The sequence below is a fragment of the Anopheles bellator genome, chromosome 1 (genome assembly GCF_943735745.2).
Source record: "Anopheles bellator chromosome 1, idAnoBellAS_SP24_06.2, whole genome shotgun sequence".
NCBI classification, from domain to species: domain Eukaryota; kingdom Metazoa; phylum Arthropoda; class Insecta; order Diptera; family Culicidae; genus Anopheles; species Anopheles bellator.
This window is the reverse complement of record NC_071285.1, coordinates 16981914-17052128: the sequence shown is the minus strand read 5'-3', so window position 1 is coordinate 17052128 and position 70215 is coordinate 16981914. Positions and strand designations below refer to the sequence as shown.

At 50.9% G+C, this 70215-nt stretch overlaps 1 protein-coding gene across 1 annotated transcript; it reads right to left on the bottom strand.

Annotated features, from left to right (window-relative positions):
- Positions 1-14364: 14364 nt before the first annotated feature.
- Positions 14365-66772, bottom strand: LOC131215128 (MOXD1 homolog 2-like). Its single transcript, XM_058209511.1, has 7 exons — positions 66461-66772; positions 27490-27645; positions 22049-22327; positions 18265-18450; positions 15499-16175; positions 15240-15408; positions 14365-14763 (listed from the first exon to the last, which is right to left on the bottom strand). The coding sequence occupies exons 1-7, from the start codon at positions 66770-66772 to the stop codon at positions 14365-14367; spliced, it is 2178 nt and encodes a 725-aa protein (XP_058065494.1).
- Between the last annotated feature and the right edge of the window lie 3443 nt (positions 66773-70215).

Below are 70215 nucleotides of genomic sequence, written 5' to 3'. Positions count from 1 at the left end.
TTCTAAGGCGCCGACGCGAGTGCTAAAACCAACGAACCCGGACCCGAACGAGAACAGGAATGCAAAAAAATCAATAACACGTTAATGAGATTGTGGTTTTTTGGGTTTGGGACGATGGCGAGCGGCGGTGGGCTGGGTGGAACCCCTCGCCCGGTCTCGGCGTGACTGCGAGTTTCCATTTTTCACGTGCGAACACCACCAGCCGGAGTTGTGCGGAAAAACTTCTGTAAACCCACCGCCGTCGATCGTCGGAGTTGAGCTACTCGTCGTCGTCGTCTGCTGGAACTTTTACGCCGGGTGCACTGCAATTTCGGTCGTTTTGTGGTGTTTGTGTTTCAAATGAAACACACCGAGTAAGAAACGGCGGTCGACAGAAGCACTAGAGGCGAGAACACAACACACAGTACAGGACAGCGCGCCACAACACAATCCGCAGCTCCGAGGGCGACGAAACTTCGAGGGCGAAGTAATTTCTTGATTGCGGTTAAATAAATTAGCAAATAAGTTAAACTTTCCCAGCACACCGGCCCCGGGTGGAAATTGGCTTTTCGTCCTCGGGCGTCCGGTGCGGGTTCGCCGCGCCTCGGTGGTTTTCCGCACCGCACCGCCCATGGGCCCGGATCACCCCAAGCCCCGGTGGTCGCCGCAATCGGTCGCCCTAATCGAAGGTGACAAACCGGGGGTACTGAGCAACCCCACGGCCACGCTGGCTGCCAATCGGGATTTGTTTTGCACAATCGCGCGCAACGATTGTAACTTGGCGCCCGGGGGCGACCCAATAGAAGCCGCTGGTGCCCGTGTGCCATACGGAGAGTTGGTGGCGAAAAATGGCGCGTTTCGTCGGTAATTTCGTAATTGCAACCATTGCGGCCGACCCCTTCGCTGGAAGCAAACGATTGTGCCGATAATTGTCGAGGGCTTCTCCACGCTGGCTATAATTACGCACTCCGAGTGCCACCGAAGGGTTCGTCCGGCATTAGGACATCGGGCGCATTAGGCGAGGTGCCATTCCAAGAAGCTGACATTTTGCTGGGCTAGCTGGAAGGAAGCTGTTAGCTTGCATGACCGTGCACTCCTTTGCATTCCCGGACAGGAAATTATAATAATTACAATACTAGCTAGGGAACATCCATTCGAATCCTATCGTCTTCGTCACCAAAGGTCAGCTGGCGCAAGTTGGCAACCAACGGATCTTCTTGCTCCAGCACGATTTATTAGCCGCACTTGGGTGTGCAGATCCAGAAGTGGCCGGAGCGCATTTATCTCTGTCAAGCTCGGGATCTTCGGGACCGGTAGTCCGGATCGCCGCCCGGATCGTCGCCCCAAAACTTGTCGTTACGTGAGGGGCCGCGGTGCGTGGTAATTAAAAAATAAATATGGAAACCAACTCCAACTGGTCGGGGCCACTCAAACGACTCAAAACAACGGTCACAGAACCCGCACTCGGGAGGACAAAGATAAAACGCTGTCAGCGCAGATGATTGAAGCAATCAATCATCGGCGTCCTCCGTCCTGGGACGTCGAATCCGCCGACTTTCACGGAACCGGTACGAAGGAAAATGTTGTGATTCTGGTTCACGCCCGATCGGCGTTACACCGTTCAGCGCGCCGTGAAGCCGAAGCCAGGCGAAGAAGATGCCAACACCGAGATACTCCCGCTCCAGAGGCCGCTCCGAAAGCAGAATTTCAAAAACCGGGTCTTGGCCCCCGGACGAAATGAATCAAAATATCACGCTATCCGATTTCCAGATTCCACGAACGGCACATTCCCCCCACCGGTTGCTGCATCCTTTCGCGCGGCAACTTCATCATCACTTCGCCACTTCGGCCACGGTCCACGGTGGTGCTGTAACATGACCGCGAAAAGTGACCCCAAACCCCGGAGGCCTCGAAGCGAAGCGGGAGTTCATTTTGTCACTTCTGGTCCGGGCGACGATCAATCCTTCTGCCGGCGGAATCGGTGGGGATACGATTTCACAACGCCGGCTGGCCGCGGTGCGAAACCGTTTAGTTTATTAATTATTCACCAATCCAGTGGTGGGCTCCCTCTATCTCTCTGCCTGGAGAGACAGAGCAACGGACGGGCCAGTGTATTGAGTTGTCCTTGCGCCGCTCCGAAAGGATTCCGGCGCCGCAAGTATCACAATCGATCCGGTGACGCTCGGATGCACCGGGCGGCCCGAAAAGTGCCCGAAAGCGCCCCGGACGGGACCGGAAAAAGTCAACAATAATCGCTCGCTACTTCACGGAACAAGACAAGCATATAATAAATGAACTTAAAAAAGGCAACCGTCCTTCACGGGTGTCGGAGTTGATTTTCGTTCCGAGGCGGCTCCTGGAGCCGTTGGAGCTGGATGACATTTCGGTCACCGTGGCCTGCCGCCGAGCGAGTGTGTCCGCATTCGCTCCGATGCACACTGCAAACCGAAGCGACCGGCATGCGGACGATTCCTTTACAGCGAAAAAAAAAAGAAACGGAAAAATAACCAACGGCCCAACTTACCTTCTCCTTCGGTTGGGGCGGGACCGTGGGTTGTGCAAGTGCATTTTGGTTCATAATCTTGCCGCCCTTTTTTTCTGGCGCTGGATGCCGGGCCGGGCCGTCGGCCGTCACAAAGAGTGACACATAAATCCTCCAGCGAAGCCACCGGCACGCGGGAGTGTCAGTGGCGGAGCGGGGCCTACAAATTGTGTGCCACACATTCGACAGCACCGACAACAAACACACAGAGACGGTGAAGGTGGCCGCCTCGGCGGAGGACGAAAATTCTTTCTGGCAGCAGCAAATAAAGGAGAGGAGCCGAAAAAGCGCCAACCCGTCGGCCCGGTGTTCGCAGCAACGGCAGCACGGCACGGCGAAGACCCTTTTGGCGAAGAATTGCAGCACATAAACTGCACATAAACGGATCGTCAGAGCCGAGGACTTGTGACGGTTGATTTCGTGTGCATCGACTGGCAGTGTGGCCCCGTGTGTCACCGGCAGGCACTCTCTCGCTGGGAAGTGACTATTTTCGCCGCCGCCGTTCTGCACCTGGCTGCCTTGGCTGCTGACAAAATTTGCACTTGCGGTAGTCCGGAGAATGTAACGGTGCAATAAAATGTAAATTGATTACGAAGTCTGCTGCTCTGCTCCGAATCCGAACGAATCGAAGCGTGCAATATTTACCGAAACGCTTGTGCCACCGAAGCACACCGGGGCATATGTGGGCAAACATAGGGACGGACGGTTCCAGTTCGGTTTGGTTCGGTCGTTCGGTGCAAATACTTGATCGAAATCGGTTCACCCGGATTCGTGCCACTTCGGTAAGAAAGGGCCACTCCTGGATCCGCCACGGGTTAAGGACTGAAGCCCGCTCTCGACCGTCTTAAGTCAATTAAAACTTTATCAATCAAACCCTCTGTCTGTCCCGGTTGGTGGAAGAAACTATCGTTCAGTGAAATCACATTTACCTTCGATGATCCATCATTTAATGGAAACTAGACTAGGTTTCTCCAACCTTCTAGAGTTACACGAGATTTGTTGGTAAAAACAGGCTTTTCTTGCAGAGCTTTATTCCATGATTGAAACAGCCACTCGTTTGTGCTGCTCGATGGCCTGTGCCTATCACCGTAAATCCTATCACGGTTCATTGCTCGCAAAGTGTCTGGAAGGAAGTATGTTTAGCTAATGCAACGTATTGGAATTTGCAAAATGGAGAAAGCTTGGGCGCTAGGAACGAATCCGATCGTTTCGGCTCATTAAACTGAATCGGCCGAACCGTTTCTGCTAACGAAACGAGAAGCAAATGGAATCGAATACTACAATGCATTTTGAAGAAAAAAAAAGCTATTCACTGAGCATATGACAATTTACCGGGGAATCGGAATTAACTAACAATTTTGGAAAGAATATCTTAAAAGTCCAACACCCCAAAAAGGTGTAAAATTCCCGGTTTAGTACATCGATTTTCCGGTAGAGCGCACCACCAACTTTCGCAGCGCCAAGAAACATTTCACATCTAATCGGGCCGCTGAAATATTTCAAGTAGTATTTTTCATTAGACTTTTGCTACTTCACTAGCGCACCGTATAATGCTCTCCTGTTACGCCTCGTCCACGGTATGAGTTTTCTCTACAGGTTTTTTGATATGCTAGCGTCCACACTAGCAGCTTTTGGGCGAAAAATTCCAGGAGCTCCAGTGAGTGAAATGACAGTTCGTTTGTTTTTGCTTTGTTTTTTCAATTTCCTTTCCTTCTCCTTCTATTGCCATCTTTGTCAAAATCTTAACCGCTGTCGAAAACTAGCCATACTTTTGGAAGGCAAAAAAAACTTGCCGAAATTTGGCGTTCACATTGAAAAGATGCGTGAAATATTTCATGGACATAAGGCGCTCAAAAGCAACTCAAAGTAATTCACGGAACTCTAGCAAAAGATTAATAGCTTCTTGGCCTGCCATACATTTTTACCAAGTTTCTCGTACTGTGGACCCCAGGTTATAGTTTGGTACAGTTTCACGGCAAGCTTTTCAACAACAAACGTTTAACCTTTCTTTAGTCGCACCAAAGCTGGCAAGGATTAGAAAGGACCCGCTGAAAGCCTTTGAAACCGTTTTCCGATTTCAAACGAAACGGTTTCCTGTTAAGAATGGCTTTGAACACAGAACGCAGCTTTCGTGAAAAACAATTATGGAAAGATTAAAAGAAAATCACATTCTACACGCTGCCGGCACCGAAGCGCGCTCTGGTGGCTTTCGGTAGGATTTCCCCGGTGCCCGGGATTCAATCGCAGCTCCGCGTGTACATCAAAGTAGCCGAGCCGCCCGACGCCCGGTCGATGGCACTCACGGCGAAACCCGACGGCGAAAGTGGCTAATCGTAGAAAATTAATACAAATAAAAAAGGGAACACTCTGCTCGTTCAACCAAACCAAAGGCCTTCTCAATTGTTTGCTTGTGTCACTCTCGTGACGAACCTTCCGGATTCACCGGAACGGAAATCCATTTCGTGATTGGATGGGATGCAAAACACTAACACGCGGCCCAAGATTAGTGGGGGCGCCCCCGGGCTATCGGCGGGTCCTTTCTTTGAATGGCGCATGTTTACGTTTTTCCGATTCTATCCACCGAAAAGCCGAAAGAAACACACGCCGGACGAACGCCGCAACGGAATGGCTGCCGGTTGCCGGTGAAGCCGACGGCCGGAATTACATCGATTTCTCGATTTCTTGATATTAATCTACTTTATGCGAAAACTTTTCCGTCGCACGGTGGCGGCGAAGGATTTGTCCCGTACAGCTTTGTTCCGGGTTCCGTCCGGGGCCCTTTTCCGGGGGCCGTTTTTGTCAATCTTCTCACCACCTCAGCGCGTGGGAAAAGCTTAAGAAACGCAAAAGCAAAATGGTATTGATCGTTGCGTGGATAGTGGTGGGCCGGAGTGGCTCGGAGATCCAATCGTAACGGAAACGGAAAGGCACACGACCGACCGACCGAGTGTTGGATCTCTTCTTGGGGACACAAAGCCGGAAACCGGTAATTCTTTATCGAACTCGTAATTCGTTGTGTTCTCCGAAGACGCTCCGAGGTTGGCCCTCGGGGCGACCATTCCGTTTTAGGAAGGAAAGATTGGAAGGACTTTTCCGAGGAGTGTTTTTCTTTCGCCTTTGTCAGACCACTCGGCTGTGAGTGTTCAGAGTTTGGTGAGGATAGTTTCGAGAGCCGGAACCACAATACGTTCCGTGGCGTTGTAATAAATGGTGAGGCTGGCGGCTTACTGTAAGTGCCCGTGTCCTGTGCTTTGTGGAAAATTAGGCTCATTGTTATAGTTTCTGCCACAAGAAGAGCTTCCCATCCATTCGATGGGAACAGGTTCGATGCAAAGTTTATGCCGTCCGTCGGAGTGAATCTTTAATCCCGAACCAATCCACTAATAGCTTTTTGGGTGGCTGAAAAATGACATCCTGTCACACTCCGTCGGTGCAGTGCTAATGTCGCGCCAGACGTCTAACTCAATTGTCTTCGGCACGACGGAACGATTCCACGGCGTGCAAGTCGAGCGACGATCATTACTCTTCATTTTACAATTCGTAACTTTTGCACTCAAACTTTTTGCCTGGACCTTTCTTCCCCGATCCCCATAAAGGAAAACTCATTAATTCACCACGAAACGCGGAACTGGGCGACCTGGGCGATTTCCACTTCATCATTCCGTTTGGTTCCATTTGACGCGTGCGAAAATGTGATTTGTTAATTCATCAAAACGTCACACCGCCCAGTGGGGACATTCCCAGGGCTCGTCGAAGCGGCGGGTCGGATTTACCGTCGCTAGCGCACTCCGATAAAAGAACCACAAATTGGAACGAAAACCCATTAAACTGCTTTTGATGCCACCACCAAGACCGGAGCAAAGAGAGCGCGCGCGCATAAAATTACATTCGAATGCTTCACCGGCAGCAGAAGTTCGCCATTCGCCCGGCAGAGTATGCACCTTCCGGCTTGGCTTTTCTTTTGTGACATCGCCAAATTAAATTCGCGCAAAGGCGACTGACGGCGAAACTGCTCCTTCAAAGCCTTCAAAGCGGGGTTTCCGGCCCGAATGCAATCGGCCCCCCGGCATCTGTGGCCGGATCTTTGAGGAACCTACGCTCACATGACAACGTTACGGAAAGTGAGTTCGCGTGAATGATTTTCCTGAAATGGCACCACCCTGATGGCGTATTAGGTTCGATTGAATGCGCTCGAAATATTCCGGTCCCTTTCCGAGCCCACAAGGGTCCACACCCCAAGATGATCTTTTGTGGAGCGATACACGCGAGGAACGGAAGCGAGAAAGGGACGGGGCCGTGGCCTTGGGGCCATGCATGCGGAAAGTGCATTCAGATTTCCCGAAGACATCCCTTTGTGCCAGTAATGTTAGTAATATTGATCGGCATCAGTTCCGTACAGAAGTGCACCGATGCGCATGAATAATATCGGCTGCGCTGCTCACTTTAAATTAATCCACCTTTCAATACGCTCAAGGAGAGAGAGGAAGAAGCCTAAATAAAGGCCACCGAAATGGCATGAACCAATCGCAGTCGAGATTATGATAACTCCGCATTATGCTTGGCCGGTCGAAAGAAGACCTCATAAAAGCCGGCCAGCCAGGCCAAGGGAATGATGTAAAATGAAAAAAGTTTACCACTTCCATTCGCTTCTGAATGCACTTTTTCGCGGTTTTGCGGGATGCAGCCACGGGGCTGAAAGTCCCGGCCTTTGTTCCGTTGCCTCCGAAATCCGGATCCTTTATTCGGTTTCGAAAAAATACGAAGTGTGTCGAGTTTCTTTCATTATTTCTAGATTACTTATCGTAAGTGCGCGCGCTGCCACTACTACCCGCGGAAGCCAAAAAGGAACACGCAAATGGAACGCTAAACGGGCGGAAGTGCACCGGGGAACGGATGCATGTTTTCCCGCCGGTCGGTAGCGACGACTTAACGATTAACGGATGAGATTTATTATTGGCCAATCGCGGATCGGATCGGATCGGGCGCACGCAAACCCGCAGCGGAGCGCAGTGGAAGTGATTACGGCGGCGCCCGTCTTGCTGCCGATGGCCAAGAAGAAGGTAAATATTAATAACCGACAGGAATGGAACATGATAAAGGCGACTACAAGCCCATTATTACTCTCCCCCCGTTCGGTCCTCGCCACGCCGGGAAGACAAACGCGGATCAGCCACGGAACGCCATCCGCGCGTGGAACGGGAAGCCGGTAGCCAGGCCCCAGGACGGCTCGAGTCTTCCCTGTGTCCGCGTGCGTGTCAGGTTCGTATTGATGGTATTAATAAATTTAGAATATATTAATGTCTTATCGATTAGAGTAGCAGCGACCGCTAAGAACTGGTTCGATATTAATCCGTCGGCTCCAGCGTCGAGTGGTCAGTGGCCCCGGGAGCTACCACTCCGATAAGGAGAAGGTTCCAGCGCAACAAATGGGTGGCGAATAATTTGATAACATCGTTCGCGTAACATTGATGTTCTTCTCCGTTTTCGGTAGAATATTCTCCACGGACTGTCAACGGGTCTGTCGCGAACGGTCGCGAAATCGATTCGTCCGCTAAGCCCCGGCCCCGGGAATGGATGGCGGATCGGAAGCGGATTAGTGCCACGAGTAACGGTGTGTCCGCTGGACCGGTTGCGTGACGGCCGGCCGTGGACCCAGGTGAGACCCAGCCGGCCGGCATCGTAATATTTCTTTTCAATAAATATTAAATTAATCCTCCCAACTACCGGTTTTTCCATTAAACCTTAGGAGCACCATCGCGCCGTTTCACGTACGTCCGACACCGGGTTGGGCTGGCCTTCTGTTGGTGTCGCATGTCGTCCTGCTGCTCCGGCCTGGACCCACACACCCCGGGCCAGCCTCTATCTATCTAGTTGTGAATGTTTTATTGCCATCGGGCGCAAATTCTTCGACCACGACCTCGGCGCGACGGTGAGCTTCGCGTGAGCCGGGCCATGGCGCGACCGACTTGCGCCTTTGCGTGCCCGATGTATCAAACGCCGTGGACGAGCTGGCCAAGAAGATGGCTTTAATGTCGTTCGATGATTTAGTTTTACGACAGCATAAAGCTTCACCCGTCCACGGGGCCCACAAGGTGGTAGCAACAGATTATGGGTGCGAGCGGATTTCTACCGAAGCTAATTTAGTTTTCGTTTTACTCTCTCTCTCTCTACCATCCAAGTAGCCGGAACGAGTGACAGGAAGAGAACGAGAGAGCGAGAGAGCGGATGGAGAGGAGCAACAAGCGAACAGCGTCAGCGTCTTTGATCGGTCAATCTTCGGGACGGTATTCATTTAAAATTTTCGATCAACGCCTTCTTCGATCATGGACTGGTTAAGCACGGTGATCGGCGATCAATCTTCTCGCGGGTTCTACACGTCGTGGCCAGGGCAATCGTTTCCGCAAAACCATAAACGCAATCAGTAATTTTACGGCGGCTCGTTTGGGAAAGAATTGGTACCTTATTCGAAACCATTAAAAGTGTTCTGTGAAATATTCGTCATCGGCATCGTTAAGAATCGCCATTTTGGTCGCCAAATAAATCGGTGGTGACCGATCACCACATGCTGTAACTGTATGCACTTTATTACTAGCATTTCGCTCTTTGCCACTGCATTCGATCGGACGGTTGATCAAATTTTTAGGTCTCTTCTGCTGCCCAGCAGCGACACTCTAATGGATTCTAGTGCCACCGCTTCACATTCCTGCTGCCCTGGCCAATGGCTCAGTTTTAATTCGTTGTAGCCAAAAGGCGTACTTTTCTGGATGAGAGAGGATGACAAAAATTAAAAATCACATCCCTTTCCTTATCTGGCTAATCAGGGAGAGTGCTGCACCAATCACAGCGCACGATAAAGAATGTTCCCACGCGAGATACAGTCGAACCTCGGCGCGGCAGTTCATCTGAAATCGGGCTTGCTGGGCAACTGTTTCTGAAAATCGACTTCTTTTTTAAGGTCAATCAATAATAAAATATTCTTATTCAACATCACTAATAGAAGTTTAAAATTATCTTGCATTTGACTCGTTCAACTGAACGGATAGTTTCTCCATCGATTCCCTATTCTACCGCTCACCGAGGTTCGACTGTACCGTGATCGCTGCCGATAGTGCTTGTTCTTTCACTCTGCAGCGATCGTTACCGACGCCTAGATCGATCCGATAGTCGGCTGATCGATTCGCACGAGAGTGATAAGGAACGATTGCGTAATCGTCGGCTACCTTCTGCACGCTTTTGCTAGCCTGGTACAAATCGGACCGATTTTGGTCGGAATCTAACGCGAAATCGCAAAACTTTCTCGCCAAATCGGTTAATTTGAAACGCCCCGATAAAATTTTAATTAGAAGCCATTTTTTAATTACCCGCCCAATCGATACTTTCACCCAATCAGACGAGTTCGGAAGAATGTCGAATTAATATTGAGAATGTAATAAGAGAGCTAAGCAACGTTTTGCCAAAGTTTTTTGATTAAAACGACTCTTAGAATATCAATTTATTGAAATTCATAATTTCTTGAGCAACGTAAAAAGAATGCGATAATCTTATCAAAGATTTAAACTAAATTCCGGTGCCGAGGTTCTACTGTTCGGGGCGTTATCACTGCACGTAGTGCCGCCTCTTTCCCGCTGCAGCTATCATCGCTACGATCGATTAGAGGGAAGAGCTCTACTACATTCCCACAGCGATTACTGGCGATCCCATCCGCTGCCTGCTGAGTTTCCTGCTACCCTGATACTTTTCGGATTCCGGCTAACGTTTGTGTCGGGAAGCGAAAAATTGCAACGGACCCAGGCACCGGGCGACAGACAACTCCTGCACCGTCCTGCGCTCCTGTTACGGCAACGGAAATTTTCGCTCGCTGCGCCGTCTGGAGCGCCGCCGCGATAAACGGTTTTTCGTGTTTGAAATCCAAACTGGCCGCCAGCACGCGGTGACCCTACGGGGGAGAGTGAACATTTCTTTCTCGATCGCCGATGGCTGCCGCCCTTTTAAAGCCCACAGTCTAATTATGATGTTGTTTGCCTTTAATCCGCCGCGTCTTATTCGGCGATCGGCTCTGCTTCCGCGCGAGTTGCTATTTACAAATTAACGGCCGGGAATCATAGCCGACTAAGGCCCAAGAAATAGACGTCGGAGAACTTGGTTCGGGCAAGATTTGCATAAACCAGACCGAGTGCCGTCGTCGGCGGGGCGGCATCGCGCGTTGTAATCACACGGCCCCCCAGCTCTGGTGGGGGGGGGGGTTCTGCAATTTCGTTCCGGGTCCGGTTTGAAGGATTAACTTTTCATGCTGCTCCCGTGGCCCCCGTGGGTCCGGGTCACCGAACACAATCATTAGCATCGTCGGGTTTTTCGGATTCGGCTTATGAAATATCGTGTACACCGAAGAAATCAACACACACAGGCAGGCGCAACAGTTTCTCTTTCGATATCTAAATTTATTTCACGTTTTCAGTATTGCTTTATCCACGTTTTTATAGCACGGCTCACGGCTACAGCACGCTGTCCCCGCGGGGAGTTCCGGGTGAGAGTGAGTGTAGTGCGATCGCGTGTTTGAATGTTGTTTTTTTGTTTTGGTTGTTACTGCATCCAGTGCCAGTGTGTAATGCCTGCTATTGCTTCCCTTGCCACATTCCTCTCTTTTCCCTCCTTCTACTCTGGGGGTCGTGGTAACAACGAACTGTCTGCCTTCGCTAAGCGCTTCCGACCGCACAAGAAACGCACCACCAAACTAAAGGCGTTCAAAATACGTAACCTCAAAATCCTTTCGCTGTCGCTCGGTTCCCTACCGGTTCCGGTGCCGGCTTAGACATAGACATATTAATATGTAATTACTTTCGCCGTGGCGCCACAAGTTAGACTCCAGGCGGCCTCTCACTGGGACTCGCGATTAAAACATTCTTCGGGACTTGCTATGCGTTTTTGTTTTATCTCTCCGGGGAGTTGTTGTCTACTAAGAAGATGAGAGCGACACAGGATGGATAGGATGGCGCGATCGATCGATCGAGATGATCGAGGTCAGGATCGCCATCATGCTCTAGTTATTAATTCACATTTTTTGCGCTTCTCTGATAGGAAGGATATTGGCGATATCAGGAGTTGCTAGTTACTAATTGTTAGCAAAATTCATTCTTATGCTCTCTCTGTGAGTGTGCAGCTCCGTTCCGTTTACACACCTGGCTCGCGGGTAGTGCTGGGAGGGCGTCTATAGAGCTAGTTCTAAACATCCGCACCGTGTTTTACACTGTTGGCCGGTGCCGCATCGTCGTCGGTGGGAGTGGACAAAGTTTAGGTGCGCGCACTAGACCAAGGCCAAGAAGACAGGGGTCAGGTGAGACAGAAAGGACAGAAGTAGAGTAGCTGGCTGGCAAAAAGCACTGTCGCTAAGGAATCGACACACACCGAGAGAAGACGCGCTGAAGTAGGAAAGGTGCGCTCTCGGGGCCCTGTGGCCTCTCTGCAGCCCGCGTGTGCCTTAACCCCACAGTATCATCGTCATCATCTTATATTTACAACCAGAAGAATGAACCAGGAGTGAAAAGTGTGGCCATCCGACGTTCCGCGTTCCGTATCACCGTATCACATTAAGAAAATATTCTTTCGCTTCATTTCTACACTCATTTCCCTCCACTTCGCCCTCGCCCTCTGGCGCTCGGGCGTTGTAAAACACGTTCCATAGTTTAGCTTTCTGCCGCTGCAGGGTGCACGCAGTGTCTTAGTATAAAATATCTTGGTTGGTTTCTTTAAATAATTAAACCCTACAGTTTTCCGGTTCTCGCTTTTTACAGGTTTCCGTTACTCTCATAGACTAGCCTTTCTACTGTGTTGCCGCGTTGCGGCTCTACTGCATGTCTTTACACAAAGAACTACACCCATAAATGCGAATAAGGGCAGGGCAGGAGATCTATTGGGAGGAGGGAGCCATTTTCGGGAGCCCAACAAGAGTTAAAAACAAAATACTGTAAACAAAGGCGATCCTAAGCGATGCAAAACGATGGCGATCTACGGAGAAAACTATTCAAATGCAATGTCAAACGCGTTGTTCCGAGGCGACACCTTACTGGCGTTCCAAATCTAGGTCAAAGGCATAAGCCTGCCGTAGCGTAGAAAAGCATAAAAAAACCTTCCTGGCCACTCACTTCCACCGAGCCGAGCCGAGGCGAAAGCATAGTTTCGTAGAATGGCCATTAAAATCTGGATTCCACAGCGGACCGAAAAGGAAACACGGAGCCACCCCTGGACACGTAGCTCCACAACAGAACAATTGTATCTCCTTGCACCAAACAGGACACAGGACGGGTGCTGTGGGCCATTACAATTTTCTTTTCCGGCCCCGCTCCGGTTCCCGGGGCTTTTCTCTCGTCCTTGTTCCCCATCCTTGTTTCTTGGGAGTTCTGGCCCCGAAACAAAAAGAAAAAAAAAATGGGGCAGCCAGCAGCGTTCGGGCTTCATTTTGTGGCTATAAATTTGAGCATTTTTATGATTGTCTCTCGCGCGCGCACACAAACACACACACGGTAGCTGGCGGAACGGGGCAAGTGCTGTCCCGGGAACCCCGGTACACGCTGGGGCACTTTGGGTTCTTGGGGGGGGACGGGCAAACGAAAACAAAAACGAGCTGCCGTAAAGGATGGGGACAAGGACGGCCCCCAGAAGTCTCCGGCCGACCCTAGGCCCTTTAAGCCTTTTTATCGCTACGGCGGCGGCGGCGGTGGCGACGACCTGCAGCAGATGTGTGTTCTCCGGGAGTGTCCTTTTTATCGATTCTCCCCACGACTATCGAGCGCGCCCGGAAATGGGGAAAAAACCGAAAACCCCAAAAACAACACAAAGCCTGACCCGAAACAGATGTGTCTCTCTGGGTGTGCTTCGAAACCTTACACGGCGCGTTCCTTCGACCGATAGAAAACCGATAGAACCGGGAGTGTTCCAGTGCCACATCTCGCGTGTTTCGGGTCGGGAACTACATTCGCGGCCGCGAGCTAATAGAAGTTAGTTACAAACAGACGGTCGCGGTCGCTCCTTAATGTCTAGCACCTAAAAACCACATCAGAGTGTTGTTGACACATCTAAACCATGTTTACCATGTTTTTGGTTCTACCGAATTTACGACGCCATCTTTGATTTTTTTTTTTTGGTTGCTTTTTGCAGATTTTTTCTTTCACTACCGTTTGCAGTTGCAGTTTCTACGTTTCGCTACTGTGTTTTTCTTGTTTTGTTTTCTTTACAAAATACGGCTACTTTTCCTATGTACAAACAGGCGACGCATCGCATAGTAGGCGCCGACGTACGGCGAACGTACAGCTGACAGCGACTGAGAGGGATTCGTTTTTCGAGTTTTATGTGCTTTGACACGGATTTTGGTTGGGTTTCGTTCGTTGGGCCCTCCCGGGAGAAGGACGAAGCTGTGCTACTAATTTTCTCTCTGGACAAACTGAAGAGAGATAATTCGCAGCGCGAGGGTCCACCTGGTGGACCCGAAGGTAACTCTGCGGGTGGGGGGCTACACACGGGAGGTTCTCGGATAGGTCACATTCATAAAATGTCCCCTTCAGTGCTCCTGCAGGAAACGCTACACAGTATGTACACCGACAAAAACAGGAAAAAACAGACAGACGGCAACTTGTGTCACGGATAGACGGCGGCACTTCGACGGGAGTGGTTCGCGGTCGGACGCTGCGGTCCGACCGTTCACAGGACAGTGTGATTAGAGTTGTGTAATTTGTTGCCTACTTATTGTATTGGTTTCTCTCTCTCTCGCTCTCGCTCTCGCTCTGTTTCTCTATCTCGGTTCCGGTTCAGTCCTGCCGATCGGTTGCCCACCGTCCCCTACGCCAGCTGCCCTACGTCGTCGCTATCCGGAAGGAGTTCAGAAAGATGAGGAACAACAGAAACGCAACCGCAACGTTCGCACTGGTGGCCCCGGGCCGGCAGGATGCTGGGGCGGCGCTCAGACCCATCGACTCCGTGACCGAGCTGCGGTACACTTTGCTGCGCGCAGCGCCCTCTATCACGTTGTTGCTGTCCACGTCATCATCCTCCTCGTCCTGCTGATCCTGGCCACCCGACGCTGGCGGCGGTGCCCCGTCCGCACTCGCATCCGACTCCGTCACGTAGCGGTTCCGGGCGTTCTGATAGAACACGTTGCTGGCCACGTTCGTGCTGCCGATGAAGCTGCAGGACCGGATGACTTTGTACGACTTGGTGATGTTGGGCGCAAAGCCTTCCAGATTTTCCGTACCCTAAAGTGGACCGTAAGAGAAAAAAAGGATGGGAAAGAAGACACTTTTAGAGGGAGGTCAAAAATGGTCACCGCAACATCCCCGCCCCAATCGGTCTGCTAATTGCAAGCAAATCGGTTCCAACCTGCATTTGCAAAAGGGCAAACAAATCTCGAAGCACTCGATTTCGAGCGCCCGAGGCGAAGGAATTCGATTTACGGGTCTTATCAATAAAATTTATTTCCATGCCCTCAACAGGCGAAGGACACTCGAAAACTTCTCAGGAGCCCACGGAACACCGAGAAATGGCCCCAGGAAACCCCCGGAGTCGGGTTGACTTTCTCTCCAGTGCGGTAAATCAGCAAAGAGCCCGGTAGCCCAAGAAGCTTTTGGCGGATGAATAAATCTTGCAAGTGGCCATACGGACCCGGGTTTCCTGGTCCTCCGTGCATATTTCATTTATTTACGGAAAACGGGACGAGGCGCCCACTACTTACCGGCATCGGTTGGTTCCGGGCGCTCCAGCAGAGTGGCTTGAACGAGCCTCGCCTCGTGACGTACTGGAAGCTGCGGAAGTTGTTCCGCCAGTCGTACGAGATGAGCCGCGTCTCGAGTGTCATCCCCGAGAGTTCCGGGGGTGACGCAATCCGGACCGGATTCGAACCACTGTTGCCACGGGGAGAGAGAGAGAGAACATTGAGTTGGAGTTAAGGCATGGGGCCCGGTTCCGGTGATCTCGGTCTATCAGGTACTTACGGCACCAGCTCGTTGATGCCGAGCGAGTTGATGACGGTCGGCAGGCTCGGCAGCGAGTGGCAGGTGGTGAGCTCCTTCTGGCGCGGGTAGTACAGCGCCAGCACCAGGCACGTCTCCTCGCGCGTCGTCAGCCCCCCGAGCGTGATGGCGGCCCGGCCCGAGCTGTCGTAGATACACTCGGCAATCAGCCGGTCACCGGGCAGGACACGCACCGGAGCGCTCGTCAGCCGCCGGTACTCCTGGTAGTTCCAGTCCGTGTTTCGGTCGTGCGCGATCGGCAGCAACTCTTCGCGGCCCCGAATCTGACGCAGCTTGATCTGCCGTCCGATCTGGTGTGTCCGCATCATGACACCGAAAATGTGGATGCCATCACGCGGGAACGCCCGCTGGGTGCATTCGCCGACGCAGTGGCCCTCCGACACGACGTGCTCTTGGCCGGGCGGAATGATGTGCCGCCAGTTCGGGTCCATGCCGACCGATAGGACACCGGCATCGTGACCCCGCAGCGTGCTGGTGTAGAACAGCCGGAGCCCCGAGTTATCCACCATCGCCTTCGGTTTGGGCTGGAACGGCCACGCGTACTCACTCACGCTCTGGCTGTAGTGCGTCTCCATCAGGTAGAACCGGGCCTGGTTCGACTCGAGCGGATAACCGACCTGGTTCGGAAACGAAAAACCCTGGAAGTAGGAAAGAACAAGGAATGTGGCGCGTGAGTTGAAGAAAATGAACATCGGCCCAGGATCCCATAAAATACGATCCGGCCACAATTGGACACAACTCTGAATGCTCTATTAAAAAACAATAACCGAAAAATTTATTTATTGCCCAACCACAGCCGGGCGCCATTTTCCACCAATCACATCGCCGCCATCCTGGCTGGTTGGACCGCCGCCAGAAACGCAAGGAGCGGTGCGAAAAACATGCCAGTAATTCGATGGCCCTCGCCGAGCTCAGGACGCGCTAACCAAATAACAGAAGTCGTAAAAATATTGACGGCCAAGCACGACCGACAACGCGCGACGACGGGGCCACAGGCGGGAACACCATTTTCCGGGGCTGGCGGAGAGAAATGGTTGTCTATGAATGTTTATAAATAAACCAAGGCACCCCAACAAGGACACACCGGGCGACCGGGAGTCCTGGGGCAGCCGTATCGCTGTACCCGTCATTCGGGGATCCATGTTTCTTTTTGCAGGAGCAGCTCCTGCGCTATCGCTCCGTTTTTATGCGTTTTTGATTGAAACCCATAAAGTTTTATGGAAAAAGTGGCAAAAGTAGCCTCCGATCCCGACCAGGGACGGGGGGCACCGGGGCATAAATACTGGGCGACCCGGCGACCCGGAACCTTTCACCCGGCCCGGCGTATCAGTCTGGTCCCAGGTGTCTGGGAGCCACACGGAGCCGGCCACAAAGGGCGGACTTCTGGCCCACGGAACGCGCCTTGGCACAGGCCAATTCTCGGCCATGTCGGCTTCGCGGAGTCGGCTGTCCTGGTTGATGGTTTTATGTGTGTTTCGATTTGATCGAACCAGTTCACTAATTGGGGACCGACCGACTGAAGTTGCGTACCGTTTTATTACAACCACCCTGTAAAGGGGGCTTCTTAACAAGGTCTACATCACGTCAGACGTTCGCCAGGCTGTTCAATAAGTTTTGAGTTTCAGTAAGAGAGGGCACTATTATTTGGCATCGAGAGTATTTTTTGCAATGGAAAATATCATGTATCAAGGAAAAGAAAATTTATGAACAAATGTTAAAAGCAAATGTTCGTTGTTCAATGTCAAATGTTTAATTAGCACAGCAAAAAAATGGGTTGCTGAATACAAGCATTGGAGACGATCCACGTCAAGGACGTTCAAAAACCGTAACCACAGCAGAAATCGTAGAAAAATTACACGATATCGTATTGTTGAGTGACCGAAAGAAAATTTAGTAGAAACCCTAGGCATCTCGTTGGGCAGGGCAAGCAATACTTTACTGAATCTAAAATGTTAAACTATGGATTAGACTTGGGTTTATCAAAACAAGAGGTTAAAGAGTGGTGTGAACCTGTTTCTTCGGCCCCGAAGCGAGTTCGTGTCCAGAAATCGGCTAAGAAGGTGTAAGCATCAGTTTTTTGGGATGCGAAAAAAATTTGTTTGTGGATTACTTGCAAATTGTTAAAACAACAAATTCCGATAAGAATTAGGATAATAACCTTTGAGACCAAATGAAGGAAAAATTTGTAAAAAAGCGGTTGGCAGAAGCAAAAAAGCTGGAATTCAAGCAAATAAAATGATGGAATTCATAAAATGGAGTCTCTTTGGAACAAGTGTATCATTGATGGGCACGGAGACCATCCTGAACAATAAAGTATATTTTCAACCATCAAAACTATGATTTTCGTATCGAAACTCAAAACATATTGAACAACCCAGTGCTTCGCGCCATGTTTCTGACATATCCAACCGTGCCAAACTGGGACCAACCTCGAAAAGGTGACTCCGGCAATGGGACGACACAACCGACACTGACTCGACTGACGGTTTGTAATTGTGTAAAATTGAAATGCAATTTGTCACGCCACCAGCTCTTCCGGTGGGACGGGCGGCTTTCTATTTTCAAGAACGAGAGCTTACAAAATAGCGCGCCACCGAATTGACAGCGAACGGTGACTTCAATCGGTCACAGGAGCATTTAGACGTGCATCACAGTTGGCGGTAACGTTTCTATGACGTTCAGAAATATACCGCACGACGCCAGTGGCTGTCACGGTCAGTCGCTTACCTCCGAGCCGCGGGTCCAGGCGGCCACTATCGAGTTGCAGGTGAGTATCGATCGGTCCGCCTTGTAGCACGGGCAGCCATTTTCGCGTGACATAATTTCCAGCTCCGGCGAGGACCCTTGACACTCGTGCAGAATCATGTGATAGACGTACGATGAGCTCGAGGACGAATCGAACACCGGTTCGTACTGCAAAGAGAGAGTGGGAATGGGAACGATCAAAATTATTGTTTCATTTGATTGATATTTAATTTCTACTCCGAACGGAGACACTGCGCTCGGCGGCGGGTGATCTATCACGAAGCCGCGGACTGCAGTGGCCCTGACAGAAGGCTGACACCCGAAGGTCAGATTCGTTTGTCGCGTGCTTCGACGAAAAGCTTCTCCTTCCGATGCGAATAACCAAAAGCAAGGAAGACTAGATTTGCAGCCCAAAGACACATCAAACGCCCTGCCCTTTAACTACCGTATATTTACACACTCAGCTCTCGGCCATATGCGGACATCGGCCCGCAGCGAAAGCTCTTCGAAAAATCTGCTGCTGAGATACAAAAAAAAGGGAAAAAGGCCGGACAAATCGCCGGAGCCCTTTCCCGGGAAACATTTAAATAAAAACGGTTTGTGGGGCAAAAAAAGGAACACAGCCGAACAAATAAACAATGATCGGATCGGCCGGGCAGCCGGCCTCGATAGGATGCATTTCAGTCGGGTGAATCGTTTCGGATTTGCAATCGCCGACCGGAGTGCAATGCAGGATCCGGAGTGCAGCGCGAAAAACCGATACCGTGGGCCGAAGGAAAAACCCGGAAAAGTAATTTAATGACAAACATCATTCCGGGCGGTGAGCACAAAAAACGGAGGCCAGATCGCGGTTTGATGCTGGTGCCAACATCATTCGTCGTGACAATCGACGGTCGGTCCCGATGGCGGGCCGGGGCGCAATTAAACTAAAGCAAATCGGCACACTAACCGGCGTGGCTGGGTATGTATGTGTGCCAATGAGTGTCCGGATTGAACACCGGTGGCCCTCTACGGATGAAAACGATACTAAACACTGGCACACACAAGCGATGAAGCAAATAGAAAAGGAAAACATTCGATTAAAAATACAAAATCGAAAGGAAAAAACGAGATAGAAGCAAACAAAGGGAGACAGCGAAAAACAGAGGTCGTCGCGAAACAGCGCGGCCAATGATTAAAATAAACCTCATCTAAACGCTTGTTATCCTCGCTTTTTGTCGGGCCTTCCGAAGCTTGGAAAAGCGCAGTTTTCATGCCCTAGCAGCAGCAGCAAAGAATGGAGAACGAAAAGCGAATGGCGAAAAACTTAGAAAAAGCTCAATCCGAGTCCAAGCTGGTCTTCAGGGGGGCACACAAACAATCGCAACAATCGCGAATTGCGTTGTGCGCCGGAAAACGCCGGTTGTCCCGTGGCCTGGGAGGATAAATTGGCAAAAGTTGCCAACGGAGCGGGGTACCAGATAACTGCATCGGTTGCAGCATCAAATGCAGCGCGCGGCCGTCTTTTCCCCGGGTTGAACATTGTTTATTGGCCGTCCCCATTAGCAGTCCCCCATTTGGGGCTGTCGGCACGTCGTTGTGTCGCCGATGATTTACTGCATTCCACGCTGCCGCAGTGGGGAGGACTTTAATTTTGCCACAAACAATTCCGGGGCGGATTGTTTTTTGACAACCTCCACGCGCGCTCGAAGGCACTTCTCGAAGGACGCTTTGAAGGGTGCCAAACATTGGAAAAACATTGTCCCGGCCCGGCACAGGAACGTGACTCCGACGTGCGGTTTTAACAGGTGGGAAAGTTGCGGGGGCTTTTTTTCTATAACTTAAAGTGGAACCACCGAGCACGTCCCAACCGGGCGTATGTTTTTCCTGCGAACCGTACCGAACTAGAACAGGCGGTTTAATATTTACCAACGGGCCACAAAACCAAAACATTATGTACGGCCCTACGGGAGAGAGCTTTTCGCTGCACCGCGACTGCAACTGCGATAACAATGGTTTTTCTTTGGCGTTTACATTTTCACCCGCTCGCCGTGACCGCTGAAGGGGTGGATTGCACCCGCTTTTAACGCGAAAAACGTGGCCCTGTCGGTCGGTCGGTCGGTCGGTGGTTGGCGCAGTAAATTGTAACCGAGAGTTCCGGAACCGATTTCAAATATCAGCAAATCAATAAAACAAACAGCCCCCATGTAGATTCATGGCCCCCGGCACACGGATATCGATATAGAGAGAGAGAACGAGCGAGTTGTCGACTAGTTACACTCCATTTGGAACGGCATCGTTTGTCATGATGGTGGGAACTACTCTCGCTCCGCTTCGCTTCGGTTTCGGGACCATAATTATGTAACCGGTGAAAGCCCGGCACCGTGACGGAAGCTTTCAGGACTGTTTTTTGCGCTGAGCTCGATTGTGGAATGTCCACTCCGCATCGAACGTTTTGTTAGGGACGATTGATTGCAGCGGTGGTTTCGGTGCCGTTACCCTGGAAAATGAGCTAAAAGGGATGTCAATTCTTAGTTCACAACTTAAGTCGTATTTCGAATCAGTTGCCACACTTAGTTACCATTCAGTACTACCAATAAAATATGTGGCCTAATTCTAAATTCTACCAAAATCCTACTCCTAATCCGGTTGCGCGAGGTTTGGTCGTTCCGAAAAGTTTCGTAGTGCAGCTCGGCCAGAATGAACCAGTGAGTTCCGGACCGCCTGTTTTTCCAGATGATGACCGGTGTTGTTTTAAGATAATGGAGCCCCTCTTTATAGAGTGTGGTTTGTGTTGCTCAATTTTTCGCCCGTTTCGCCACACGTTCGGAAGCAGGAGTTTCTCCGGGATGCATCGGAAAGCCAGAACCCGGAGAGTCAGAAGTCAGCAATCGCGTTGCTGAAGGTGTGCTCTGTGTCTTTCGTCCGCACGGAGCACGGACGATAATGGAGAGCAAGTTTCGAGTGATTCCGATTTCGTTGATGAGCTGCAGTCAGAAGTTCTCCGTCGATGCCCGGTCCCTTGGTCCGGAGTCCGGAGTTCATTGTCGCGCTCCACTCGACCGGTGCAGCCATTCCGAACAACTGTCACTTCGTGTCACTTTATGACACCGAGACGTGCGGCGTCCTCCACGCTTAACAGCGATGTTTATTAAGCCCAGCATGTTGGCTTTACGAGCCCACCAAACGCTGGTGATTCATTGTTTAATAAAATGAAACCAAGCAAAGCGGGCGACCAAACGGTGGCCACCATCAGCTGATGATCCGTTACAGGCACAGTAGGGTCCTGCCTGCTGATGAGGTCAACAATCAGAGGTTACTGTCGCTCGGGCCCGGCGAGAAAGTTTGGCCAACTCCTCATCTTCTTGCTCTACGCTGAGCTGATTGAAAGAATTGCCCACATAAATAAAACCCCTTTCTCCGGTTCGAGACCTTTCACGGGTCGCCATCCTCCCCTCGGCGACGGTCAACGAATCCTTAAAATGTGTCTCTCGCTACCGAAGGAGTTCTGGCGTGTTGTGGCGGCGGTCCTTGCTGTTTGCCGAAACGCGACCAACTAACCGGATGGAAGCAAATAAACTTTTGTTCTAGCCTGGGGCCACGGACATCGACCCACTGTAGTTGGGAAGGCCAAACTGGAAAGATAAATAAATCGCCGCCCGCCCCCTCGCCAACCGATGGGTGGCCAATTTGCAATCACCACCAGGACCTGCGCCTAGGGGCCTCATCGGGCCCCAGGCCCGTTCGAATTCAGGTTAAGGAAGTGGGGCCCCAGAAATGAACTTACCCTAATCAGATGATGTTTGCGATTGATATCGTTCAGCTTGAACATTTTGCACCAGTGCAAGGTGCCGTCACCCTGCGGCAGGCTGACGTCCTGATTGAGCAGCTCCAGTGTCTTGAGGCGCGCGTCCGGCTTGAGCGGGGCCTGGTTGATGCGCTGCGTCAGGAAGAGGGACCGGGCCTGCTTGAACGCCTCGGCCGGATCGGGCAGGCTGCCCGGGGTGTAGAACGCTCCGTGCGGTTCCTTATCGTGGTACATGTAGATGACGCGCATCGTATCGTTCTGTGTAGAGAAGAGGAAAAAAGAATTAGAAGTCATAGACGTTGTCGTCGGGTCGAAGGATAATAATGTCAAAAATCCGGAGTCCACCACCACCACTTAACCCGTTGGCTGGCTCGGCGGAAACACAATCAAAACAATGCCGCAATTAATTGCCGAGATAAGTGAGCCATTAAGATAATTGATCACCTCTAGATAGGCGCTGGGGCGCCGGACACCGTTTTTGGGGCCGGGAAACTTTCACTGGCCCTTTGCCACACGCGCTCGCTCTCCTTGTTTAGAACACTTCCGTAAGGGTCCACTACAAAAAGCACTTTTATCTCAGCGCCATCTTCAGAGTGGCTCTCGCTTTCGACACTCAACGCTCCGAGAAAAAAGTTGCACCAGCAAATGGTTTCGAAGTTTTACCGGCTCCAAATTACGGGAGGTAGTACCGAAGGAGGTATGTTGCACGTTGCACACGATACACAGGACGGCCAGCACTTTATCGTGCGCTATAGTCCTGCCTCGGCGAAAGGGTTTCTTTCTTTCCCAGGGACGACGCTTGGCTTGGATGTGACTTTTGGACCGAAGTAACCGTAAGTAAGTAACGGCACATAAACGCCGGCAGGAAGTCGGTTCCGTCGGTTCAGCACCCAGAAGTGGGTCATCAAAGAACCGCATCGCATTAACCGGGCCGGCGGCCATAATCTGGACGCAACCGCATCTGCCAACAATCCGAGGCAAACCGCCACCGCCAAGGGGCCTGATGTCCTTTGAACTGCCGTGTCGCTGAACGGTGCGCCGCTCAGTGAGCTTCATCGCCCCGAGTCACCCGCCCAGGAACCAGCGTGTGATGGCCGCCTTCCTGCAAGTGATGAAATCACGCACATGCATCCCACCAGCTCTCTCTCTGTCTGTCTGCCTGCCGGGGAATGGAATGCAATTCATTGCTGTCCAGCCTGCGGCAGCGATCGTGTCGGCAAGGTGGACAATCTCGCCCCCAGGGGGTTAGCGGACCACGTCTTCGAACAGGACCGGACCGCGGTCCAACCACAAACCCGTAGACCGTGGCTAAGTACCGGGCGTGTGTGCCAACCATCATCCATCGTCGCGCCGGGCATCTTCCGCACACCGGACATCATCTCGGCGGACAGCTATTATCGGTATGCCCAGAAGTGATAGGCAATTGACACTGTGCCGCTCGCTCTCAGTGCGCGCGCGGTGTCCTGCGGCGTCCGGGCGATGTCGTGCGGTGGGCCCCATCGGAGGTTTCAATCTTCGGCCACCGACGAGAGAATACTTCGCTTCCCGTTGGGCCGGTGGAACGGGGCGGCAATCCAATTGCTATTTAATTGAGCGCACGTGGAGCATGCTGATTAGCCGGGGTCCTGTCGGTGCCGGTGTCCCCGTAGGCGCGAAGCTATTTGTTTAGCCACGTTGCAGTGGCCGGCCGGTGTTTCGGTTTTTGGGAAATGTTTAAGGATCACCCCCGTTTTATCTATTACTTCTCGTTCCAACTCGGGATATTGCTTCCAAGGTGACGCAAGTCGTCGCTGCAAACAGCAAGCAAAGCTCCCCGACGTCGGCCACAGCGGGCCACAGCGGCAAACTAACTGAATTACGACGACAAAGTAAGAGGCTGCAGCGAAATCGAATTGAGCTTTCGAGCAAAAAACGGTTTGCCAGAAACAAACGCCCGAGGAGGATCTCCCGAGACGGCACTCGAGACACGAGAGCAAGAGCGAGAGAGAGAGAGCAAAAAAACGGAATTATGCTTCGCTGGCGGCGAACTTTCGCTGATAGGACGTCACTAACTTATCAGCAGCAGCAGCAGCAGCATCGACGCCCCGGGATCTGCTAGTGACACGGAAATTGATTACGAAACCCTCCCCCTGGGGTGGAGGGGGGTCGGGTCCGGGGCACCTGAACCCCCCCCCCCCGCCGGGAACGGGAGCCAGTTTCCTGGCGGGGTGCGAGCGCTCGCTCCCGGACGCAAGGAAATTAATCGATTGAAGAAGTTTCCTTCATCGATTCAGCGCCCCACCGAGGACGAGGGGGCGTACACCTCCGCGTGGAGCTACTCGTCTTAACCCGGGCTTCTTGCCCGGCTGTCTTCTGGATGCACCGTCGATTCCAGCCGTTGGGCAGCCCGTTTTTTTCGCAGCAACCCCCTTTGCATAACGTCGGCGGTGGGCGCACGTCATTTCAACGTTTCTCCAAGTTCCGACCACTTTCTTCGCACTGCGTGATAATTGACAATCGATTGCCCCGGCTGGTGACCAAGCCCGCACGGGCCAATCGAGTTTGCGACCCGGACCCGGTGGTTGTGGACGTTTTATTGAATTTTTCTTCCGACATTCAGGCGGTCTTCCAGGCAGAAGATGTTCGGCGAACTTCTTCCTGTTTCGATCAGTCGAGGTGGGGGCTGTGCTTTAAATCGCCACAAACCCGGTGGCAGGGACCGCGATATCGATTATCGGGTGACCCAGGATGAGGTCTCACTTAATAAATGGGAACTAATGGTCGCATCGGAGAATTTACCCAGAATGGCAAATTTTCTTTGCGCCATTTAATCGCTCGGTTAGTTCCGTTCTCTCGATCGCGCACTCGATCGCCCGGATCGATAATTGCTGAGAATTCCATTTTCGGAAGCACTTGCCACGCTGTCGGCCTGGCTGGCTGATTGGTTCCTCGTTGAGCCTCTGAGCCTCTGAGAAGCAATTAACGCATGACGGGCGGCCAAGTTCCCAAGCCCGGGCGCAGAGGCTGATTATTACGCCGTTGTTGGTGATGCTGCTGGTGGCTTCCGATGCACCGATGCGCCCGTGTGTCAAGTTGTTGCCGGAGCATAAAACAATGAGTGCCGGGCACCCTGTGCATCATCATCGCATCGTCCGGACCCATCGTGGGGAGAGCCCCACAATTATGTTGCGTGTAGGCACAACGGTTCCTGGGGCGTGGAGCGGATACGTGGCGGAAAGCGCAGATCAGTGCACGGCGTGGCGTCTTGGGGCCGTGCCCGGGGCACGCCAGCACCCGGGACAGCACATGTATTATTTAATCCTCTTGCGTTCGCATAATTGTCGGGCGCAATGATGGGTGCGCGCCCGCCGGATTGATGGGCCTCCGCGATGGTCACAGGATGAGCTTCTGCACGCGCCCCTCTCGCGCCTTGGTGGTGGGGATTTAGATGCCACGGTCGGTCGCCATCGGATGCACCGTTTTGCACGCGTGCATCCCGTGCCCTGATTGAAAGATAATCAAATGCCTCCGATGGGTGCCGGCCTAGGGGATGGGACGGAAAATTGCCGCTTTATGGATTTTAATTACGTAGCACGACGACGACCACCACCGCCGGCTCTTTTCCGCGTGGAATTTGTTTACGTTTTGTGTCACAACATAGCGGCCTGTGTTCGCATAACCTCCATATTCGCGATTCAAATAGGTTTGAAACGGGCCTCTCTCTCTCTCTCTCTTTCTCTTGACCCATTTTATTTTTGATGATAATTTAAATACAAAAATATATAATTTTACGATCCTTTAATGAATGCAAAATTAAGGTAAGTAATTTACCAGGAATCGAGTCAAAGAAAGGACTTCCAATGACTCCCCAGTGACCAGGTTCACCAGTTCGTAGATAATTTAACGGTGGGCGAAGTGACCCCATCTAACCCACCGGAACCACACAAACCACGAGCCAGAACCGCAACACGCAACATAAATACGCTACACGCGTGTAACATGATGTCACAAGCGTTGTCTGGCGGACCGCGGGGCTCGACAACGAAGACACTAAGCGCCGTGTGCAGTGTTTGTTTTGGCAACTGGACCGGGAACAACAAAACTCCCAAACAACATCCCACAGAACACCACGGAAACCAACGGAAAACAAATGGGTTCTTCATGGAGCGTCGGTATGAATGATTGATTGGGCCCCCCCCTCAACATGTCTCATAGTCTGGTAGACGTCATTATTTCACATTTAAATATCCATTTAACCGTAACATCTACTGGCCGATCACGATCATCGGTGACTCAAGTTGCGCGTGATAGAGAGCTTCCCCCGAAATAGGTAAATAAAATCACCGAATTACAAAACGCCACTCACGGGTGGCCGTAAATAAATGCTTGAAAATAATACTAAAAAAAGGCCATTAAACAACTTCGATGCCATCGAATGTGACGTCAAGCAACGCGCACCGATCTCCACGTTTTGAAGAGGGAGCCCCCGAAAAAAAAAAACGACTCCATACCGAAAGAGACTCCGATTGTGAGCCTCGAGCCTTGCCGGGGGTGCTCGGGCTCCGATCGAGCTTTTCGAATTGTTGAATTGTTTCGCAAACATCCAAAAAACTAACGCACATAAAAGCATTACCTGCCTGCGGTGGCGACCATGCCTTTCGAGCCGTGGCCTAAATCTGTCTGACGAGAAATTAATTACAAACCCATCACTCCCCGTTCACTACGGCGCGGGCGAAGCTTTCGCGCAAGACGTCAACGGTCGAGATATTGAACCACGCGCGACGCCGATGATGGCTGCGTGAATCGATCGACTTGCGCCCAGCCCGGTTCGGTTGCGCTTTCTGCACTTTTGCTATTTTCTTAAGACCCCGCGAGGTGTTTATGTTCGGGGCTGATGCTGCTGCTGGTGGTAGGCTCGAGCTCGAGCACTTATGTCACCCATCGGGCGCTAAATGAGACGTCGATCCGTCGGTTGGCTGCAACACCCGCTAGCTGGCCGGTGAAGTGGATAGTGCAGCACTTCTGAAGCCGGTCCACTTGTGGCACCGAGCTCGAGAGCACATTCCGAGCGGGGCCGCGAAAGGTTACGTCGCGTCGCGACGTGAAGGATGTTTGGGGGGTTCGAACATCGAACATTATTATTATTTATGCAAAGATCGGGCGACTGGCGACTGGCGCGTAAGTGATACACGGCGTTCCTGTGCATTGTGTTATTTTATCGCGTAATGAGATACGCATCGCTTGCGTAACCAGCCGGCCGTTACGCCCGTGATACGGCGGACGTCCTCGTGGGGCGCGGTGCAAAATAAACGTGGACGAGTACTTCTTCGTCAAACTTCCACGGTTTTCGCTCCGCGAAAAAAGGTCACGCGTCGGTCGCAGGGTTTCGGCCACCGGCCCGGACTGGAGTGTGTTTGTCTTGTAATGAAGATGGAGCTTACCGTGATGGGCACGTCGTACGCCACGTCGCAAGTGTCCAGCTTGCGCTTGAAGCGCAGCACCGTGTGCGTCTGGTTTTCGTAGCCCAACAGCAGCACGTAGTCCTGCGAGGAGTCCACCAGCGGCTGCCCGTCGCCATGCTTCTTCACGTGCCGGTCCTAGAGAGAGAAAGAGAGAGAGAGAGAGAGAGAGAGAGAGAGAGAAAAGAACGAGAAACAGTTAAAATGGGGCTGTGGTGATAACGTAGCGTGCGTGCTGATAATTCTATTCACCCGGGGACCGGGTGTCTGGGCCATCATTAGTTTTGGGCACTCGAGTTCGTTCACCTGCGCACCGAGAGGGTGACGTATCATTATGTTTGTCCCCTCGTGCGCCTTTCTTATGTGGCGCTACTGATAAACAAATACTTGTTTCGGGTGGGGGGCAGAACCACAAATTAATGATTAATGTACGCAGGGGCGGCCACAACTTGCAGTGACTCACCCTGGTGGGTTTCAATGTCCTGCTGCCCCGTTTCACTTTATCGAAGCGTGTGGTGTGAGTGCAGTAAGTATAAGTACAACTCAAGTGGTCACCGAAGGTCATCACTTGGAGGAGCTCTGGCTCATCTGAATTTCAAATCCCCGACCAAGAGTTTGTCGCATTGATTTGTCAGCCCCACTTTGGGTGTGCGTGTTATCCTTTTTTGCCCTGCTCTCTCTCTCTGCAATTCTGCACAAGTCCTTGGGACGGGAGCCGCTTCTTCGGAAGCAGCGGCGCGACCAGACGTCCCAGACGCACCGTAATTATCGTCGGGTTCGAGTGTCGGGCGCTGCCGGTTCTGGAGGGTTCGGGATATTTTTATCCCTCAGTCTGGTCGATGAACGACCTTCTTGGCGCTTGGCGGGTACGGGGCCTCATCTTGCCAACTCATTAAAATAACAGGCCCAGAGATCGAGCGGGGCCAAGCGAGCGAACATGAGTCCGTGTCTGAGCTCGACGCAGAATCCGGGGGCCCTTTTTGGAGCTGGCAGAATAAAAGTCTCCGCGCGGAGGATCCTCGCTGACGAGGATCGGTGCGTGGCTCACAATTACGCTGTTCGCTTTATTTTCGTAAGCAGCTGAAGGAGCTCGCGCTCTGGGGAAACTGGCGATTGCCGTCGACCTGGACCTGTGGGTTGTTGTTGTTTATCTGTTTGCGCCGAGAGCGCGTATCGATTGGAATCGGACAACGCGGGCAATGCATAAAATGCACAACAGCCGGCAACAAAGATGCAACATTTACATCCAACCAACCAATCAACCAACCAACCGGGGTTGACCTCAGGCCGGTGCGAGCAGTCACTGCTGCCGCCTGATTGACCGCAATTATTCAATTACAGCTCCGGCCAGCCAGCCAGCCAGCCAGCCAGCTCGCGCCAGTGCTGAGGTCATGCATCAGCATGTAACCAGCGTTCGTGTTCGGTTGAAGAACCGGCGAAACCGGAAGCTCTTGCGTAGTAGTCACCGTCACCGTTAAAACTCCATTCGACCGTTTCATTCCGAGGGCCAAGAGATTAAGGGCGCCCCTGCCGAAACGATCGATATGTTCGATATTCATTAGTCAATCCACGTTGCGGGCGCCCTGTCCCCATCCGCACCCGGGACGATGATGATGATGATGGGGTTCAGGTTGAGGGTTCGATTTCGTACCGTCCCCCGACCGACGACGGCGGCCTCCCGGGCGCTCCGGGGAGTTGTAGCTTTAATTAAAATCCGGCAAGGCGGTCTCTCGGTGGAGTCGAGAATTCCCGAACCCGAATTCGAAAAAGAAAAAACACGCAAAAACACAGAACGCAACCCACAGCGCTCGTCGTCTCGACGAACGTGGCCGCCGAACACACAATCTCCTGACTGTTTGGTTTAGGAAAAAAAGCGAAAACGAGCGATTCGGCTGCGGCCGAAGTGAAAGTTCTGCCGAACGTGGCCACGGCATTGAGCATTCAATTATCGGAGCGGAAGTAGTAGCAAATATGTGCGCTGGCGGGTCCCGGTCGCGGTAATGCGCCCGCTAAATTGCTACCTCGCTCGGTGCGGGCGAAAAGAATCCGTTACCAGGAACCGAAGGATCACGGTGTCCCCGGGGGTGCCGCGAGATCCTTTTGGGATGTAGCGAGCGTAGCGAGTGATTACACGCGAGGTAATAATTAAAACGAAACATTTAGACCAACCGGAGCGGCTGGCCAACCGAATTCCTTTCGCCAGGTGGCTTGGGCATTGGAGATCGATTGGGAAATTAAAAGAGAGCAGCGCAATCAGCGGAATGGAGTGTCACTAACGAGCCGTCAGCTTCTTCAGCACGTGCTCCGTGGGAACGGCCAGAGGGATGGGCAGTTAAAATGAAGTCGTTTTCCGTGTGTCTAGAGCATTGCAATCGTGTGATGAGATTTTTAATCATGTTTTTTTAATCATGATAGGGATAACATTTTTCTCTCATCGGGCAGAGTCGAGATGTTAACTACATACCCTGTTTAGAACGTTTTCATTGAAATCAAATGTTTATTACGTTGAATCTGTTTTTTCAATTTTTTTTTTCCCAAGTATGTGCCATCGATAGATGTACATTTCACCCATCTCTATGCTTAATCGCGGATTCCACGCAGAAAGAATTCTTCGACGTTAAAAGCAAACCAATTAGTCATGCAATTATTGACATTCTCATAGGCGCTGCACTTCCACTTTCCATCCCTCCATAATCACGATGGAATCTACAATCCGCTTCCCAATCCTACTAATCCTTTCCATGCCCAATCTAATGTAGAAATGACTTTCTTTTGTACATGGCGAAAAGAATTTCACAGTTGGTGTTTCGGTTTTACTGCTGTTTTTTGTTCAGTTAATTTTGCAATCCTCTTGATTTTTCCCAGTCCCTTGAGATTTGGCATTTTCAGGCACAAAAGTCGATACCTCTTCAAAAGCTAAGTTGCAAACTTCAAAGATAAGTTTAATTTGACTGTCGCCAAAACAAGGTAATGTTGCAAAAAACCACAATTAGGAAAACCAAACCGATAGTTAGAGCCTTCTTCTAGACTTAATATGTTGTTTAACCTCCGTCAACTTCGCTACTTTCGTTGTGGTCCGATAAAACAAAATCCAACGAATCATTAGGAAGTGCAACATAAGTGTGGCATATTTTGCTTCCCCAAAACAACCGTATACGTTACCGGGCTCGAGCGTGACAAAGGGTCCATTCCATTAGCGATCCCCCGGTACTGGCGGTTAGAGGGTTCATTGTCAACCCCTCGGCTCCAGTCCGTAGGTGATTCAAAACCCATCGGTTCCCACAGAGACCTAAATGACAAACACATGGCCCATTCGCTGGCTGGCCCGATGCGGCGTCGTCTGATGGTATCACTCAGCGAGTGCCTCTTTTTTGTGCCACGAGAGATCGATCGGAGCGGCGGGAGTCACACCGGCCCGACAGGACCAGGGATTGAAAGGACACACCGGATGGACGGCTACACGAGGTCGATAATGTGTTCCTCGAAGTGCTTCGGCTCGGTGTCACGGCGCACTTCCGGCATCGTGAAGATTGCATCACTCGGGACGCGTTACTGGCACCTCATCACGGCGGCCATCGGGCCCGCCGCCGGAAATGGTGCCTCTCTGGCACCGGCAGGACCGCCCCCCGGTCTGTGTGTGAAAGGACCTGTGCGCTCCAGGAATATCTCGGGGGCGCGCGCGCGCGCCTACGCTCTCTCAATTACCATGAATACTTCAACATCTGATATGAATATTGTCAATAGACGTCGGCGGCGGACGGATGCTGTGGGCTGTGGCATCGACGTCGTCGCTGTCGGTCCATTTGCCCCCTGCCGCTCATAAGACGGTTCTACCCCGGACGGTTCGGTACGTCTTGGGCGCTTGGGCTCTGGCCTTACGTTCCGCAAAGAACGGCCAACGGCTGGCAGGGAAAATTGTTCAGGAAATTGAATTTTATCGCACAATAATATGATTTCGATGGCGGAGAAGGTGGCGAGGTGTCCGCCGTTCCGTTCCGTACATCCTTCTCCCCGCCGTAGGCAGATTGCACTTTCCGCCGCCAAAAGCCGGGGTGCGCGGGAGGGAAATAAAATATTTTCCACAACAACGCAACACGAGGCGGGCCGCGAACAGGAAATTCAATTCGGGCACCGAACGTGGGGCGATAATTGAATTGATTTAAGCATTCCGTAAAACAAGGCCGGGAAATTAAATCGGCGCCGCCGCCGACGGGCGTCTGATGCTCTGATTTTCCACTCCGCCAGGAAAGAAGACGGGCGGCACGCGGACGTTTTCACTTTTCATCCCGCCGGAAAACGCGGGAATAATTAATGAGCAATCCAAAAGGGGGCGGAATCAGTGGCCGCGCAACCCGCGAGCGATATTTTTCTTACGCCACGACAAGAACAAACACACTCGAATTATGCTAATGTTTTGTCGGGAATGGAAAACCCTTGTCCCTCTGCTAGCTGTGTCTGCGAAGAAAAGTTTGCTGCACGAGGGCGCAATGTTATGAAAATATGCTGACGATGCTTTCTTCGGGGCCCAAACCGCGCTCGGAAAATTTGGAATTTTCTCACTGAGAAAATTGAGTTTCAATCCAATCACCCACCCGCATGCATTGCGCCATTTAAATGTTTTGCGTGAATGGCGGCCTCGCAGTTGCCACATAAAGCCTGCGTCCAGGCGTGAGTTTTGCGTCTCAAATTTACACTGCTTTTGTAGCGCACGCAATGGGACGGAGGAAAATGATACAATCCTGGACGTGGAACCTGCCCTGTTGGGGCCGCCCGGGCCGGGGACAAAAAGGGTGAACAATTATCGGCTTTAAACACCGGTTACCGGCAACGGAAACGACGCGCCGAAACATACCACGCTCGGCCTTTTCACTACTAGACGGGTGCTCTCGTATTTCGGCCCCCGCCGGGTAATCAAACCAATTAGACATTGTCCGAAATAATGACCACATCCCACCTTCCCCACCCGGTTGCGTGTCCCGTCCGACCGAGATGGCGATGACGAGTCGAGTGACAGCTCGGGAGATGGTCCGCGTTTCTGCTGCATAAAACGTGCGAATGGGGAGCGCAACGACAGGCGGCAGAAAGAGAAATAATAACAGTAAAACATGGCCCGCTTCTAAACAGCAATCATCAGCACCGGCAGCAGCATTCGGATGTTGATTGAAGGGACAACACACGGGGACAAAACTCAAACGTGGGGACGTTGAAAACAATTTTCATCGCTCACGCCAATCGGCTCGATGGCCACGCCGCGACGGCGATCCGCCGGCCGTAGCATAACGAGACGAGATATGATGTTGGGTCTGGCCCAAAAAAAACCCACTAGAGCGGAGAATAGGGAAAATAAACACTTCTGATCTGATTCACGCGCATGGCCGCCGTGGTCGTGATTTCTCCGTTTTCCGCGCGTGTTTCGGCGAACGAAGCGAACCTCGACACGCAACGATCGGCCGGTGATCGGTTCGCCGGAATATAGCATGTTGGCCACCAGGGACCCACCAACCCACCCACTCCCGAGCGAAGGTGGTGGTGGAGGTTTATCTTGGGCGATCTAGTTTTTAAGAGATTAAAACGCCCTCCGTCGTGTAGATACACACAATATTCGGCGTGTCCGGCGCGTTGATTGATGGGTCTGGGCGACGTGAGCGGGTGAGATGTTGGACCGCCACCACCAGCATGGACCCCTCATAGGCGATAAAAATATTTTCCATTTCGCGTTCCACCTTGGCGTCGGATCCGGCGTCGATTCCCGCCCGTGTTTCTTTGTTGCTTTCTTTGCTTTCCCGCAAACGCAAACATTGTGTTTTGTGGGGCGCATACGCATTGCCGTATGATTGACTTAATTTGGACAGGCTGTTATTATCAGGTTTCCAAACGCTAGCCTACAACAGAACTGGCCGACCGTAATTCATCACGGGGAGGTGATCGTTTCGCCGCTTGGCACGGTATTGCGGTGAGTTTGACAAAAACGGTTTTCGTTGGTTTCCAGCAACAAGTTCCAGCGAGTTAGTCAACGTCATGCATCGTGGACCAACATATAGGTAATTGTATTCTCTTCAGAATCACTCCTAATCGACAATGCGACTCTCAATGGCCTATAAAAAAACTATTTTGCTCATATCTCGTGTCAAGACGGTTGAAGGTGGGACAGAAGCTTTATAACAGGCATTTGGGGCATGGAAGTGCATCGTATATGCCTCGCCAGGCTCCTGGTGTCCTAGTCATGTCACGAGAATGGCCGAAGACGAGCCAACCGAAGACTTCATAGGCCGTCCAGAGGGGAATGGATCGTGCGTGGTACGCACCAGTTGAGATGGCGGGTTTAAATCGACAACGATGTAAGAACGGCCGCGATTAGAAGTTGGTGGCCGAAGACCACTAGCGGTGAACGGAGCCGTTACTGCAGGACTGGGCCGATCAGTGGCTGTAGTTGCCGAATAAGTAAGTAATTAATTTTAAATGCCAAATAAACTGTGAAGCACTGCGTAAGATCCACTGCCTGTGCCCCTGCAACAGCTTATAGCAGACCTTTCCGAATTGATCCATCCACCCCGCATTTGTATTATTTTCTTGCTGCAATTAAGCCATAACTTGCTCTACCGAGGATTTTATGCGCAACTGGCCATCGCTTCACTCTAAGAGCGTGTTCGGGGTATGAAAGATTGCAGGAAGAAATCGATGTTGAATTTTCTTTCGCTTTCAGGCACACACAAACCAAGATCTTTCATCGTATGGGTTTTAATTAATGTATTATTTCGTACCAAAAATGAACTTTTCTTTCACTTTGGGCCCACTTAATGAAAAGATCGCTCGATGGCAAAGGCAAATAGGTCGTCGCCCTCGGTTGACCAGGTCGGTCGATAAGCCTCAAAAAGAGCCGTCAGTAAAGGGTACTTCCTTCCGCAGACTCCCTTGTAATCGTCGTGCTCCAACAAACCGGCCATAAACCCTCCTAAACCCTCACTGTCCATGAAGTGTGCTTTCTCCTCGAGCGAAACTTCATTCTCATAACCAATCCAATCAATACCGCGATACGCGAATGGGGACGCGCTTCGCTCGTCCCAATCGATTGTCCACCCCTGTTCTTGCAGCTTGGAGCATATTTGGCTGTAGAACTTAAATTGCCCCCTAACGCCCTTGATAGCAGCATGCAGACCGTGATCGTTTTCGTTGGCCAACGTGTACCAGAAGGCATGGAAACCCACATGAAGCAGAATCTTATTCCTGGGACATCCGCCGTTGATCCAGTGTTTGGTACTGTCCACGACGTTGAAGGTACCGTTGCCTTCTGATTCGAAGTTGCGTCGGTTCATCGGATAAGGGACGTCCGTGAATTTAGAACTTTGAATCCCCACGATGATAACAAAATCAGCCACTCTAAGCATTAGAAATATAAACGAATTATATCTTAATAATGTAATGAGCCCAAAACTGCTGCTACTACTAACCGACAGAGTCGCTCTTGGTAGAACTCGCGCTCAGTGTCATCCACTCTTGAGCCACCGATAAATGAAACCGTCCACCATTCGCGTCCTGCATTCTTGAAGGCTTGCTTCGTTTCTTCAATAAACGTAGGAAAATGGTGTTGATAGTTAGACGGTAGAACAGCCATTGGAATCATGTCATTCAGCCATGTAAACGATAGTCCATCGAAATTATACCGCCTCAGAAAACGGATGGCACTTTCGATGAACGTTTTCCGTGTGTTGTTTGATGCAATCATCTCTTGACACTCAAATTTATGACAATGAACGCCAATCAAAAGTTTCACATCGGGCCGTCGTTTCTTGAGATCGGCCAACTTTTGGAATCCTTTCTGCAGTACATCGCGTCGAGCATCCGTATGTTTGATCTCGTAGGATTCCTGTACTTCAGCCGCGAAGTACAGCACGTGTGTACAAAGGTCCGACGGCGTGTCTTCGATTCGGTAACCTTCGTCATGTCCAATATTATGTATACAAACAAGATGTCTCCTTGTAGAGTTGGCCAACGCTTTTTCACGTAAAAAACACCAGAACATGATCAATGTCAGCCAACATTCTGGCCGCATGGTTCTTCGCTATCGTCGTTGAAGATCCGTTGGAACCGGTTTTCAGAGGCGAATCGATTGTCAAAGAGTCCAAAAATTTCAGCTTTCTGGTATGGGTGAAGATGGTATTTGCCGTGCTCACGGTTCTGGTACGTCTGATCACTAAGATGCACGAATTTGAACTGATCAGAGCTGAACGTAGAGATCTCACAAGCACCGCTTCCGATTGGTTGTTAGTTATCAAATTGAATTCTTCAGGTCATGGTCATGGTGATTGTGAATCTCGTTTTCGAATTTTGTACAACGCACACAAACATGGACGGATCAACAACTACTACAACAACAAACAATTGTAATAAAAATGTTTTTTTTTATCACTGTTGTCATGCGATGAATGCAACAATCTGAACCGGCCATGTTGTCGGTCATGTGGTGAACGTTATTTAACTGGACATATCTTTACAGTTCAACGTCGATCATTCGAAAAATGTTTTCGATTCTGTTCGACTCTGTTCTTTATTGATCATACTAGGTTCTTACATAGCTAATTATAACTAGCACTCCAGTCGTTGGAATTGCTTATCTGCTTGGATTGGAAAAACCCACTAATCGGTCAGTTCATGCTTGCTTTATTCAGGCTTTTGACAAACTGCGCGTCGTGTTTTGCAAACACGGTTCGTAACACATCGCTCAATAAGTCCGTAGGATAGCTTATAAAACAACAATATTTTGATATAATTTGTATTTATTCATCAACATAGTCTCCTTTTAAGGCGATACAGTCAGTCCAACGCTTCTCTAACTTTTCGATACCATGTTTGTAGAACGATTTATCTTTCCCTTCAAAATATGCCTCAGTTTCGGCGATGACCTCCTCATTCGATCCAAATCTCTTTCCCTGGAGCATCCTTTTGAGATCCGAGAACAGCCAATAATCGCTGGGGGCCAAATCTGGCGAGTATGGTGGATGGGGCAACAATTCGAAGTGCAATTCATTCATTTTCACCATCGTTTTCATTGACTTGTGACACGGTGCATTGTCTTGATGAAAGAGAATTTTTTTCTTCTTCATGTGCGGTCGTTTTGCGTCGATTTCAGCCTTCAATCGTTCCAACAATGCCATGTAATATTCGCTGTTGATTGTTTTACCTTTCTCAAGATATACCATGACTATCCCAGAATACGGAGGCCATAACCTTGCCAGCAGAAGTTTGAGTCTTTGGGCGCTTTGGGCGGCTTTCACCGGCTGGTGTCCACTCAGCCAACTGCCGATTTGACCCAGGAGTGAAGTGATAGATCCATGTTTCATCCATTGTGACGTAGCGACGAAAGAAATCCTTTTTATCACGGTTAAATAGGGCCAAACATGCCTCAGAATCATCGATTCGTTGTTGTTTTTGGTCCGGTGTTAGCAAACGCGGCACCCATTTCGAATAAAACTTCCGCATACCCAAATGTTCATGCAAAATGGTAAACACACTGCCTTCTGATATCTTTACGGCCTCAGCAATCTCCTTCAATTTCAATTTGCGGTTGGATAAGACGATTTTGTGGACTTTTTGTATGTTTTCTTCAGTAACTGCCGAATTTGGGCGACCGGAACGTTCAGCATCATCGGTGTTCGTACGACCACATTTAAAGTCACCAAACCACTTCTCAACCATTTGCCTCGATGGAGCAGAGTCCGAATAACATTTGTCAAGCCACTGTTTAGTTTGCACGGTATTTTTTCCCATCACAAAGCAATGCTTAATGAGCACACGAAATTCTGATTTTTCCATTTTTTTCAATTTACAAAAGTTGATTGAATTGTTCACACTGTAACTTGGTAAATAATAATCCGAATGTCATGAAACTTTGACAGATGTCGTTTGAAGGTTGGTACTGTCTAAAAATCATAAGGATTCTGTATTTGTTTCGCAATCTATATGTCATCCTGCGAACTTATTGAGCGATGTGTTATGTTTTGTTTGCACGTTGGTTTGGTCCTGCTGACAAATCAAGTGTATCTTGGAGGAATCAAGTGTATCTTTTTTATTCAAATACAATAGTTTCGGTCTGAAGACCTAATTTTGGTCACATCTCGTCTGGAGCCGGTTGTAGTTGGGACAGAACCTCCAAAATCCCTGTGAGCGCCGCAGGCAATGAACCTGCGAGCGCTCCCCCTAGCCCTCGCCGCAGCGAGGGGAGAGGTTGTTCTTCCGGACAGCGGAAGAGACCCCCGGGAGTTCCAGCCACTCTAGGAGGCCGGCGGGGGGTGGACGAGATCCTGCCTGGCTTCAAACGCGGACGAGCACAAAATAAAACAACAAGACAACACAAGCGTTTTTGTCCAGGGGAAAATCTGCGTCGTTTATTGCCGTTCCGGAGCGCCGTTGCCGACGGGCCGCTCCCCGTTCTGTTAGTGATGCGTATCTAAATTTTACAATCAACCGCAGTCCTAGCTATGAGCCATTCCCTGCTATCTTGTTTGGAGACACGCGTGCGCGAGTGAGAGCTATGATTCGGCTTGAACCGGCCCCGCTTAGCCGGTGCTACCGCACGCGCATTTGTATTCGGTCGAGAGAGAGAGTCGGCACCCGTGTGCTTCGTACAGCGAGACCGTTTGCGCCGGTGCGCACGCGTTCGATTGAGCTTGCCGCTTCAAGCAAGAGAGAGACCGCTGGCGCCGGTGCGCACTTACTCGAGGGAGCGCGCATGTGTTATTCGCACAGCGCTCGTGCGTTGCCGGAATTTTTATCGTGTTACTGCTTACGGCCTTAAGGACCCGTCGCGATGACTCTAGCGACGACAATCCCCGTACTTACGTTGGCTGATCTAAGGCTGCCGTAGTGCAACGTATACGCTTTGCGAGGCTCCGGTGGGCTGGTCATGTCATGAGAATAGCGCGAAACGAACATTTATTTATTCTTTTCTTTCAAAGTTTATGGGAAAGAAAGAAAACGTAACCATTCTACAACGTTTTTCCTTTAACGATACATAGTTTTCACAGCAAACTTTTAAGCAAAACTCCGTTTTCGAGACCCGCTTTATGAAGAGCAGAACAACGAGCTCACCGGTTCACCACTTCATCGAAAACACGTAGCTACTTTTGGGCGGAATGACCTATTGGTGAGTTTGGCCCAAATATCGACGGCCGGACGCATCGTTTGTGGCTCATTTTCCTATTACAGTGAAACGATCGCAAGGCCCAATGGACCTCGGTGGACCACGGTACTACCATGAACCTACGAAGCTACGTCGAACCCCGAGAGCTTTTGGACTCAAAACTCGCCAACGATTTGCGCGCGTCCGCGTCTGAGTGTATGTTTTGTCTGTTGATGAATTAATAGGCCCACTTTCTGGCGTTTCCGCCGTTCGGTGGAGCACGCGGCAAACTTCTGAGCTCCGCGGCCGTGGCCGGGCTTCGCGAGAGAGAGTGTATTTCCTTGTCTATTGGTTTTCTCCTTGGCTGCGCGGCACTAGAGACTGGACCCAGTTAGGCCCGATTGTCATTCAAATTAGCCTTCGGATGGATTGCCTACTGTTTATCCTTGACACTTGGCGCAACTTTCTGCCGGCAGCCTTCGAGGCGCCCGTACGCCGGTAGCGGCACTAAGTGCGCCGCGTACTTTAAATAACTGCAGTGGCCACTTACCGTGCACACACCGGCAGGTGAACCATTTTTCCGTGCGCATTTTCCTACGTCGGCCGCTAAACACCCATAGGCACCGACCGATCGACATCGAGTGTGCGGAGTCGTCAATTACATTTTGCCTCTCGGGCCGCCTAAGGGCCGTTTACCCGTACGTTCATCACCATCACTCACGTGAAGTGATTTTCACAACGAAGAAGAGAGTTACGGGTGCGCGCCTATGAATATTCACCGGCACGGTGTGGTCAGTTCGAACGCGACTTGCCCTCTTCCGATCCGATGGAGTTTGGAGTGTTTTGGAGTTAATTTTTGCAACCGGCGGTAATTATTGTTGCTGCGAGTGGAGCCCATCCAGGGTAAGTACCTCTCGGTGCTGAGCGGTGGGAGCTGCTACCAGGCTTTGTCTCCAAAACCGAAGAGCCATTAAGCCATACAACCCACAGCGGGACTGCGAGCGTGGGTTGGTCCTGTGGAACTGTAATGCCATCCAGCGTGCCGCAGCACTCATCTCAATTAGCAACCCCAGAATGGGGTTGCTGTTTCAATCCGTTTTTTAGGGTTCTTTTCTATCCTTTCGCTGGCACTCTAACCTAACAAACTAATTATTAGCGGCTTTTATCCGGTTTACAGTATCTTCTCCAATCTCCTCTCGTTGGCGGTTTTGTGTTGAGCGAGTTTCTCGTACGCCCAAACTTTTGTCACCGCGACGGCGCTTTCGGGCAGCAGAACTTTACTCGTGAAGAATTTTAATTTGCCAGCCAAGGCTGGGGAAAAACTATCCTCGCGAAAAACTCATCCCCCGCGAGCGCCATTCTGATAAATCACGACGACAACAGCCCGACAACACGACCAGGATCGGCCACGGTACTAATGAAAGTAAGATGGTAGATAACAAATGCAGAGAGGAACTCAAAAAAAAAAGGAAGGAAAACGGCACGGAACACGATGAAAGGATATCGTTGGCCACGGAGCGCACGGCGATAGTTAGTGACACGTCCCCGACCGTGACGGAAAAACTTTCCGTCACCCGAAGCCATTTGTAACCGCAAACTTGGCCCCTTTTTGCGGCTTTATGAGACTGTTTCCGGAGTTCCGGGAACTGAGTGTTCGGGAGCGAACAAAACTTTTGGAAGCCTCCGAGGCGCGGTGCAAGAGATTAGGCCGTTGATGGCATACGGCCGCATGCTTTTGAAGCTATTTTTACGGATCCACAATCTCTAATCACTTCCAGATCACTTCTTAGAACTCACAAAAAAAAACATGAGAGCTCTTCGCCCGATCGAATTGGCCCATTAAACGGGCTCCCGTCAACAAATATTGATGCAACGCCGTGGCCCTGCTGCTCGTGATTCTCGTGTCATAAACCTCGCGCCCCCTTGGGCCAGAGAGTTCAACGGCTTTCCGAAAAATTTCTGACAATCATCACTCAACACACGCCACGCCGTGAAATCGTCCATCGCGAACTAATGATCCTACACGGGCACTGATGATCACCGCTCGTCTTGCGCCCCGTTTAAGTACACCACCCGCCGCCATCGAACCCATCGAACATTTGGAGCACGTGTGTACGTGAACTTCTTCCGTTCCGCCGGCTTACCAGCCGGCCACGGCGGTCCCGTGGGTATTCTTAGATCGGGAAAAGAGTACCCCTAGGAGTACGTAGAAAGAACCCGCACGGCCCAAGACTCCAGCGCCTCGGCCTCGTAAACCTTAAGATAACAAGCGTATAATTAACCAACCAAACGGGCCAATAACGGCGGCCCAATGATTCATTGTTTAAACAAGACCAACAGCGTCCGGGAGAAGAAACTCGATTTCTTGCCGTTCCAGGCTTCAGGGTGCGGGCTCGTGGTCGAACGAATGAATGACGTGCGGCATAAATATTCATCAAAACTGTTTATGCGCGACGCCCCGAAGAGCGTCCTTCACGTCATCGATCGCCGGGCACACGGGTGGATTGGGTTCGTTTCGATTCCTCGCTGCGGCTGTGCGCTGTGAAGCTGTGGCTATTTGTTTGCATATCGACAGGGACCGCGAGACGGACCGTGAACGTATTGCCAAGTAGTCAAGTCGATCGAATGGTCGGTTGTATAACTGTTTAGAGGCGATTGGGGCCCTGCCTTATGTTTCCTGCTGCTGTGTTTATCGTTTACGGTTCACAGCCGGTGGAAAGTACAACAAAGAAGCGGGCCAAGTGCACCTCATCCGATACTCGCCGGTTTTGTAGAACCTTTTTGGGGGAAAGATCTGTAGGTTTTGTTTTAACTACCTTTTTAACCAATTCCGTACCAAAGTATAAATTCCGAATTCCTCGTCGATAGAACGATCAGCATTGAATAATTATTGTCCATCAATAATTTCATCAGGTTTAAAAAGCTCATAGTACACCACACCTTTCATATCCCACCATATTCACAGCATAATTTTTGTATAGTGCATATTTCGGTTTGATTTCGATAGACCTGGTTTACCAGGCCTTTTTGCGTTTAGGATTCTCGTAATAAATCCACTTTTCATCGCGATTAAAATGTGATGACTGTCGGCTGCACTTTACCTTCATATCAAAGTAACGAAGAAGTACTCGTCGCAAAAACACTTTGCCAGGAACAAAACTGAACATTTTCAGATGCTTAAAAAAAGTATTGTTTTCACGTTAACCACTGCATTAAATCCGTAATGACAGTGATTCGCATGAGTTACTTCAAACTCCTTTGTAATCATAAATTCGTTCAATATAATTAATTAACCCTTATGCGATAACAAAGGTTAAATATGGTAAATAAGATTGACCAAATAAAGATATGTTCGAAAACAAAACTCTGTACACTGCGATGAAGCCCCCAAAACCACCGACAATGAAGCAAACGGAATGAGGGAGCTAAACAGGAATTAAAAATGACAAAATAGAGAGATCCAACATATTTGGCAGTGAAAAGACAAAAGAAACTCGTCGGAATCGGTGGACTCGCGGTGGGTCAAAACCTTACGCCCCCCGTTCGGTTTGGCTCTAATTTCGGGTGATATCATATGATGCATATCTGGCAACTCATAAATTAACTTGCTGCCCGGGCCCGATCTCACGGTACCCCGCCGGTCGCTGGTCCACTGTGATCGGCTTACATCGACAATTCCGGGCCGTCTGTGTCTGTTGTAACACGTTCGGTTCCGTCTGCCGCCACGTGGCGGTGTTACATTCGTGGCGACCTCGTACAAAAGGCTGCTCTCGGAGTTAGATTTTACGTTTTGCCTCCCTTTTGGCAAACTACGCCCGTTGGGCAGAGTTGGTCAGTATCGCAAGACACCGAATAACTCCAATCAAACCGGGGAACCTCCCGGGTGGAGCGAGAAAAAAAAAGCACGACGCAAAGAAGTTGATTTATCGACTCCATTCCGGCCGACCCCGGGGATGAGCCGATTGAACTAGATATGTATATACAGTCCCCGGCGCAGCACACCGCGGTCCGGAGCGCTGAGAAGTTCTCAGGTATCGTTTTGATTTATGCGTCTAGAAATTAATTCCACACCAAGGGGAAGTGCCTGGTTTTGGGCCACTCCGCTCGCTGGGACCGGAAAACCATCGGAGCAACCAAATGTGGTGTTTACGAGGTCACACCGGGCGCTGGTGCCGGTGTGCGAAGCATATGGACCGGCCGGATCCAACCGAAGCGCCCGCCGCCCGTGAAGGTAAACAGGGCTCGCTTCGGAATCGCTGATTAATAGGGCTCTATCACGAACAGATTAACCTGCGGAACCCGTCGCGCCCAGGACCCGCGGATTGTAGTTTTGTTAGATTAAGTTATTAGACGGTAGAAGGAAGTGCAGCACCGAACCGTGCCAGGTTCGTTTTTGGGGAACCCGGTAGGTCGTAGATAAACAAAATTTAAAAACAATTTAACACTTTCGGTCCCTTCGGCACAACGGGTCACAACGCGTGTGGATTCCACAGACGAGCCCAAATTCCTGTTCCGGCCGGTGGTGTCGAAGGTTCGACCGGAATGCTTTTAGTCGCCATCGCCCAGCCTGCGTCAGCCACAGGCATCCGCGGCCCGCGGTCCACAGTTCGAATGACGCATCCACGGGGGCATCCCGGAACTGCTCCAGTTGTGCATCGCAGCCGTTCCACAAATGGCCCAAATCTATCTTTGGACCACCGCCGGCCGACCGACCGCAAACAGAGTGCCCGGGGAGACGGGGTTTCCGTTCAAACCGAAAGTCAAACAACGCGTGGTCCTGTCGTTTGTTTTCTCAAGTGTTTGGCATCGGCCGGACGATTGTTTCACGCCGCCATCAGCTCGTCAGTCGGCTGATGGGGAACCCATGCCCTGACAGCTATGCGGTTGTCAAACATCCCAGCGACGGAGCTACTAGCGGGCGGGAGTGTGTCGCTATGGCGGACCTCCCCTCACAACAGGGCCCTCGGGGGTGTTTGGGCTGGGGTTTAAATTTTGGGACCAGGGCTGCGTTTTTTCCCACCTTCACCGGTTGTTTGGGTTCGGGCAGCAGTAGCAGCAGGAGTCTAGTGACAGTCCCGGGTGTACTCTGTAATGGACTAAATTTAAACACATACTCGGTACCCGTGCGGGCGTTGGGCCGGTGACAGCTCACGGCCCAGCACTCTCGTTCGCTCGCTCGTTGGGTGATGGAAAGTAGAGCTAAAAATATCGTCTCTCCTTTGGCCCCATGACAGGCTTCCGTTTTTGGAACGCGTCGGGGTGAGGGCAGACCGTGCCTAAACGAGCCGACTTCGACAGGCCAGAGCCCGAGTGACAGAGGACAGAAGCACATTATAGTTCAATTTACATTAATTAGTCTGCTCCATGGGCGCGCCCCGCACTCTTTGACAGCTCGGCACAGCGGTCGGAGGACTCTTCAGGGTACCCTCCCGAAAGATGCAGCCAGATTGCGGCGATGTCTAGGTCGGGAGTCGGGCTCACTCTCAGTTCAGTTCGAACTTTGTTTGCACCATTATGCTGGCCTTCCGGCACCAAACGCTGACCAATCGATCGATCGATGGCCAATATCGCGAAGATTGGATAAAGTCCGGGCACAGGGCACGCGAAACTGGAGAAGGAGCGACAAAAACGGCAACGCCACCGACACCGCCGACGATCCAGTCCAATGAACTTCGCCGGACATTAATTGACTTGTAACGATGATACGTCCACGACCCTAAGGGTCCTGCGCCGGAGGCTGGGGCTAGCTGACTGCCGGCGGGTCAGCTTTCAGAAATCCCAAATGTTTGCCATCCCGCGAGCTGATGGCCATAAATTTTGCTCCACCTCCACCACGACAGTCCCTCTCTCGGGTGTCCGAAGAACTTTGCAAACGTTCCAGAGAGAGGCAAGAAAAATGATCCATACAGCGCGCGAGTGCCATCCGGACGACGACGCCATCGGTTGATATCTTCGTTGCTTCTTCACGGCTCCCCGTTGGCGGCTCCCCGAAACCTCGATGACCGACTCCACTCCACGCGGTGTCCTTGGGACCGTGCGCGCGCGCCCGTGTGTTGTTTCCCAGCGGGATGCCCGGCAGCTCGGTGGAACTGCAACCCGAGCCCACGGATCAGCCGGAGCTCGGAGTGGGATGGGAGTTTTTCCGCATCGCTCACCATCACTGCCTGCCGGTTCTGGAGCGACGTGAGGGAAAACTATGATCATCATCATCATCATCATCACTATTATCTTTATAGTAATCATCGGCATCGGCATCGGTCGGCCGGCGGTGCATCACTAGCGACCCCAGCGACGTTAGACCTGACGGAGCGCAGCGAGTTTTATGTTTTGCAAAACTTGATCTCCCAAGCGCGGGACCTCAGCGGGGATGTCCAGCACACCGGGCCGCCGGTCGTTGAGAGTGTGGACAAAATTACCTTCAAATAACTTAAATTTTGACATTGCAATAACTGTATAAATCACTTTAAAATAAACAATGGAAAATATCTTTCGTCTTCGTTGCTCAAAATGTTGCAGAAGGCTAATTTTGCGTTGGAAACTCCTTTTTCTGCAGTAAAATAAGAAGGTGGTGAATTATAAATTTGCTTGCCGTTCCGGGTAGTTAATACTATCGGTGTCGGTGTTTTTTGGCCAACCATTCCTTCCACCGTCACCGTCGGTCGGCCAACTGCAACGGCCTCGGTTCCTCCGGGTGTCACCCGATCGTAGCACGCGCCATCAACCCTTACCAGCCAGCCAGCGGGCGACTCCTCTTCAACTCCATTTTGCATTATAAATGGTCGATTCGATGAGGTTGACAAGATGGCGATAAATAATAGATTCAACGATCAGTCGACTGCGGAGCGCAACGATGGCACAGTGTCGCCCCTTTTTATCCTTTTGGTCGCCCATCCGCCCAGAGGTGTGCCAGCAGCCAGCGAACGGAATGACAGGCAGCGTCGAGAGTGAAATGAATCGTATCATTTACTTATTCATTTGTTTTAAATTTATGATTAATTACCATACTTTTTACTGCCCCGGGCCGGAGCCGCTGAGCGTGGTTCGCTGTGGAAATTTGATCCGTGCAACGCGATGCTAATCTATGCCCGATTGCCGCCGTCGCCAACCGATTGGATTCTTTGTCACCTTGGGCCGAGTGTCACTAAAAATTCGCCTCGCTCCGGGTGGGGGAGCAAGCTCTAAAGGTTGTCACTTCTTGGCCATGTTTTCTCGGTCAAATTCCTTGCCCCAAAATGGCGTGACAATGGCCTGGTAGCTAGCACCGGGAGCAGCAGCCACACTTTTCGCGATTAATTATTCACCACCATTCACCGTGGATCGATCGGGAAAATCGATATTTTGTCCCCAAAATTGGGACAAATTTCAAAGTCCCCCCCTTGGGCCCGATGGACGCCCTATCTTTGGATGGAACTTAGGACACCCCACAAAACGGTGTGTTTGGAAGGTGCCGGAAAGAAGTCGGCTTAGTCGGTGGCCTTGGTTTTTGTGCTCGGGGAAAACAAATTTCCCTAAGAAGCGCGTTTGCGTCACTCCGCTTGATTGGACCCGGACGTACCATTCCGATTCCCGGGAAACGTGGCTTCCGGTGGTGCGTGATTTTCGAACGCGAACTAATTCGCAAAGTGTGTATGGGAGAGAGACTTCGGTTAGTCGGTGCCTTTTCCTCGGTCCGCGAACGGAAGCGTGACCGGTCCCCGCGCTCGGCGTGGCTGTCAGTTTTAATTTTTCACTAAATTTATAAACTTCTCCCGTGCGCTCGGTCTGGCGTCAAACGGCAGGTTCCACATCGGTCTCACTCTCTCGGCCTCTCTCCGTGCAGGCAGCAGGCCCATCACCATATTTTCCCAATTAGTACGGTTCATTTACAAACTAATTTGAGGAAAATGAGTTTCCCCGTCGTTTCGGGCGCCGGGTGTTGCAGCGGCGAGAGGTTGTGAATCTGCGAAAAGCGATGTCATTTTTCGTCGCATAACGCGCGGTTCGGAAAAACAAACACCCGCTCCTGTCTGACCCGGGGCAGCGAACACGGTAGGTGGAGTGTCACTGTGATGGGAAGAAAACCCATTTCCGTTCTATATTTGGCGGGGAGAGGATAAAGACATTCCCTCCTTCCATCCCCGCGGGGCTGGCATTCAAGAGCGAGGACGACGACCGGTCCGGTCGTTTGCTGAGGTCGTACCCGTGCGAACACATGTCACTGCGGACCGGATCGCGACTGACGTTTCTGGGAGTGAAATATTGTGACTTCACGGCGTGCTCCGAACTGTGGCTGATTGTTTGTTTGGGTTCGGGAGGTGGAATCGCGGGTGCTCCGTCTGGACCCGAGGGCAAGTTGCCGAGACTGTCAGCCGGCCGTTGATTTCCCCCGGGAGTTATTCCGTTCAATGTCGTGCTCTATCAACGGAATGGGACCTCAGACGGTGAAGCCCAGAGTGGCGTTCGGTTGTAATGATTGAATTTCAAGTTCATTCAGATCGACGATCATCGACGCCACACGTGCTGGTCGTGGGATAAATTCACCTCTCATTCACTTAGCACACTGATCGAAATCACATACTTTTGGTGGGAAATCTACCCAGAAAAACAAACAAGCATAACAGGAGATAAACTTTACAAGTGTGGAGTCGGCACAAAAAGAAACCGCGAGCAAGCACCAACAGTCATGCAATCTCCCTAATTCTACGTCAAACAACAACCACCACGTGAGGTACCACCACGGGTGGCTCTACAGCCGCGAACGTGATGTTTAATCAATAAAAGTAAGCAAACATCACTCGCCGAGCATCCGCAGAGGCATGCGTTCATCATCGAACCAATCCCCAAATAGAGCGTTTTTGCCACTGGCGCACTGCACTTTGCTTACACTTCGCGGAAAGTGCAGTGCCGTGTGTGCTCCCGGGTGTTGAGCATGAAATCACGTTGAGTGGTCAAATTGTCGCGAGAGAAGCACTGCGCCTGGGGGGCTTGTGCTTTTTTTACTTCTTCTCCTAACTCCAGCGTGTAGCCTGACAACCAATCAGACTTCGGGGACCGACCGGCTGGGACTCCGCTCGACGGATCAGCATTCCGGGGTCTCTCCACTGTTCACGATTTGTAGCTGTCGAAAGCTATTTTGCGTTCCCGCAGGGCCCCAGCATATTTACGGTGGACACGGAGTGTGCGCGCGAACCATCAAAGAGTGGCCGTGGTACGGACCAACGGACAGCTCTCCGCCTCGGGGGCTTCCCAATCGACGGTGGCCGATCGGACGACGCTTTGAGTGATTGTGAGAGGCCTGTACAAATCTTCACGGATCATAGGGTCCCCTGGCCCCATAAATCCATCGTGCACGCGGGACGCCAGTAAAAGTGTGCAGCCCCGCGTGTGGAGCGCGCATTGCGCGGGACACATAATTGTATGGAATTAAATTTATTTATATGCCCAATCATAATTATACGGCAATCAAAGTCACCGGTCGCGACCGGTCGCGTTTTGCAAGTGGTTTTGTTGAAATAAAAAGCAGAACCCTCGGTTGGCCAAACGACTAGAGTTCGATAGCCACCGCGTGGCCTGCTGCTGCTGTCATTGGTAGCCGTTGGTCTCACGATGACGTAAAAGCCAGGAGCGGCCACCAAGCAGCGCAGCAGCCAACGGAACGGTGCGGGCCTAACCGGTAAGCAGGCTGATGAATGGAATGGGATTGCGAAAATCCGGCCACGGGCCCAGACTGTGGAAAACCCTTTGATGCTACGGCTACCAACCCACTTCGAAAGATACAGAAGCGGGGGGGTATTTTTTATTATGCTACGCCGTGCCCCGTGCCATACTTCTCCTGGTGTAATCATAAAAAAGCTCTGGACACTAGGAGTTCTGGTGCTGGCGAAGAAAACGCTTCCGCTAGCGCTGCTAGAGTCCCGTGCGGAATCCCTAGAGCTGTGGACCATCATTGTCTTCGTGCCCTTTGCGAAACCCGTTCTTTAAACATATGAAAAGTAACGACAAAATAGGCACAACATAAAATCATTCAACTCCGCAGAGAAAGAAAATATTTCACGATCCATTCGCGCGCACCAGTGCCGATTGAAACGGTACAACGGAAAAACTCATAACCCTAAAAACTGTATGGGCGACCTCTAGCTTTCAAACGCCATCACCATCACGGTCCGGATCAGAATTTGATAGGTTTGACCAGCTCGTAGTTGGGTGTACTGTCGAGCTAGAAAAAGGGCAAATAACGAGAGTATACACTTTGGTTTTATAATGACTTTGATGAGAAAAATGATGATGGTGATGACGATGGCTCGAGACCTGGCACAGCCTACCTAGCGGGGCTTGGCTGCGACTGACGTGGTGCCCGTCGACACACACGTGCACGCACTTCCCTGTTATCCTGGAAACGGGAGAAAGGCCGTCATCACGTGTGCCTTGAAAGTCCAGCCAATGGCGGCAGGTTGGCAGCAAATGGTAACTACGATTTACTTTTTTTTTACTATCGTTCCAAACATCGTCCTGGACGCACCCCAGGAACCGGCTGCAAGTAAGTAACGTGGCAGCGTGGCCTTTGCGAAGTGCAGTTGCTACGCAAACCGTTATCGGACTCGTTGGACTTTCCATTTTTTGGAGTTTGAAAGGTAACAAAAAGAGCAGACGACGCTCCGTTGCATATCATTATGAAATCGGTTTTCCAACGAAATAATGCAACAAAACGGGTCTAATGCGAGTGAGCTCACCGGGGCTCTTTTTTGGCGACCTTTTAGGGTACTTAACAAAAAACATATGCCCCGGGATGGTTTCGATTCACTGTTATTTGTGCAAAATCGCACACACGGCGCGGCTCTTTTGCTCTTTCAAACGGTTTTGCTGTTGCCACATACACATTCCGGTGCACGTCGACGGTCCAGGCGGTGGCATAAGTTTTGCATTGCCCACGATAAGCCCGCGGAAAGTCCTTTTTTCGCTGAGCACCTCCCTTTTTGGGGGGAGCATCAGCCTCCAAAAAGGGCATGTCTGCCGGTCGCCAGGCCATGAATAGAAATGCCATTTATTTGATTGTTCTATTCCACGGCACAAAGTAATTACGGAGCAGCAGACCGGCAGCAGCCGGGACGAGATAATCCTACTACCAGTGGATTCGCCGAGGCCAGGGACCAAGCCATTTGCCAATTTGTTCCGCTTTTTTTTGGTCAGGAAAAGAAAAAAAAGGTGGATATGTGTCTGGCTTCCAGCGAACAGGACGTTTTATGTCAAGCAATGGCAATATAAATGGTTCCTCGTCATTTTGTGTGTTTTTATGCACACATTAAAATACTTGTGATGATTTAAGGACTACGTTTTTTAGTTTAATATCAGACTAAAAATTGTAGGTTTTATTGATTTTCAACAGGCCAGAGCACGGAAACACTAGCAACGTAGAGCTGCTGGTCGATTATGTAAATGCAATTTTCCGACCAATTGAACGTATCAATGTTGCAGCGTGTTGGACAACGCTTTCCGGACCGCCGGCTGATGGAAATCGAAACCGATCATTATAAAATGCATTTGCCGCGTAAGCCGCGCGAAGCCACAAAACGGAACGGAACAGGAACATCCGATTAAGACACACCGTGCGGTCCTGGACAACAACAGGTCCTGCACTGCAGAGCAGTGGTTGGAGCACTTTGTTCCACTAACCGCCCGGGTTTTGAGTGAAATAAATTATCTAAATCCTGCAATAGTCCGGCTAGTCGGCTTTACTCCGCTTCTAAGGCTTCGGTCGGCAATCGGCTCATCTCGAGCCGCTTTCGAATTTTACTCAACTTTGACCCCGCGAAGGCTCGCAAAGCGAGGGCTTCCTTTCGGACCGGGTTACGTAACCAAGGGCGTGTACTAAGCGAACTGTAATGCACACCTTCCTTCGGAAGGGATCTGTAACCACGCCATCAAAATCAGGCCATCGCGACGCGAGATTGCATCCTTTTTGGCGCACCATCACCGGCGGGGACACATACGCACCACCGGGGCACAGACACCGCCGTGACCTAGTTTGCGATGGATGGGGCTGCCAACTGTGCCACCGTGTGCCCTGTAAAAGGCCGAGGCCGAGAGTGTTTGTCTTGCAGTGGTTTGCAGCGTCAACAACATTTTCGCTGCGCAGAATTATGTGCTTTGCGCGCGGGCAAAAGGAAGTGCTTTCTGGAGTTCGCAGAAGTTCTGGCATCTGGTGGTTGGTTTTTTTGCCGCCGCCTTCAGGTTAGAATTATCTGTTTACGTCCGCTAGAGGCGGTGCACCCAGCTTTCAATAATTCTCCGCACGGTACCTGAAGGACACTTCTGTGTAGCGTACTCGGGGAGCGCGCGCCCGCGCGCCATTTTTAATCGTCAGCACTTTTGTAGTACGTACCTGGAACGAGAAAGAAGCGAAAGCGATTTTTAATGAAACGCTCAAGAATGCAGTCACTTAAAAGGGTGAACCCGAAGACGATTGCACTTCAAATTGGCACACCGAGTGGCACTTCTGCACTAAAACTACTTTAATAACGCATTTCCCGTGACGTCAAAGTGACAGAAGAAGAGTTTTTTTTAAAATGAAATAGTCTCGCGATTTCAGCCAGCAAAGTCGAATATTGTCGCCGCGCCGCCGCGAAGGCACATAAATAGGACTTTCCGTAGAAAAGAACGAAATAGCGGGCACCACATAATTCATGGGACCGATAATGAGACGTTGTCGAGTCGAGAGGCACACATTTCACTCCGGCGCGAACGGCTCTCCATCACCAGCTATTAACTCACTAATGTTCTAATACCACCCAGGCCTATCGCACACGCCGGGACCCATTTTCGGGGACGCCAACGACGACGACGACAAGTTCATGAGATTTTCTTTCAGAAGCCCCAACGCCGCCGTCACCCATTAAGACCCGGGCACGCGGCGACAGGACGAGCTTAGCGCGAAGAGTGAGTTGAGGCCCTCGCATCTTGGCGTCGGCACCGAAAAAGGGGAGCTATTATGTAACAATTAATTTTAATGAAATTAAACCTAATTATGAATGGGGTGGCACTCCTACGTATGTATAGGTGTGCGTGGGACGGTGCCGGCTTCCACCCCCAAATGAACGCAACTTTGCGCATATTCACCAAACTTTTCACCACCATAATGGCGGCGCGCGTGCGACATGTTGCTGCTGGCGCCGCCACCGGGGGTGCCATTTGCACAAAACGAATAGCTTTTCTTCTAAACGCACCGGCCCTTTTGTTGGAAGCCACCGGAGTGGCGAAGGCTTTTAGCGCTGAGCGGCGGCAGAAGGATCCCAAAGTCAGGCCCGGCGGCCCGGCGGTGAGTAATAGAATTTTTAATAACTCATTATTTTGCGCTAAAGTTTGTTTCGTGAGGCCGCGCGCGGTGGCGTGAGTTTTTGTTTGCTCCCACACGCAGGCAGAGGCAGGCAGGGTGGTAAGGGTGGGTGCCATCGTTAGGGCAATATGTTAGCAGCACATACAATGTGTGTACCATCATGTCTAAACAGCAAACGGAGGGCCTACGACGGAGCACACGACCTCAGTTTATGAATGTATCGCGTGTACAATGGAAATTATTATGATTATTACGTCACCTAAAGGAGCGAGGGTCTTGGACAAATCCTGCCGCCCGCCCGCTTCAGCCCCCTTTCCCGGACAATGGACAATTGTTCTCGACTTCTCTGGCATTCTAGGCAGACCCTAGTCGCGCCGTACGTCGGCCGACTAACCTAATACCTTTCTCTGGGACCTGATAGCCCAACAGTTGGATCCCAGTCGGTCGTGGGTCGTGTACGTATTTGAGGAAGATATCTGAGGCCGCAGATCCGCAGCAGGATACGGCGGGCAATACGGTACCGGTGGACACGCACAAAACTCGAATCGGAAGGATCGCGGTGTGCCATCGATCGCACTAATGTACGCACATTATATGACGTATCACACACGGATACGCGGCAAAGGTCGTGCGGACCCATACGGGCCCGCAGCACGGAAAAAGTAATTTAAAAGCAACATCAAACCACATAATTACATCGTGCGTGCGATGGCCACAGCAGCATGGCTGGTTTCGATCCCCCCGCACTCAATGAAACATCATTTACATCAATTCTAATTATGACGAGTAAACAACTGCGGCGTGCAAACATGTGCGCCAGAACTCCGGCCTCCGGATTGGATTGGTTCGTTGCACAACATCGGCGTTTCTGCACGAATTGCACGGACATTTAATAACCCGCGATTGGACGAGAAGATTGTTTGACCGACGCATCCTCGGTCCGTGTACCAAAGTGTAGGCATTTTGGAAAATTTGAAATCCATCGGCGAATGAACCGTTTATGGGATAATTAAACTACGGTACGGTAAGGACGGTGTCGATCGGATCGCGAGCCAGTGTTGGTGACTGTTGCGTGAACAGCAAATGTCAGTGAGTGAGGCTCAAGCAATTCACATTGCACAGCATGGTCAAAGTGCGAAAGTTCTTTGTTATTAAAACAATAATGAAATTAATTAAAGGCCGCTTTCGGTTGATGATTGGCAGGTTCCGATGCTGCAATGCGTTAGGAAAGGCGAATGCTTTTCTTTGTTCTGTCAAACTTCGGTGCGCTTCTGATGTTATCAAAGGCACTAACCATGGCGCTGTTTCATAACCGTTCAATGCTCAAATATTTACTCTGACGCTGTGACCCCCTGTATCAGCGACGACGATCCGATCCGGCCGAGACGGAGTATGAGCAGTTAGTCGCAAATGACAGGTGTATGCGCGGCCAGAGCCCCACCCTTTGCGGTGCCTCTCTGGTATCATTATCCATTTCCTTCGCCAACCCATCGGATGCACAATGCAGTGCACAATTATGCCCCGTCGTTGTGGCCGGTTGGGAACCGGAGAGAGACAGGGTAATGAATTTCTTTCACCATTCTTTTCCCGGTTTGCCAACTCGTTACAAATTGCGCGCCGTAATTGAAGCCGGCCTCCCGGAGATACACCTGAGCGATGGTTGTGTAATCATAAACCATCCCCAAAAAGGGCTGGATCCCCCGGGCTCCGGCCGATAAGTCAAATAATTATGCAACGTCTTCACGACGCAACGCAACGGAACGGTGCCGCATCGCAGTGCGCCATCGAGCGCGCTCGCAAAGAAGCCAATTATCGGGCGCAGCATAAACAAAAACGCGAGCGCAACGATATTTATATTACTTTGCTTCGCGTTCACCGCGCACCAGCCGCACACCTGGCCCTTTCGCGATACACCTGATCCCGGGCCGGGAGAAAGAAGACATTTTTGACAGGCTTACGTAAGGTGGACCAGCGACTGGCCAGCAGCATCCGACCAGCGGCAGCACGGTCGGATAATTCATGTAAATGCGGGCTGGCCGGGCGGTGTTCGACTAATAACGGTGGGCGATAGAAAGTTGAAAAGCTACTAATTAGACCCTTTTTCGCTCTCTCTATCTCTCTCTCTCTCCCTCTCTCGTTCGGTAGTGTAACAAATACATGGAAAGAGTACGCTCCGTTGGCGGGGTCGAGTCCTTCGAGACGAGTGCTCCGCCAACCGAAAGGAAACCGGTGACCCAAATACCTTTGATTCGCCGCGTGACTGGAGGAAAATCATGACAAGGGTCAAGAAAATTTCCGGATCTATTTCCCTACGAACGAAATGGTCCCGAAATGGCCAACCCCATCGCACAACCCGGCAAGGGGCAGGAGCGAGGAGAGAAACTTTTAATATTTATAATGTTACAAAATCATTCGCATGATAAGCAGCAAACTCGCCGACGATGATGACGGTGCTGCTGCTGCTGATGATGCTGATGGTGATGATGATGTGACTGATCTTCTTTATTCTTTCCAACCCGTCGACCACGTCGACATGCGGAACGTACGTCCCGTGCGGAGTGCGTCCATTTGTAAACTGAAGCTCCAACAGCTGAACTGAAGTCCTGACTTACCGAGTCAGGATGCTGTGCCAGTCTGCGGTGTCCAAGGGGGCTCAGTATTAATTAGCTAATGCGAGTCATTCCCGAGCGGATTTCGATGAAAATTCACAGCTCAGTAACTCCCGTTTTAAAGTCTCGTTTGAAAAAGGCAAATTTAAGGTTCTGTTACACACAAAGACCAAGTGGTAACAGCATTAAGACAGCATTATTGTACAGAAAATGAATGAAAAGCCACCGAGGACGTGAAGGCTTTGAACTTTGCGCGAAAGCGATATCGGAACCAATTTCATAAAACATCGGTCTCGGCTCGGCCGAAACAAAAAATCCTCCCTAATTAGTGGGTCACGCTCCCGTCGTCGGCTCTTTGGGGCCGCCTATTTTCGCTTTCGAAGGACACCTTCTAGGCCAGGGCGCGTCTGGCAGCAATTCGTTGAATGGCTTCGGCGCCGACACCCAACGACCCAACGTGGCGGCCATGGCAACGTGGTGAAAATCGCAAAAATTTCGCCGTCCCCCGTTCGTCTAAGATACCTTTCCGGCGAACGAGAAAAATAATTGTAATAATTTAAGGGAAAGTATTTGGCGAGTTTTTGCGCCACACTGGCGGCGGGTGGTTGCGTAACGCCGACGACCGGGAAAAGTTGGCGCGCCGTAAAAAAAAACCCCGAAATGTGTAACACACAAAAGAGCGGCGTGGACCCCATTTTTTTTTTTGCTGCCTTCGGAGTCCTTCGGATCCCCGGGATTCTTGTTGAGGTTTTGTCGGTGGCTCCCAAAGTCGGTGGCGAAGTAAAGAGAAAAAGAAATACGGTAGGGCTTCTGAAAACGATCTCCTTTTTCTCGGCCCCACATCTCGGCTTTAGTTGTGTGCGGGGTCTAAAGGTTACGGCAGAAAGAAAAGCGAACTTAGCTGTGCCCCATTGGGACGGGAGGAAAAAAGGGCCGGACGGATCAACAAGCGGGCACTCTCACTGTCAGGAACCTGCCAAAGGAATCCTGATGAATCCTAAGTATTTCCTGTTCCAGTTGCTGCGAGCTTCCCTGATTGCCAACGGCCGACCTTTGTGGGGATGACTTTGCATCCGCAAGTGGGTGAGAGCGTCCCACGCCGACCCGGTGGGCAGGAAAAAGATATCGACTCCGGGTGCAAAAACCTCCAGATCACTAATTTATCATTCAAAAGCGGCCGCCACATGACCCCGGGAAAGAGGGACTTTTATCCTTCTAGGTAGTCTGGAGGTCTCGCTCACTCACTGTTGACCACCAAGCTGGGTCTACCTTCCCAGTTGGGTCTGATTATGGCCATGACTCATCGCCTTCGGTGCCTCTGGCGGCGACATCGATGAGACGTCGAGGCGCTTCCCGGTTCCCCCGGACTTCCGACACGGCAGGCTGATGATCACGATGATGAAGATGGATTTGTTGGAAAGTTTTCCAATTAAAGCATTTTTGCTACGTCGAGGCCCACGTTTTTCCGTATCGTCATGCCGTTGCGATCGGGAAAACGGCTCACGTTCGAGAGGTGCAAAAAGCGCCGGCGATTACGCACGACAAACGAACAACACATGGTAAAATGGGACCCGTGTGACATCATTCTCTCCGGGATGGGATTCTGCTTAAGCATTCACGCGTGCGTACGGTTCCCAATAAATCTTGCCGATCGCTGTGGGTCGGAGGAACCGAGAACCCCATTTACATCACTCAACACTCGAAGGTACAGCGGTCGGGGCGAATTCGCATGAATCAACGCCAACCGGTGCCGGGGCCGAAGACACGCAAACGATTTCCTGAACGCGATTGATTCATTGGATTTCGAAGATTTATTTCGGAGCTTTTATTGAACGACGCAGCGGACCCACGCGGCCCCGATGATTAATCAGCCATTGATGAATGATGAAAACATCTCACGACCGGTGGGGGGTCTTTGGTCGCCCGTTCCTTCAAGAAACGGTGCCACAGTCCGAGGCTAATTCCTACGAGGGCACACGAGGGGTTATTGTATTTATTCCGCCGGGTATTCCCGAGAGCCCTTAGTGGGGCCACGTGGTTCATTATGGTCAAACGACTGGCCAGCGCCAACGTTAGCACACCATCAACACCCGGGCCAACCGGTCTAACGGCTACCGGAAATTACACATTGGGCCCCGGTAGGCCGGCAATGGTTCCCTCGCAAAGCGCTGAGGGTCCGAAAACGCGCCACATTTCCTTCCGGTTCCTGGTGTAGGTGCCGCCCTTAGAGCCACCAAGAACAATGACTGGTGGGACTTTCCTGAAGTACGTTGTTACGGAATATCGCAATAAAAAGGACCCTAAAATAGGTACCTCCAAACGAGACCGAACGTAGCAAGTGGCAAGTTTGTATAGGGCCGCCATACAAGGTGCCAAAATGTAATAAATCCTACAAACTTTTTATGCGGAGGATGAAATATGCGATCGAATGGAAGAATGGAGCATTAAACATATTAACAGAAAAAAATGTTTTCCAATCAATCCTGCTTCGTGTGCTAGCGACTGACCTCAAATACGTGTTTTTCATCGAATGAATTGATTTAAACCCTTTCTGGAACTCGGGAAAACCTTCACACCCATTCATTTCGCTCGCTCGCTAAGTAAAATTTACGCAGTACATCGCCTGGAAAGCGGCTAGAAATAGACAGTTTGACAGTAAATTCCCCCGGGCGGTGTCACTTAACCCATTCGGGACCCCTTCGGGAGCCACAAATGCCGGAAATCGAAGCCCGCACGGCATAGTGCAGCGCGTTCGGTAATGAAGATTTATGCGTTAAGCCCACGGCCAGCATCGGCCGGCTGCCGATGCCAATATCTATCGGCCCACAGAGAGGACTACACACATTTTGGGAGGCTCAAATGAAAATTTACTAGTCCGTCGGCGAAAGAAAAATGGAGCCCAGGAGCCCAAACACAAAAAAAGGAAACAAGGTGACCGACCAAAAATAGCGACGGTTCCCCCCGCGAGAGGACATTCCGGGAAGCCGGGGTAATCCATAACCTTCATTTTATCATCACGCGCCATCGTTATGGCATTCCCGGGAAGTGGTCAAGCCCCGGCCGAAAATGTGCTCCCGGGGACAGCCGCGTCCCCCTTCGCCATTATGCTGTGAGCTTTTTCAGATAAAAACACACAAGCAAAGCAACAGAAACGAATAAAACTTTGCTCCATATTCACCGTGTCGATTTAGAGAGTGGACACCAGCCGAGAAAAAGCGCGGCCGGGAAACAAAACAGGAGTTTTCCCTCGTTTTTCCCTGACGGCGAGCGTATGCGCAACCCTTTGGGTTTTTTTTGGCGCAATTTAATAATTCCGATGATAAATGTGTCTCACACGCTGGCGGTCCCGCGGAATGGCACTACCGGGAATTGGGCACACAGTAATTTACCCGCAGAACCCGGAAGCATCACAACCCGGGTGTTGCACCCGTTTTTCGCACCACCTTTCTGCAGTGGAAAACGCCCGCTGGACAGTGTAATTAATTTATTGCATCGGAGCTCCGCGGAGAGAGCTCTTATCGGTGCGAATCCATCGCTGCGGATCGTTCGATCGATCCGATATCCGGTGAGGGGTCGCCCTATTGGAGCGTTACAACGGTGGGGTTGTCTTTTACGACCCACAGGGCTGATTGGTTGTTCGGCCAGGGGCCCGTCATAATCAAAACGCAAGAAAATGAGGCCGGAAGGCCAGTAGCAAACGGTAGCGCAGAAAACGGCAAATTATGTTCGGTCACATAGTACAAAATCAATAAACAGAACATTATTTATTGGTGCGCGGGCTCCGGGACTCGTCTTGAACGGTTCATCGAACATACGTCGTTCGGGGTGGCGGCGCAAGGCACGGCACGCATCATTGGATGTATCGTTTTTCCGCGCGAATTCCGCCCATTCCGGCTTCCTTGATGGTGAAAGTTGCCGAACCTACAGGGGGATCCTTCGCCCGTTTTCCTGCCGTGCCGAAGGTGAAATACGAAATACGGTTTGGTTTTTATATCTTTTCCTTCCGCTCGGGTAGCACCTGACTTCCGCTCTGCTGGTGTGGCTGCTGCCAAAACGGGCTAACGAGTTTCTTCTCACAGCTCTCCTGCTCGATGGAGCCCGAGCCTGCCGCCCGGGCGGGGTTTAAAGATGGCGCCAGCGGCCTAACGACGGGAGTCCTCTTCCACATCGATTCACCCTTTTGTGTCGCGGGGCTGATGGTTTCCGAAAACAGAGTCAATTTTAGCACCGTGCTCTCGCTCTTACATCGGGCTAGCAGAACGGATCCTAGAAAGCACGGTGGCAGGAACAACCCCCGGCACAAGAAATCACATTCGCACACGTGTAGAACACCGCTCACGGCTCACGGGCGGCCCTCGACCCCGTTGCTCCCGTGCTGTGGCGGTCGGAAGTGCTGAATCGGCAGAGCCGGGCGGGCTCCCGGTGCCAGCCGCACCCGCATCGTAGGAAAAGGTAATAAAACTAACGACGAAATTTATGTTTCTTTCTTTGTTTTATATCACTTTCCTACACACTCCTACAGAGTGGGTGGGTGGCCATAACGCCACCGGCGGCCATCGAAAGGGCGGCTGGTGGCAAGTAAGAGCCTGTTTCGTCGGAAGCAGAAAAAAAATACCGGAAATCGCGTTCACACCTCAGCACAAATCCACAAAATTCTTTGTTCTTTGGTAAAATCGGAATGAAAATTGCTACAAATCGACGCCGGCGACGATTGGTTAATATTTCGCTGACAGAAGGGCGGCCGTGATCGAAAACATCAAAGAAAGTCCTTTGGAAAACACGAAACAATGTGACGTTTTGACGGTTGCAAATTGGAGTGCCAAAGTTCGAAAAGTCTTTTATGTTGTAAAAGTTGTTAAGTCTTAAAATCGTTGCTCTGCCCTCTTGAAGCTTTCATTGCTGCTTCCGAGTTCCATCGTGGCTACCGGCTGCTCGCATCTGGCAGATGCTTTCGATTCTAGGCCAGACAGCCATCACTGTCAAGTGCACACTCAGCCACTGCTAGCAGAAAGAAACGTCCAGAATGGAAGGTCCTATCCTGATGGTTTCTTATCTTTCTACGATGTGACTTCTTCACACGACAAGCGACCCATGATGATGGGTTCATTTTCTTCAGTGCGTTTTTTTTGCCCGGCTTTCACATTTTCCTCACCGAAGCCACGGCAACCTAGGCTCTCGGTCGGGCTGCGTAAAACTAGGACATCGTCGCTTACACGGTGCGTGGTGGTTGTGCGTCGTGATGCGAGAGACACAAGTCAACCGGAGCTATCTTAATCAAAAGCACATTCATCCATCATTTCGCGGGAGACAATCGGTGGCGTTCCATTTGGAAAACCGTAGGAAATATTCTATGCTACACACGCCTCAATCGATTCGCTTCCTGGTGTGGGGGGTAAAAGTGCCATTACACTGACACAAGCACACCCGAACGCGGTGCGCATGGAAACATCCGTGCACGCCCGAAAAGCACTCAATTAATAACGGCAAGGGAAACGCCGGCACGGGAGGATCCGGAAGCGCAGGTTAAAAATGGCTCTCAATCGCAGCAATACAACCCACTCGCGCACTCGTTGATTTCGGTTCACGTGCGACCGCCCCCGGCCAGCGGAACCTTTAATATCCCACTCAAATTTTAATGTCCTTTTCGCTGGAACACCCAATTGCCATTGCTCTGATTTGGGCCTGGCCCTGCATCTACGATTCGACGAAATTGGGCGGCGAAGACAGCAAAGTTGATAAATAAAACACTGCCAGTGAGACCCCGAGACGCCGCCGAAAGCAGCCCGGCAGTCCTTACCCGCTGGTGCTGGCGAAACAAAAATACACGAAGGAAAAATCCTATCACCACGCCAGCGCAAACGACCCATGAAATGGAAAATCTTTCTCGCCACCAGCGAGCGGGCGGGCAGGGGCGCACGCAGAAGTCATTTGATTGATGGAGTTCGTTACAATTTATAAGACAATTCCGCGAAACTTGCGCCACAAGTCGGTCCGGGTCTGGCTGTGGTCTGGATTTGATTACTGATTGCAGCGAATTTGTAGAAATTGTAATAAAATTAGTTACACCACCGATTTTTCGGTGGTTTCCTCGTGGCCCGTGGCGTTCCGGACCGTTCCGGGAGGGCAACAGCGAAACGCACAATGGATTGTGGCTGTGGCTTTTGTTGACCCATGGTTTTCTTCCCGCATCCTTTTGGTGAATGAAAAATTTAAAGCTCGCCAAGCATCTTCTGTGGGTTGATCGTTAATTTAGAGTAACTTTGCTTGGGTTCAGTTCAAAACATCCTTCCCGGAAGATAACACGAAGATGGATAATATAAGCATAATTACGGAGCTATGTGGCAGCACCGATGAACCGTTCTCATCCTTATTTGCGTGCAGCTTGAGGCAATAACAGAGAAACAAAGAGCCATCAGGAATTCTTCGAGAAGTGCACATAAGGAAATTTCTTTCCCTGTATAGCGGCCGATGAGGATCAGAAGTCACTGTTTCGATTGTTTGAACGTTATTCGAAGCAAACCAGCCCGCTAAACAACAACTGAGGCCTGTTCCACTGTTTAGCAATTAAAAGACACGCGATCCATGCCAAATTGAGGACGATTGAAGTCGTGTCCTTTCGTGACTCATAGCCCCACTAGCAGTCGCGTCCTTCCGATTGATTGAAACTGATTAGTGCTTCGTAGATTACGACATACGAAATGTTTCCTCCGATCAAGAGGGTTTCGAATCCACCCGGTGCGGCTGTCGTTCGATCTGGAGATAGAACTACAGCAAAAAAAAAGTCGCTAGAATCGATGGAGCGCCGTTCCACAACACTTGGCTCGGGCACGCAACAGCTTATCGGATTTGGCGTGGCCAACCCACCAGATGGGTTTATGTAAATTGTGCGCCAATGTGTTCGCCAGATCCAGATCCCGTACGCTGGCGTCTTCGGTCGCTCTGCTCGGGAGAAATCATTTTCTTCCCCCTTTATCCAGGGATTGCAGTGTCAGCGGCTTAGAGTGTCCCACATCGAATGTCAATTACGGCGTGAAAATTGAAAATATTTATGTATTTCCCATCCGCCGAGTGGGCCGAGGGAAGCGATTTTTCCGTCATGTGCCAATCATAAATTAGGGTGCGCCTTGAAGTCGCTTTCACTCCAGCTCCACGCAAAGAACGCATCGATTCCTGTTTTGTTTCCCCCACCGGGCACCGTAATTTCCTTGGTATCAGGTTGCAAGGAACTTTCCCTCTTTTTTCCTTGCCGCGGAATCGAAAGTGGCGATGGCGTTGTATTTTACTACATTCGATTTTTTTCCCTTGCCTTCTGCTCTGTTTTAAATTGCTTTCGACAGGCGTCTTACGGAGAGACAAAGAAAAAACGGCCCCAATCTGAACCGATTCGGTGTTTTCGATTGTGTTACAAAACTTTACGCCACCGCTCGGTTGGCAATAATTCAGAAAAGCAAAGACATCGGTTTGATGGGTTCGAGATTTATGGGTGTCACAGAACCAATGGGGGCCTTATTTATGTGAGGCCACCTCCCTCGGCCGGTCAGGTGTTTTTCGATTTCGGTGTTTCACAAAATTAAACCACGCTGTGCCACGGTGCGCCATTTAGAGATGCAATCAAACGGTTTCACACTCTATAATCCGGGGCTCCCGGGTTTCTTACCATTAAAAAAACAACATCGGCGGTGTTTAATCGGACCACCGATAAATTACTTTTCCCCACGCGCAAAACACCCGACACGAAATAAAATGGCTTAATTCGAGGTGAAATGGTGATCGAAATCTGTAAAACACCGGCCCCGTGAAATCAGTCTCTTCCTTCAGCGGCCTAACCTCGATGAACTCGCGCCAAAGGCGCGGCCGGGGCACTAAAGCGTACTTTTATGCTTTCGTCCGAGTGTGCAATAATCGAATTGAGCCCCGAAAATCCGTGGCGTTGCTACCTGGGGCATATCCTCGAGCCCACACATACACACGTGATAGCAATAAATCTCGACCCCCATAAGTAAAACCTCATTAATTTCGATTCTCCTTTAGCTGCGGCCCCCGTTGGAAAAAAGGCGCGCACCCTCTCCCGGGCGGCGATCGATATCTGGCCGCCGATGGGGTTGGTGGTTGAAATTGCAACGCGACCAACAACAAAAACAACCCGAAACGGAGCTTGCGACCGGAAGCCTCGGAACTCGGCAAATGGAGAACTCATTTCCAGCGCATTAAACAAAGGCAAAAACGAGCGCCAAAAAGAGCCACAAAAATTAGACCAGAAGAAGGTGTGTATCGGATTGGGGATCCTGCGGAGAGCGCGCTGCGATGGCAGCCCGGTTTGCGAGAGCGAGAAGATCGAGTCTTCTTAATTACAGATCCCCGAACGACGGGGTGGCCGCGGGAAAGGCTGCTCCACGGCAGGTTGCAACTTTTGGGTGCCGCGTTTCGGGAACTTCACTTCACTCCGGGAATGGGGCGCCGTCAGCCACTAACTGCCAGCAGTTGCAGCGGAAAAGCATCTCGGTGCGCCATAGGAAAACGCCATCGTTCGCCATGGCTTGGCCACTTTCGTTCGATGGAATAAATTTAGCGTAAATTAAATTATTTCTAGATCATTAAGAACAGAGTGTTCGCCGCCGTCCGGTGTGTGCGGTTAAGTGTTGTCGGTTTACTCGGTTACCCTACGTCGCCTACGACTGTTGCCACAGAGCGAAGGAAGGAAAGTTTAGCCAAGATTGTGCCGAACTCCGAACGTGAAATCAGGATTCTCAGTGGACTGGGACACCAGCCCACTATCTTGTCTAATCGATCGTGCAGATTGAAACCGAAGAAAAACGGTTCGTTTATTAAATTTTTTGGATAACCCCTGGTTAGGACACCGACCGAATGTCGGGTGTCCTGCGCTCTCAGGTCCAGCGAACGCGCAAGAACGGGATCCCAATTCTACTTTCATTAATAATTAATTCGTTGTAATACATTTTTATGTAGCCCAAATGTAAGCCAGACCAGACTAATAATCCATTAGACATGTGATTACGCGAGCGTCGGACAGAACGGGGCCTCGTCAGTCGGCGCTGCCGCCAGCACGCAGATCGTAAAAGCCGTGGCCCACATAGTCGATTCCTGTTTATTGCACACTGTTCGGCCCGGCGGCTTCAGCAATCGCTGCCGCTGCCGCAGGGACTCTGGGACTCCAGCGCCAGTCGTCGATGGTCGAGCCCAAAATTAGATTGTTCCGTTTCGGTTCCCGAGCCCGAGCCAGTTGCTTATTTTCTCACCTTCCCAACGGACGGATGGACGGAACTGGGCTGATCCGGCACGAACCGAGTCCGAGAGATAAGAACCTGATAAGTTGGTAACGAGCACCACTCCGGCACGAGACTCGGACGGGGATTCAGGACGGGCGCGCTTCCGAAGAAAACCTGCTGGAGGCCCCGGATGATAAAGAGCGAGCATTTAATTTTCTTCCCTTTTCTGCGCCTCGAACGCCGAAAGTGATACGAATTTCCCGCAGCGGGCGCTCAATAACCTGGGCCTGGGGATATCCTGGTTTATTTCGGCCCATATCCTTTGCGCCCTCGATTTGTTTTTATTCTTTTCTTTTTTCCCCACTTCTGGTGATGGTGGACTGCGTAGTTCCATTGTGGCTCCCCCATCGGCCATTGCTAGCCGGGAGGGCTGTTATCTTACCGCTCACGCGACTATACCTCAATCCGCCCGGAACGAAGATGCCTTCCCCGGGCAAACAGCAAACCGAGTCCGGACCGAATCTCTCGGACGGAATGCGTGCGCTCGACGAGCTCGTAAAAGTAAATTATTAATAGTAAAATCTCACTGACAAAAGAAAGTGCCCGAACTGTAACGACTTTCGCACCGGAAGTGAAGTACAACTTTTGATTAGATATCGCTAGCAAGGAGTACCATTGCAGTATATGCAGACGGTGATAGCGTTCTGTAAACGATTTGCTCCCCAAAAATGAGGTACAAAGTGGCGGGCCGTTGGCCGTTTGGTGTCTTAGACCGAGACACAGATACCCTGGTGCCCAGGTGATTGTCAGACATTTTCAAATTGCAATTTCTTGCGAAACGATCGCCCCGCGCGACTTTATGGCTTTGTTTTCGACCGTCCGAGTTGTCCCAGCGCCTGCCAAACTCCCATCAATTATTCGCTCCGTATTTTTTTTTTTGGTGCTGGCAATGTAATAACAGCTTTGTCATAAGCTTAATTTGTTTTCTGCAAAATGCACTTCAAGAGCGAAAACAATTATGAATTTTTAAAACGTCTTCGCTTGTGGTGCGCAAAGAACAACGCCAAACGCCGCGGCCGTGCCGCTTACTTCACAAAAACAATAAACCATAACAATAAATCAAAGTAGAATTAATTTTACGGAACAACTTCCTTTTTGCGCATCGCGCACCTGAAGACGGCGACGGAACGGTTCCTCAAGTTTCGTCCGAAGGCAAACACAATAAACGACACTTGGAAGACCGACCGGATAGACAGTAGCAGTGGCAGCAGAAATGTGCATTATGCTCGTCGATAAATCACCTTTCGCCGGGAAGAGTCCGATATTGATGGGCCATGGTTCCGCTCGCCGATGCTCTTCGGAGCGGCCGGGAAACCGGGAGACTGGGTCGCGATGAAACGGTCCGTAAATAATTTATGGTCATAGTCGTGGTCGTTCTTGCGGTGCGCCAGGATCGGTGGGAACTCGTGAACTAACTCCATCGTTACCGGGACGCTCGGAGTCGTTCCGTCGACAGATCAACTAATCACGACGCCCGGAGTGATGAACGATGACGCAATTGGCGAATGCAGCCAGCTTCAAATCCCGTACTGATTTCTCCAAATTTCTCACTTCTCACTGTCAAGTGGGAAAATCCAACGTCTAGGAGGTCCGGCCACTAAAATAGCCTTTCAGGGTTGCGTTTTTGTTCGCGAATAAATTCAAAGTACGAACTAATGTGCAGCCTTGTCCTGGCGAAAGGTTTACCGTGTTTTCCGAACAGACAAACCGGAAAAACAGTCCCACAATTCGTGGATCGCCCACCGGGCGACCGAACCCAAGACAATACAACCGACAACCGGATCCCGTTCGCCGTGGTGAAAAGGGCTTGAAAGGACATAAAGTACCCCCCACCGGGGGGGCGAACGAACGCCCACACACACAACATTCGATTCTATTTTCCAAAAACCTTGCGAGGAAAAAAATCCGCACCCAAACCCGAGGAAGACAATTTTCACGGCTTATTCCACGGGCATCGCTGGGCCAGCTTTTCCCGGGACGGGGTTGAAAATCCGGTTGTTTTGCTGAATTTCCGTTTCCCCCTTTTCACGGCACAGCACACACTCCCACAAACACAGCGCCACCCATTTGTCCTGCTCGTTTCTGCGCGCGTATGTTTGTGCCATTTTTTTTCGGGTGCCAAACAAGTCCGTTGTTTGTTTGTGAGTCTAATTTTACCGTCCCGAAAAGCGGGCCGAGCTTGGTTGGTGAATGGGAAAATTATACACCGAACAGAACCGACCGACCGACCGAAGCCAGTCGGTAAGAGGCAAAACGGGTGCGTTCACCGTGTCGAGGGCGGAACGGAAAAACTCGTGTCGTGTCGTGTATCCGTGAATCGCTTCGGTCGCCGTCCTAATGTGCTTTGGCTGGCCAATGAAAATGGCGAGAATTTTTGGGATGTGTTTCAATAAATAGCCAACAGGCACCGAACTCACCCACCAGAATCGGGCTTTTGCTAATCAAATTGCCACAGCCCGGGAATCGAACGCGAACGTGTAATTCCTTCGAACGGCCAAGGAATTGCGGCCCAAGGAATCCAATTATTGCGGTTGGGGCCCGATTGAAATTATTGGCCACCGGGTGGCCAGGTGGCGGGACCGGTGGCGTGGGGTGGGGGAGAATTTATTGGATTGCACCCAGCAAACCTCACCTGAAAGTGGACGTGGCCTTGGTCGACCCAGCCGATGACGATGTCCGCCCCGTAGATGGTGCCGTCCTTCGAGAAGCCGAGCCCGATGTAGCCGTGGGTGCGGGCCTGCACCTCGAACGTGATGTCCTGCCCGGTAATGCTCCACAGCAACCGATAGTCCTCGTCGAGGAAGATGGCGTGGTCCCAGTGTGCCGCCGTCGCCAGCGACAACGACAGCAGGGCCCCGAACAGGGCCACGCACACCACCGAACCGCTTCCGGAGGGCCGCGGCCTCCGTCGTCCTTGCGAGTCGGAGCGCTGCGGAAAACACATTTTCACTAACTGGCCGTGGCCGTTCATCGGCTTGATTGCAGCGACGGGAAGCATGGGCACTGGGGCTACTGGGTTACGCGCTTTTTGCAATTCGATTTACCACTTTTCACCGGCAACGCAAACTTCATCACTCATTTCGCGCTTTCGCGAAACTATTTAGACCTTTTTCGCCTCTTTTCAGCACTTTTCATCGCATTTCACTTGCCATTTGTTTTAAATTTCCCCGGGACCGTTTCGGACAACCTGCAAAGAGATTCGGAAGGAAAACTGTTAATAAGGGTCGAGGTTTGCAGGAACAATGTCAACAAGTTGATAAACTGATCGCAACAGAAATCGATGACTGCTTCGATTGCCCGGTAACCGTCTGATGTCTTGTTGTGTACGAGTAAAGTGTCATTTTCTACACACCCCTCCGTTGGGTGAAGTAAAATAAACAATCCAAATCGAAACTAAACAATTGTCGGTTTTGTGACGAAAGTGGTTCCAAATGTGAATGAAAATGCTTCTTTATGGCTCTACTCCATTACAGTGCAAACAGATGCGCAGTTCGGCTGCGAACCACAAAGTTACACAATATCCGCCCGTTGACAGAGAATGAGATTGGATGTTCATTTGTGTATGTGAGGAAATGGCATCATTGTATAACGTTGCCATGGCTTTCGGTTGCGCTCATAGACGCCTCGGACCGGACCGAGCGATGGCTGTTGAAAGGATATAAGCTTCGGTTGGCGCTGAATGAAAGATGACGAGATGGAGCGGCAGTCTTATGTTTCCTTCGTTGCCTCTACGGCGAAGCATGAATCATTTCCAGGCTCTCTCTCTCTGTCTCGCTCCCTCTCTTCAATGCCAGCCCGCGTGGCCCAGCGCATAAAAGAGGTATGTACAGGTTTTAAATGTCAAGCGATTCCTTTGTTTGCGTTCCTAAAACCCCTTCTCTGGCTTCCTTCCGGTTCGAAAATTGATCGATAATTTTAAGCACGTTGCGTACGTCGTCGTCGTCTCAGCAAAATCGATACCGTTCGGCTCCGGGCTCACGTTGCTCCGCCGTTGCTTTGGGCGATTATGTTGATGATCGTGTGCAAATAGGCGCCCTCTATTCAAAATACTTCTCCGAGCTCCGAGCCATCTCCGAGCCCTCGACACGATGAATCGAAACCATGCTTAAGCGATCGATTCGCGCGATGTCGAACACCGCGCGCTCGACATTAAATTTCGACCCAGAACCCGCGAAAGCCGGAGCCGTCTGTCGGCCGCAGATTATCATCATTAGAATATCAAATCATAATTATGTTAATGTACTTTTCACGAAAACATCTAGCTCCAGTGAACCCGGCGGTTCAGTTTGCGAAAAGAACTTTTCAGATGTCAGCATCGGCTGCGGCCTCTGTCTTTAAGGTTCTGGCGTCTGGTGTCGTCTGGTGCGTTGCGGCCTGCCGTCCCGATGATAAGCCCCAACGCTCGCCAGGAGCCTAATAACCATCATTTAGTGGTGGTGTTCTTTATGTGCTCGAGAATGACTAAGCACCGCGCAGTGTGCGCGCCACTTGGCAGCCCGGAATTAAATCACTTTCGCGGCAACATGGCGAGAGATTTCGCTCAATATCCGTCATCGTTTTGGCCGTGCTCAGCGTAAACATGTTAAACCGCCACGCCGTCGGAGCCAATGGAAAATATGCCAGAAACGACTGAGAATCTAGAGCGTACCTTGTTTCCCTGAAGCGTGTGTACCTTAATTTCGAATCAGTAAAAGGAAACCGCGGACTTTTTTCGTCTTCGGACCAACCCTTTCCACTAGAATGTATAAAATTTTATTAAAATTAGTCCAATTGATAATGTACCTTATTAAACCGACAAATGTCTTAGAAGTACGCATTAGCAGCAAAGGCAAAAACACATCGCATAAAACCACTTATGTTTACGATGCGATATCAGCTATCAGATGTCTGGTAATGTTTGCCACACTTCAGTTTGGTTGATCAGGTGACGGTAAAATGGCTGGGCTACGTTGGATTGAGGTCGTAACCGTAAGTCCCGTAAGTGTCGCTCGATACAAAGCACCACCCATTTGCATGGTTTTCGGCTTGGCAAATGTTTATCATTACTGAAATGTACCCATGCCTCCGCCGAGCCCGTGTGCTTTAAATTCTTTCCACAAATGGCTCCCACATTATCGCACATTTTGCTGGCAGCTGTTGGTTATGTCGCTTCTCTAGGCCATATGCCAACCTAAACGAACCGAGCGAGAACCTCCTTGAAAGGCTGACGGAATTGGCAACAGCGCTCACCCTCGGCACACAAAAAAAAACGAGAGCTGCATTAAGTTTATTATTGCGACCTTAATGCAAATCATAATTGCATTCCTTGCGCCCCGAACCACAGCCATTACCAGCCGGCAACTTCCGACCGAATGAATAACAAATGAAAGTAATATTGACATTTTTCCTGCATTTCCCCATCGGAGAGGAGCGCAGGATTATGCGCTGGTGCGCTCTGCTGTGTGCATTAGTCATGGCATTAGCACAGCCCTCGGAATGGACTGTGTGATGTGGCACAGCAGGGCACACGAAAGCTGCATCCGATGCACAGCCGGTGGAAGTCGTCCGATGGCATGATCGATCGATTTGTCGTTTGATGTTCTCGAGAGCTTCGGCACGAAGGGCCTATATTTTGCTCTCCACCAGCAGCCGAAGGACTCGACCTAAACATCGTTATCAGACGGATGGGCCCGTGGGCTTCTTGCAAGCTTTCGCCTTTCGCCGTCACGCCCCGAAACATAGTAGTGCGCTCTCCAAAATAGACCAGAGAGAGTGCGCGCCCAATTTTCCCGTTTTTCCCAATTTTTCCGGCTTCACATCCTGAATGGCGAACGTGTAACACGCTTCCCGGTTCGCTTCCAATTGCACATTTCATTTGTCAAAGCGCACATTCTGTGTGCGGGGGGGGATCCATTTGGCCCGAACAGATGAGGGCGCGTCCTCCGTGAGGCAGCGTCAGCAATCAAAGGGCACCGGGACGACGAGTGCAGTCCCACTTCCTGCCTGCCATCCTGCCGCACCGCTGCCGCACCTGCTAAACAAACCACATCTCAACGGGACTCGGCCCGAAAACGGCGACTACCATCGTCGGCGGACGATGCCCGGGCAATGGTGAAAAAGGAGCGAAAATTTATTACATCACGATGCAGATTTGCCTTTAACGATTTTCCTGCCAGCCCGTGCCGTCCATCATGTATCGTCGTGTCGTGGGCTCCAGAAGGCTGTTCCGCAAATCGTCGTCATCGTCGTCGTCGTCGTCGTTGGAATCTCTGTCGTTCGGTGTCGAAAAGAAAATTCGTGAAATGTTTGTGTCAGCGCATTGCGACTCTCCCGGGAGGTTGATTTCCCGAGAAGCAGCAGTTGCAGCGTAGCGCATTTTCATCCAGTTTTCCGGTGGCTTTTTTTGTG

Coding starts and splice junctions, on each gene's coding strand:
- LOC131215128 (XM_058209511.1), bottom strand. CDS start 66,772: ATGTGTTTTCCGCAGCGCTCCGACTCGCAAGGACGACGGAGGCCGCGG. Junction 22,328..27,489: donor CGTACGACGTGCCCATCACG/GTAAGCTCCATC, acceptor TTCTCTACACAG/AACGATACGATGCGCGTCAT. Junction 15,409..15,498: donor GGCATCAACGAGCTGGTGCC/GTAAGTACCTGA, acceptor CCGTGGCAACAG/TGGTTCGAATCCGGTCCGGA.